General features: G+C 37.6%; 1 protein-coding gene and 1 pseudogene across 1 annotated transcript; both read right to left on the bottom strand.

The window, feature by feature from the left end:
• Nucleotides 1–5,711: 5,711 nt before the first annotated feature.
• On the bottom strand, nucleotides 5,712–8,462 carry LOC114527386. Its single transcript, XM_028549016.1, has 6 exons — nucleotides 8,019–8,462; nucleotides 7,045–7,237; nucleotides 6,779–6,927; nucleotides 6,465–6,574; nucleotides 6,008–6,177; nucleotides 5,712–5,911 (listed from the first exon to the last, which is right to left on the bottom strand). The coding sequence occupies exons 1-6, from the start codon at nucleotides 8,460–8,462 to the stop codon at nucleotides 5,712–5,714; spliced, it is 1,266 nt and encodes a 421-aa protein (XP_028404817.1).
• A 31,623-nt stretch (nucleotides 8,463–40,085) lies between these two features.
• LOC114527385 lies at nucleotides 40,086–44,204 on the bottom strand (annotated as a pseudogene).
• Between the last annotated feature and the right edge of the window lie 27,885 nt (nucleotides 44,205–72,089).

The following is a 72,089-nucleotide window of genomic DNA, read 5'->3' as shown; positions in this document are numbered from 1 at the left end:
GCTATGAATAGTCTGCTCAGCATATAAATTAGTCTGTTTTTCCTTGTTCATGAAAAGTTCAAAAAATTTGACTGGATCATCATCAGATGAGTGAGAGGTGGCAGCAGAAGGACCAGGATTGCCAGTGAAAGGAATTTCTCTAGCTTGCCTGTTATCTGCCCTCCAATTACTTTCAACCGGTACTGGTCTTTGTTGGTTTTGATTCGCCCCCCTTGCCCGGTCTCTACCACGATTACCAGTTTGCCCCGTTGCAGGAGAACTGACCTGTGGGCAAGAATGAACATCAACATTAGTATATACGTATATCATATGTAGTATATATACATCAACATTAGTATAAAGAATATAATATAAACAAAGAAACTAGTATGTTATTTACATACCAACAGACTGTGTTGTTTGACCTATATATAAACTATCTATACTTTAGGATACAGGCCAGATAACACAATGCACAGTCTACTGCTATGTAGGTAATAGTTTCTTATATTTGTGCAGCTTGAGTTCAAGTTTTAACCCTTATGGGCTAATAGGGTTGATAACATCAGTTTGTTTTCACAAAGAAATAATTATAATAACCCTAGCTTTAGAACAAAGTGTTGGGCATACTGTGTGATATATACTGTAGCTTGGTTTTAGATATCAAAAACACATTCAGACAATGCTAGCATTCAAAGAAAGTAATACAATGTTGGTAGGAGATGACTGCTGTGAACTTTGTGTTAGATTCATCATTGTTAGAGTCGATATTAGAAGATTGTTGTAATTCGAGTTCATCATTTGAACAACTGTCTGAATACTCTTCATCGTTATCAGATAAATCGGAGGCAAAATAATCATTTTCTGAGTCAGAATCGGCAAATAATTCCGAAACTTTGGCAACTGACATTCAAGAACGCTGTAGAGAAGCCATTGCTAAATTGCAACATTGAGCACTTGCAGTAATTCATGTAACAAGGCATTGTGGAGTTCCAGGGTACACTTGGGGATAGCTGTGTGACTTGTATGACAAAATCGTTGAAAAACGGAAATTTCCGTCTTTGGCGGTAAACAGTTGGGAACCAAAAGACGGAAATTTCTGTCTTTGGCGGTCAATATACAACTTGGATGTATACACAATACAACCTTTCGATGTATTTTATTAACGTAACTGAACAAGCTATATCAGACTTCACGCTTCGACTAACTCTCTAATCTCCTTTCGTTATCAACATTAAACACAACATGTCCTCTTAGCCCAGGCCACTACGACTGTCACTACAATACCCCCCTTCTAGTGTATAGCAACATTACGTTGCATACCGTTTTGGTGTCCGTATCACCCTGCCTGCTCTAGTCTGGCGTGGGACGGAGGAAAACTCTTGAAATTCTGCATCTTCCGATTCTGCACTGCCTGTTTCTATCTGTTAGAGTTCACCGTCTGCAGGGCACGTAATAAACTCATCCTTATCTTCTCGATGATTGTCTACAAATGCCAGCTTTAACCGATCTAGCGAAACTGTGTCATGGCGGCCACCGATATCGAGCTCAGAGTACTTGTCTAACCGGCGTAGTACGCGATATGGCCCTTTATATGGCATGTCTAGTGGTTTCTGTACGTGGTCCTCTCGAACAAACACATGTGTACAAGACTCAAACTTCTTATTTACATAAATAGGACGAGAATGTGACTTAGTGGGCATCGCTTTAAGGTTTTGCGTGTTTATTTTGAGCTCACGAACGAAATCTGACGTCGGTGCCTTCTCATTCTGGGACGACGGATCAAAAAATTGTCCCGGTAAACATAATGTGGTGCCCTAGACCAGCTCTGCCATACATCCTTGAAGGTCCTCTTTGTACGAACTTATTATGCCGAGTAGGACCATAGGTAAGGAATCGGTCCACATGTTGGAAATTGATTTGGCTTAAAGGGACGCTTTTAATTGGCGATGAAAACGTTCGATTATTCCATTTGCAATGGGATGATATGCTGTGGTGTGGATATGCTTAGTCACGAGTAATCTGGTAAGTTCTTGCCACAGAAGCGACTGAAATTGAGCTCCTCTGTCAGTAGTGACTGTAGATGGCACTCCAAATCTGGAGATCCAACCCGACAAGAACGCTTTAACAACGGTTGACGCTGTGATGTTGCTAATGGGAATGGCTTCTGGCCACCGTGTGAAACGGTCAATACACATGAGCAAGTATGTGTAACCATTAGATGACGATAGTTGCCCAACGAGGTTGATGTGCACATTACTAAATCGATCTTGTGGCAGGTCGAATCATCCGAGTGGAGTAAATATCGGGTTATAGCAGGTTTATATTTATATCGGGTTTCAGCAGGTTTGAGTTTCTTGGAGAAGAACCCGTAAGGCTGCCAGTGACTACCAAACTTCTGTTGGAGAACTGCTCCCATGGCAATGTCGGATGCGTCAACGATTATGCTGGTCTCAGGCGATGGGTGCCAACGTTTAAGTTGGGTGACAGTCGCCAGTGCTTGCTTAAGCTTGTCGAAAGCACTGACCAGCTCCTCTGTCCACTGAGGTTTTGCTTTAGGTCGATCAGCGTGTGTAAGGAACGAAATGAGTGGAGCTTGAAGGGAAGCACACTTGTCTATAAATCGGTGGCAAAAATCTACCAAACCAAGAAACTCTCAAAGCTTCTTGGTGGACTGGGGAAGTGGAAAATCGAGAATGACTTGGACTTTCTCTTTTGTGAGCAGTATGCCATCCTTGCTAATACGATGGCCGAGAAAAACCAGTTCAAATTTGCCAAATTTGCATTTGTCTGGGTTAATAACTAATCCATACTCAGTGAGGCAGGCAAAAAGTTGATGTAGGTGTTGCTCGTACTCTTTAGGGGAAGAACTTGTGACAAGTATGGTGGCCCAATGTTCTCATAGCATTAAATAACTATATATGACGATAATATAAAATATTTCCGCTTTTTTTCAATACAAAACTTTTTTTATGAAAAGAAAGTATACAATAGTGAAAAAAAACAAATAGAAAACAAACAAATAAATATATAAAATTAAAAATAAAACTGAACGAAATGAAAAAATAAATTAAAATATAAATAAAATTTAAATAACTAAAACAAATATAAACAAAAAAATCAAGTTTGAAAAACATACGAAAATGAATTGATTTGCAATTTTACTATGAGAACCGTCGGCCATTAACTGGCCTATCTTTCTCATAAAAATGAAATTTAAAAAAATGTTTAATTTCGAATCATATGTTCATACACATGGCCCATCGTTCTCATTCTCATAGCCTGCGATACCAGTAATGGGTATCGCTGCGTTAGGTTATGTAAGCATGATATGAAAGGTTTCTCAAAATGGCGGGAAAGATGATCATGCGTTTATAGCCATAAAATATTTTTACAACTTATTGATGTTAAAAATGCCTCCCAAAAGACAGCAAGCATGGAAAGACCTAGAAAACAAAATGAAAAACAAGCGAATTAAGTCAAATGCCGTGCAACAAAAGGGAAAGAAAACTGGTTCGGCACCAAACTAGCTGATAGCACAACGCTTGGCATCTGAGCCGGATCACAAACAAACATTTAAACCAGTTCAACCCAGAGAATTTGTGTCGTATGAATACGAGGATTTGACCTTGCAAAATCTAAAGAAGGCTTGTGGAGCTCACTTTCGTCTCCCAGCAGCCTCCTGTGATGTCCTTGTTAAGAACAAAGGCCCTTCAATATACCAACATAAACCAGATACCTCACAGGAAGAACAAGGTAGGTAGCTGAATAAGATATACTGTATAACTAGAAATACATGCATACAATAACCCCTCGCCTCAGCCGAATATTGGCAGATACTAAATGTGCTACAAAATATTGATACTTTCCATAAAATTTGTTATGAATCTGCATTTTAACGATTATTTTATCCATTAGTTTCTGAACTCTGAAGCTGAAGTCTCGGCCGAAATGCCAAATCAAATGAAACTGTTCAAATTTTCTCGTAAAATTATTTTGCTATTCTTTTATTTACTATTAAACGTTTCTGTAACCGATATACTATGATATTTGAAAACGAATAAATTGCAGCAAATTTGTGATGTTTAAAAAATTGTAATAAGTCATGTTCACATTGTGTCTTGTTTGTTTAATATCAGGTCTACCTTGTGCGATTTAAATTAAAAAGCACTGACCAAGATGAGGAAGAGGGGTGCTCAAGTCTAAGTGAGTTAGCAAATAGCATGCCTGAATACCTTCCTCCTGCAAGTAACAGTGAGAAGTGTGAAGAACCTGAAGAAACTGTTTATCCAGCATCCATTTCCATTGATGCATTGATGAAGGCTAGGCAGCTTGTTAAGCCCAGAAAAAAAACCATGTGTCATTGCAGCTAGAGAAATATGACATCAAGAACCAGGAATGGGTGACTGTTCAAAATTCGCTTGATTTGGTGGTTGAGAGCGATAGTTTTTCTTCTGGAGGATTCCGTAATGCTTTTTTGGGAGTAAGTAAAGAGAAAGAAAAATGGGTCATCAAGACATACAATGACAAGGCTATACAGACTATTACCGGAACATTAGAAAGCAATGTTGAAGACCATACACGTAAACAGATCCAAATGCATTGTGCTGCTAGGCACCTGACTAAAGTTTTTAGTACCAAAGCACCTAAGGAATTTGGTCAATGCTTCACATTCAATTATGCATACTACACAGTATACCAAGGCCAGCCAGCTACAGTTGACGAGTTCGTTGAAGGGACATTTAGGAAGTATATTAATGACAATGGCAAAGTATGTAAACAACCAGAAAGTGGCGGTGCTGACATGACAACCATTTTTGAGAAGGCAGAATGCTTAGTTTATTTCTCGTATGTTCAAAGTTCAGAGAAATTGATGCTTCTTGATCTTCAAGGTGCAAAGTACCATTTATATGATCCAGAAATTGCAACAACAGAATTACATAGCCAGAATGATAAAGTTTACTTCTGCTGTGAGAATCTCTCAACCGTGAGCATTAGTCAATTTAATGGAAACCACACGTGCAACAAATTCTGTGAAATAATGGGTCTAAAACGTAACACCTTCCTGGTCAACCGTACATAAACAGCATAATTTTATTGACTGCACAAGATTTGGGGATTAGCTATGATTTTATTATAAAAGACACATGTTACATTATAAAGGACATATAAATATGTTACAGCAATTTTTGCTGTTATAAAATTGTTATGTTATCAAATAGTTATGTTTTGAACTGTTATAAAATTTTTATAGCAAAAAAACTGTTAATCATATACAGCTATTTCAATTACTGTAATGTGGACAAATGTACAATGTGAGCACTAAAAGCATTATTGGAATATTGGTTTCCTGTAATAACTAAGTTAACACATCAGTAATCTTGTAGGAATGCACACATAATGTATTTATGTATATATTCCTACAAGGCTACCAATGTGTTATTTAAACATGTCGGAAACTGATATATTCCTCAATATTCCCATCATTCTTTTAGGATGCTGCCTTGCAGCCGTAGAATATGTTTATATAATAGCTATCAATAAGCAGAATAATTTACAGTTTTGATACAGATAATTATTAAAAACCATTTACCTAGCTTGAAATTATTCCACCATGTCTATTATTTGCATATATGTAAATACTATATTAGATGTTAAAGTAAGTGGTATTGTAAAATGTATATATCTCTTGGAAAATATAATATAAGCTAACAGAAAACATCACATTTATGTTAATGACTAGATGACTGCTGGTAATGGGTCTTCAGAAAAAGGTAAGCAGTGGTAGTATCATTTGGCTTGACAGCATTAATTTCTGGAATTATCCTTTCACATTCAGCTCTCACATTTGGAGTCAAAAAATCGTCTCCTACAGTCATGACACCAGAGAGCTCAGCAACTTCGTCAAGTGCTTCCTTGCTTACTGGAAAACCTGTCAACATATTATATGTAACAAAAAATCTAATTGTAATAGGAATTGAAGAATGTTTAAAAAAATTGTGTATTTTAGGTTATGAAGTTATTGTACCACATTGTTCTGCCCCATACTCCTCTGGAAATGCGTACAAGTGATTGGGTATTCCTTTAGGCATCCGAGCATCTTTTTGGCACCTAACCCTGTGTGAGTTCCATATTGTCTCACGAAACATACTCATTTCTTTTGCAATTATCGGTATGAAGACAAATGCCAAAAGATCTCTTTAAAAGAAATATAGAACAAACTCATGCAGATGCAAAATTTGGATTCCTACTATTTTGGCTACAAAAAAACACCACATTTTCCCCATCATGTTAAAGTTACACTTTACTCTTATTAATGAAGTGTTACTAATTAACATTTAAATATCAACTATACTGGAAACCAATAATCACTGATTGATTATTCCAACTGGAATTGAAGAAATTCAAGTAACATTTTATAATCCAGATTATTGAATGGTGGGATGCTGGGTAACAACATTATTTAAACCAAATTGTCATATTACCTATATCTCTGATTGTCTGGTTCATAATGACCTTCTTCAAGTAACATTAACAGCTGTCTCTTGAAATATTTCTCCAGACGGTGATGTAGCTCACGCCACCACCTTTCTATCTGCATATACATAACAAAATATATAACAAATCAAGGGAAACTCAAAACATTAGAGTTCTTTTTGTATATACACATAGCTAGACTAAAGAAATAAACGCTACATTTTTTTTAATATAATATATAGCCTGTAGGTTAATTAGCACAATTGGACATTCATGAAAAGTAATGATTAGCTGTATGTAGTGACCAGTACTAGGTAATCACCTTGTTGTTTGTAGAAGGTCCATAATGGACAGTTTCTCCAGCACTGACATCTTCGACCTCTTCCAAGTTATATTGCATTAGAAAGGCATGAATAGTAGCCATTTGACCCGTTTCTGTTCCTTTGTCGAGCCTCAGGTGATTACTTATAACTATGAATGTAAAGTTAACAATATTTAACATTTAGCAAAAAAGTAATTATACATTAAATATTGAGACAAATGTAGGTGTTGATACTGTATGCTGACAAATAAATATATACAAAATACCTCTGGTATTGTACAAGTTCTCCAGATACCATCTTCCTATTAACTTGGGATCTGAGTTAGAGTTCCATAGTTTTAGATATACAATATAACCACTAAAGACATCTTGTACACCATATACAGCTAGTGGAAATGTATCATTCATAAAGCCCATCAATTTGTCATGGCCATCTCCAGAATGTGTATGATTTGAACCCTGAATAAACATGGTAAATGTGTGAGATGTGACTTTGAAATGATTCTTAAAACTATATGTACCAACTAGCCCACAAGACATAGACAGTAATTTATTTTTATGTTTACCAGCAGGGTTCAATAAAAAAGTTTTTGATATTTGAAAAAATCCCAATATATCATGACATCATCATGACATACATAAAATTAGTACATGCAAAAAAAAAGGTACAACTTGTAACAAGTCTGCAAATGAGTTGTTACAAGTCTGTTCACAAGCTGTCAACAAGTTGTGTTTGCACTGTTTGTTTCACATTGTAGCAAGTTTAGATCAAACAAGCTGTTTAACAACTTGTGGCAAAACAATGGCATTACCAGACCTAAAATGTTGTTCTAACAAACCATGGTATAACAATTAAGTATGTCACAAGGTTGACAACACAAGATTGTAACAATGTTGTTATATTATGCATCTACTTGACACATTCTAACAACCTTGAAACATGATGCTTGTTACAACATGTTAACAAGTTGTTACATACTTGTTGACAGCTTGGGACAAGCATGCAATATAAAGAACTTGTTGACAGAAGCTTGTTTGCAGACTTGATAGAAATTGCGCACGTGAATGTATAAATCTTTGGGTGATGGCATCATGTCATTCAAGTTAAAGTGTTAATTTGAAAACAGTTCACACATTATATTTCAACATTTCTTGCACAGAATGTCAGATACAAACCTTCTTGATTTTCAAAATAATAATATATAATTCAAAACAATTTTAACATATTTTTAGGTATTACCAATGAAGTGAATGTCCCCATTGCTCCTCTTCTTCTCTTTTTAACTCCAACATTTCCCCTTCGCTCCAGGCCATCCGGGTCGACGACAATCCCCATCACGTTGTGGACTAGCCCACGTGGAACTGCTAAGTTATGCACCTCCCTGAGTTTTTTTTGCATAGCCCTATATCCCAAAAGTTGTCCTGGTCCTTCTATTTCTTCCCGAACAATGTTCTCCACTTCTTGTACGTCAATGTCGTAACGAACATATTTTATATCAAAATACGCTAACCTGCGACTAAGAGTTCCTAGATTCCACGCATAATGCGGAAAATCGTGTTTTACGAAATCTAATACCTCTCTTCGAGTAAGGTTTTGCATGACATATCTCTTGAGATCTGCTTCCAAGGCCTCATCGTCTTCCCATTCCGAATTTCGAATACGTTCTCCTCTGCCGGCCGCCATTTTGAGAAACCTTTCATATCATGCGTACATAACGTAACACAGCGATACCCATTACTGGTATCGCGGGCTATGAGAATGTACGAACATATGATTCGAAATTGAACATTTTTTGAATTTCATTTTTATGAGGAAGATAGGCCAGGTAATGGCCGATGGTTCCCATAGTAAAATTGCAAATCAATTCATTTTCGTATGTTTTTCAAACTTTATTTTTTTGTTTATATTTATTTTAGTTATTTAAATTTTATTTGTATTTTAATTTATTTTTTCATTTTGTTCAGTTTTATTTTTAATTTTATATATTTATTTGTTTGTTTTTTATTTGTTTTTTTTTACTATTGTATACTCTCTTTTCATAAAAAAAGTTTTGTATTGAAAAAAAGCGGAAATATTTTATATTATCGTCATATATAGTTATTTAATGCTATGAGAACATTGGGCCACCATAGACAAGTAAATCATCAATGTAAACGTAAACGAAATCAAGCCCGCGGACCACCTGATCCATGAATCTCTGAAACGTTTGTGCCGCGTTGCGAAGGCCGAAAGGCATCCGTTTAAATTCAAACAGGCCTAAAGGCATGGTGATCGCGGTCTTGGGAACATCCTTTGGGTCAACGGGGATTTGATGGTAACCCGGCACCAAGTCAATCTTTGAGAATATTGTTGCCCCATGGATACTGGCTGTAAAATCTTGGATATGTGGTATGGGGTGGCGGTCTGGTATAGTGTGCTTGTTTAGTGCACGATAGTCCCCACATGGTCTCCATTGCCCTGGAGTCTTCTTGGGTACCATGTGCAAAGGGGAGGCCCAGTTGCTTAGAGACGGCTGAATGATGCCCAGTGCAAGCAGGTTGTCAAACTCTGACTTGGCAAGTTTGCACTTCTCCGGCGCAAGTCGGCGAGGTTTCGAGTACAATGGTGGACCTTGGGTAAGAATATGATGAGTGACATTGTGCTTTAAGGCTTGTGTCTGAGTGACTGGGTTGGTAATTGTGGGGAATTCTGCAAGAATGTTGAGGTACTCAGACTTGGATGGTTCCACTAGAATGGGGCTGACAGAGTTAATTCTGGATACTGTTCCATGAACGCTCAAAAGTGTGGTTGCATAGAGTAATGTGTTATTTCGCACATCCACTAACAGTCAAAAATAGCGCAAAAAATCAGCGCCAATAATGGGGAATTTCACCTCAGCAACCACAAAATCCCACGCTAATTTACGGCATATACCGAGGTTCAGGTTAAGTGAACATTTGCCATAAGTTTTGATTTTGCTGTGGTTGGCAGCCTCGAGAGCAACGCTGATGGGCTGCAAAGGTGAGCTGCGCCAGTGTCCACTAGGAAACTTTTTCAGGAAATTCTATCGGTTACAAAAAAGAGACGGCTCTTTACATGGGTCAGCATAGTCGCCGTCTCTACTTGCTTACCATCTCGTTTCCAGAGCATGTACACTTGCGAGCTTTGTATCAAAAACGCCTGTGATACCAGCAAAGGGTAGGGAAGCCATTGTCAGTCTCTTCTTGACGTTTCTTCTTGACCGGTTTATGCTGCTGTTGGGTAAAGGCTGCCATAGTCTGGTTTATTTCCTGAAGTTCAGCACGTAAGTTGCTGAAGTCGTTAGCTGCTTGTTGTTGTGCTGGGATGGTGTTGATATTTGTACTGGAACATCCATGATAAGATCAGCTTGTTGGGCCAGCTTGCTCATAGAGGTGGAATCTTTCATTGTAGCAACCAGGAGTTGTCGAACATGGGTGGGAAGCCGTTGCAGGAAAACTTCACTAACTAATTAATGGGTGATCACTGGATGTGTTGTCAAGTAACTGTTCGAATTTACGGAGGAGTTGAGAGGGTTTGCGATCCCCTAATTCTTCGGCTGATAATAGTTGCTGCAATCGTTTAGCATGGCTGGTGGTTGTCCTGGTGATTAGTTTGTCCTTTAGCACATCATAGGCATTCGTACTTGGTTTGTTGATGATCAGGTAATGAATATCAACAGCCACCTCCGGCGGAAGTGTAGCGACGATATGATGACATTTTGTGTCCTGATTATTTGTGTGATAAACTGGGATTCCATTTGAGCAAACCATATTTGTGGATCTGCAGGCCAAAAGGGAGGAAGTTTAAGAACAATTGCACAATAATCTGCACGCTGACCGTGTCAAACAGTTGCTGTGATCGCAGCTTCGAAAGCACGACAAGCTTCCAAACATACTCAGCAGAATTCGCAAGCTTTCGGTTAATTTTATAGTTCAGTGTTAACTGAACAATCATATCATGAAACAAGGAATATTACATTGCAGATGGGAAAATTCCTGTCTGTGGCTCGAGCCATGTTCAATACGGTCTAGGATCCGCGCCTGAATACACTTTTTTCTTAATTTCACTGCGTCAGTTAATTTTTTCGTAGGCATGCATAGTACTACTCTGTGCCCAAAGTTTCCGTTAGTGGTTTTTACGCACGCTTTTGCAAAGGGTATAAAAAATACCCTAAATACGTAAAACAGGCTTGTTATTTTCGTTATAACATATGTGACTGACTTGTAGACTAGCCAATACAGGGAATTCAACATGGGTAAAACTAGTAACAGTGAAACTATAAGACTATGTGAGGCCAAAAAGAGAAAGGAAGAGAAATTACGCGAACAGCGTTCAAAATGATATCAGGATAACAAGGAAAGTATCAACCGCAAGCGCTGTGAAAAGCGACAGAAAGCTAAGGAGTTTAAAGTTGCCAAGCACAATGTTCCGGAAGGTGAAACTAATTTTACAGATACCAGTGTTACAAAAAAATATGACCGGGCACTATATAAATGGGGGGCAACGGGCAAGAGCCAACAAAAAGTAAAGCAACAGGAGGAGAAGTCAAGGACCAAAAAATCGAAAAGCAAACGCAGCAGCAAAGTGACTGGCAACACCAGTTTCCCCTTGAGTTTCTGACGATGGCTAAAAAGCGGAAAGTTGATTTAGTGAGATCACATCTTCCTAAAAGCAAAGAAAATAGCTGTTGTAGCTGCACTAATCGAAATCCCAATGACAAGGAAAGGTCTTGAAAGCAAAGGTCTCGTCAGTTCAGCAGAAAAAATTGAAGAAGCTGAAGTTGCTGTTTCCGCAATGTGTGATGATGCATTTAATGACACAAAAATCAATGATCTGGTCACTCTAGAGCAGCTACTCAGACAGCTCTTGGTGTTTTCCGTGGTGATACAATTCACAAGAAACGCATTAAGACAAAGGTATCCAAAATGCTCAACGTAAATAGGAAACATATTGGTAAAACATATTCCATCATCGCACTAAAGTACTTAAAAGCAAGAAATCTTGTTGGACCTATACAGAACGACTAACTAGGCCTTACAGAACATTGAAAGCTCATGCATGACTTTTGGGCAGGTCTTGAAATTTCTCAAGTATGTGTACGCAAGACTTTTGACTTTGGTCCTTCCCCACACACAGTACATACAGTTCATGCGTTCTTCAGGCGAAGTGTAGGACTTTAACAGCAACACTGCAAAATACGCATCTGTTGACCCTCTCTTCTTCTTGAAGTTCTTCAAAGCTTTGAGTTCTGCTACCGTAAGTTCTTTTGCGTGATCATGTTTGGCAGATTGTTGTGGCTCTTCAGGTGGATGGGAATAAGTTTTATTCTGCTGCTCAGCTGAAACAGAAACTGGTGTCCTACTCCCAAAAAAGGGATTTAAAAAACCGTTGTTTTGCAGGCAATAGATAATGAGTCGTTGATTTGTATCATGAGAAAGTGCTGTTCTACAAAAGACCCAAAATAACTTTGTGTATGTACATTATTAAAATTGAAATAATATATAATGAAATATTATAATATTATGTATAATGTAATCATTATATGTTATGATATTATTTGTACATGTTAAAATTTGCTTTGCCACCCTCTTTTCTTATCCCAATAAAGCCGAACCATTGTTTGGAAAGAGGTCATTGGGTAAAACATCAACCCATAGCCAGTTTATCAGATGGTTGAGCAATCACGTTCACATCTCCGGGGACGGAAGATTAAGTCAATCTGTCAAAAACAATACTTGTTGTCAGAGCAAAAGTAACAAACGCCAACGGAACGAATATTGCCAATGACGCACAAGTTTGTGTTGTCAATCTACAACACAGTCTGTTTAAACAAGTTGACGTGTTTTTGAAAGAACAGCAAGTCACTTGAGCCTCCAGGACATACCCGTACTGTGCAAATCCTGCTTAATTACGGAATCGCAGCGAAAAAGTCTCAACTCACACATCAGCACTGTTCTACAAAGACACAGCGGCAAAATGGACAAAGCTATTCCTAAGCTTGCGGCCGATCATGAGAGTACCAATCACGGTCATAGAATGAGATACAAGTTCAGCTGAGAAAGAACCACAGGTAGTCTTGATTAGTATATCCTGTATATCTGTGGGTTGACTCATAGCAAAATATGTCAATAATTTAAAAACATAACTTGCCTAATGCATGTATATACAGAACTTTACTAACTTAAAGTGTATGATTATTGTTCTTTTTAATTCAGATTTGATATGTCAAAGCCTGAAAACTATTATAGCAATGGTTCAATGAGTAGGACATTAAAGAGCATAGAGGAGTGTGCCCAGAAAACGAGTTTGTCATGTGTTCACCAACTATTATTGGATATACTCTTGGAGAATATTGTACTTGATGAGAGTTAAAGGTAAACATGTATAGTTTTTTTTCAAATAATGAGAAATAAAATATGAAGGTCAAAATTAAGTAATAATTTTATTATACCCTAAAGATGATGTAAAGTCTGTTTTGCGCATATATTCCCTATGATATACAAACTTGTCCTAAGGACAAGCGAGAAAGTAGCCTCTGTATCGACGACAAATAGCCTCGCCATCTCTTTTACCTACTCATACATTTTTACTTTATCGACAGATGTCTTAACCAACAATCTAATGATGGCAGCTGTAAATTGGGACAAGGAGGACAATCATGGGAAAAGGCCATGTGATAAAACAAGCTTGCATCTAGATTCATTGGTATCTGCTATCAGTAACTGTGGTGTTTCTTTCAAAGTATGGGAAAAAATAAATGCTGATAGCAAAGGAACTGGAATTTATGATTATACAAGTCTGATGGGTGATGACAAAAAGCTTTTAAATAAACTTGGTGAAAAACTACAAGATGTGATTAAATCAGACACATCTGCCACTGTGATTATACTTTGGAAGGTTGGTAATTGATAAATTCATTCGGGATAATTAGATATTTGCACCCAAAATTATTAAAACAATCATAATGTATAGTCATGTTTTAAACTATAGAATTTCAATGAGCTCTACCAAATGCTGCACAAACAATGCTCCTCTAATGAGTATACTGCAACCTATTTTGAAAAGGTTAGTTTTTATGGAATATGTACTTCAACTTAAAAAATATATATTATTTTATATATTCATTTGTATAATAGGTAAACACTTGGGTGGAAGACTTTACATCTCTTGGGAAAAATATGTGATGGGTATCATATTTTGTTAAGATCAATGAGCTCTCATCTACTGTTTAAATATAGAGCTATTTGCAAAGGGAAAGCTTTTGTATTTTGCAGTGTCAACTTCGTAGACAGTAGGGTCACAATAAGGTTACTTCTGACAGTAGGATCACAATGGTGTCACTTCTGACAGCAGGGTCGCAATAGGGTTACATAGACAGTAGGGTTACAATTAACAGACCAGTGAGGTGCCTATTGGTACCACCTAAACATTGTTTCTCTATATCATTGAAACAAAAGACATGAGTCGCATTACATAGTGGGGTAGGCAAGTTCTGACAAGATGCCACCATGGGTTGGCATTGACACTGAGTGAAAATGTTGTTTTTGATTTTGATTAAAAAAAACCGTTATCTTTTCTAGTTAAATAATGTTTGCCCACTGGGAAGGGTTCTTTGTACACCCATTTTGCCTTAAAGATAAACACATACAATGTAAATTGTCTCACGGTCCAGTAACATTCTGAATTTATGTAGCAATTGTTTTCAAAATTATGACAAAAATGAAAACTTCCAGCAAACTACCAATTTTACAAAAGGTGATAAGATAGTCACCCCACCACTCCAATGAAATTGCTGATGTTCACATGCTGTTCAAGACTAAAAATATTATGCAGTATACCCTTAATTAAAATAAATAATTTTAAATTACTAATTTCAAACTAATGAGCTCAAATGTGATGGATGCTGCTATGAGTGCATATTAATCTCAAAATGAACAAAATATCTCTAATCCCCGAGCCGGTGCGGAGCACCGTGCGAGGGTACTAATTCCGCCCGGAGATTACGAATTACACCCGGGACCCGAGAGAACATAGCGGAATCCAAAGTTGCCAAAATGTCATGGACGTTCAATGGTCATGGTACTTGTGCGCGTGCGCGAAATGCAAACGAGTGTAGACTGGTAATCAGCAACTTCCTGATTGGCTAAGACGAAACGTTTGTGTTTCAGTGAAAAACGTCAGCAATTTAACTGTCATTTTGCAAACTATTTTTTAAAAAAATGTTTTGAAAACAAAATATGAAATGTGGAATCAAATAACAGATAAAACACTGGGAAGAGTTTAAAATATTATCAGAACTGGAGGAATTAGCGGTGAAAAGGACAACTCGATTATAATCCTTGAAATGGTAGGAGTCTATTTTGTTTATTTCGAGGTTTATTTCGTGTTTGCTGTACGATTACATTTTATGACCTTGGTACAGTATGTCGTTTTGCTCAGTTTTGCGAAGACGTGACCGACTATTTAAGGCTTTACATCATCGTTTTAACTTCCAAAAGAGTCCTTAAAAGTGTAATTCGGAGTTTTAATATAACAAATAGTCGACTGCAATCACTGCATGAATTTCATAATCAAAAAACAACATTCGACGTTCACTGCTTGGTTATTTATATTATTTGGGCTGTTTTGATGCTTTGAAGGTTAACCTATAATGAAGTATTAACTCTCACTTAAACTGTGAAAGTCTATAACTTAATGCAACGGAAAGCAGCAGTCACTTCACCTTTACGACTGTGTTTGTTTCCGAAATATTTGAAACATCAGCTATCGGCTTTACATTTAGGACATTTCATAATATTGAAGGTTAGGTCTGGCTAGCTCAGGAAATATTTTGCTTCGTTTGAAATGGCGAGGGGTTGCTGCATGCATGTATTTCTAGTAATGTACTTATTATCCATTTGTGGATGGGTGGAATGTTTGTTCTTGACATTTTACTTCAAAAAATAATAATTTCTTCTGTGACTGATAATTAAATAATGAATTATACAAGTTTTCCGGCAGGTGGGTCATCTTGCAATCACTTTGCACTTTGTCGCCGACTTTAAACGAACTGAGCCAGAAATCGAGTTTCTCTACCCTTAATAACCTCATTTACATGGCTATTCATTATTCACAAAACCCATATATACAGTGTTATTTATCCCATTTCAATTTTGCATATAATTATGAGTGTTGAGAATAGCCTAAGTAAACTAATACTAATAAAAATACTCAAACTTGTGCTGACAGCCAGTAACTCATTGCTGAGACAAAAATGTATTTTTCTCCACATTTTGAAAATTTTTGCAAGTTTTTGCAAAATGTGGTATTTTCAAATTTGTTTTATTTTGTTTTTCTGTATTCAAAATATGAAGTGTATGGTACCAAAATAAAGCTGGAATATTAGGCTTTCTATTGGTAGAAATATATTTGTACAATTATATGCCAATCTTTTTTTGTGTGAGTTCAAAGTTAGTCAAATTTGTCTGGCGGTGAGGGGTATTATATTGTGCAGAGGCTTGGCGGTCAAAGTGTTAAAGTATATGTCCTTTAATGATGCTTTCACCATAAGGTGTTGGTTACATTAATTGTTTAGCCTGGGCTAACCATATTGTATTGTTGGGTCAATGTGTTGGACTTGTTTGTTCTTTGTTTTGTGTTAGCGACCTTTGAGTTAATCTATCTAATACAATACAATACAATACAAATTTATTTAGATCCTCCCCTCAGGGCTTTTCAGGTCTAATTACATGTTAGAATAAAACTAATTTATATAGTTAAAAAGTTGAAAATTTAGAATCCATGATACTTAAGAATATAAATTATTAAAAATGCTACAAATGATCTATTTAAGAGCCAGTCCTTCAATGATCGTTTAAATGAGTTCAGTGTCTGGCTCTCTTAAACAACGTTTGGTATGGTGTTCCAGAGTTTAATAGCTCTGTATCTGAAAGATCGTTAGGCTGAACTAATCCAGGACCAACCAGTTTTGGTACAAGCAAGTTCTCAGGAAAGCGTGGTTTTAAATATGCACACCTAAATGTTCGAAGTATTATTAACAAGATGGACGAAATTCGGTCACTACTACATGAAAACCCCTTTCAAGTCTTTGCGGTTTCTGAGGCCTGGCTTAACTCATCTATATCGGACAGTGAAGTTTTTGTTCCTGGCTACACACTAATAAGGAATGATCGCATATCTAAGCGGGGTGGTGGCACGGCGATCTATGTAAAGGACGGAATTCCCTTTAAACATCATGTGGATCTGTCTAGTGAAAACTTTGAGACGGTAAGGATTGAAATTACGCGTTCTAAGTGTAAGAAACAGCTTGTTTGTTGCCTTTATAGACCTCCGGATTGCTCTACTGACTCTCTGTTGGAATATGTTACAGGGCGTAAGAACACCTCTGGGGTAACCTGTATTGTTGCTGAGAATGCCACGTATACCGACCCTAAGTCGATAGCGGAAACTTTGAATTCGTTTTTTACCTCGATAGGTTCGACTCTAGCCGCCAAATTGATGCGAACTGTCAATCAATCCCCTCCAACGGTTGCTCAAGAACGCGAGTTTCATTTTGCCTTTCAGCCAATTACTGAAAACTTTGTTCTCGATCAACTTAAAAGCCTTAAATCCAACAAGGCTATTGGTTTAGATAACATTAGTGCAAGATTAATCAAAGATGCAGCGGTTGTAATTTGTAAACCTCTGACATGCTTATATAATCGCTCACTTCACTCGGCAATATTTCCGAATATTTGGAAAATGGGAAGAGTGACTGCATTGTTTAAAAGTGGGAGTCGTCTGGATGCGGACAACTATTGTCCAATTACTGTGCTACCTACACTCAGTAAGATCCTCGAGAAGGCAGTACACACTCAAGTTTACGAATTCCTGGTCACAAATAAGCTGCTCACAGCGAGCCAATTCGGTTTTTGTGAAAAGTTATCAACTGCTGTTGCTCTTGCGAAATTTACGGATACTATTTTGGAAAACATGGACGATGGTCAATTAACGGGTGTGGCTTTTTTAGATTTGTCAAAGGCTTTTGACATGGTGAACCACAGTCGTCTACTGCTGAGATTGTCGTCGATAGGTTTTTCCTGTCATGTTTGTGAATGGTTCAAATCTTATCTTACGCACAGATGCCAAGCTACCGTTGTTGATAATAAGCAGTCCTCGGTTAGGCCTGTTAATGTAGGGGTCCCACAAGGAAGTGTTCTTGGGCCGCTTTTGTTCATTATTTATGTGAACAATTTACCAAATTGTATCACTTCATGTGATATCTCTATGTATGCAGATGATACTGTCATCTATTATTCTTCAAAGTCTATTAATGATATTGAGGAAAAGCTTAACGAAGATTTAGTAAATGTTCAAAAGTGGTTCACAGACAATCTATTAACTTTGAATGAGAAGAAATCGAAATTTATGATAATTGGTGGCCATCAACGACTTAAATCCTGCTCTAGTGTCTCCATCAGTATTAATGGAACAGTGTTGGAACGGGTAGATACATTCAGATATCTTGGAATTAGAATCAACCAAAATATGACTTGGAGTGATCATGTCGAATCTCTGGTGTCGAGGGCAAACCAGCGTATTGGCCTTTTGCGACGTGTCAAGCATTTATTACCACACCATGCTAGAATCACCCTATACAACGCCCTTATATTACCTATTTTGGACTACGCAGATATTGTCTGGGGTGATAGAGATAACATCACGTTAATGAACATGCTACAAATAGTTCAGAATAAAGCAGCCAAGACTATACTTGACTTGCCAATTTATGTGTCGTCGACCGAGGCCCTAAGTACTTTAAAATTCAAGCTGCTTAGAGAAAGAAGATTCTACCATCGTTGTCTATTAGTACACAAGATAAAGAATGATCAAATCGATTATCAATTTGATTTTGTACTAAACAGTGACATTCATCAGCACAACACAAAAAGAAAAAATGATTATCGCCTTAAGAGAGTAAAAACTAATTGGGCTAAACAAACTTTTAGTTATTTATCCCTTAATGACTTTGACACTCTACCATCTGCTGTTAAGGATACTAACTCCTTAAATACTTTTAAATCGCATTTTAAGTAGCTACCTTATGTAGCTCGCCTTGGCAATGTAGAACACTAATTTTTATGCATATTTTATAGGTAATTTTTGCTATTTTATATTGTAAGATGTCTATTTATATATTGTATTGTATTGTAAGTGTATTTTATGCAGGGCCTCATTGAAAAACTCTTCGGAGATATGGGCACCCTGATTAAATATCATTATCACAACTCGTATTGCATTTTGGTATATCAAGATTGCTTCGATAGCGAGTACAACGAGTGTTAACATCTGAATGTCTCTTTTAAAAATTGCATAAATACGGTGGTACTCTGCCATTTATGATCTTATACACCATTTGGGCATCCCGATATGCAAGCATGTCTTCGACTGATAACCATCCAAGGTCTTTAACTGTAGATGATATGTTAACGTACTTCCTCTTTCCAGAAACTATCCTGGCTGCGAAATTTTGAGCCAGTTGTAGTTTCTTTATATTGCCTTTGAATGTACCCGCCCAAACGGTCGAGCAATAATATAATTTGCAAAAAACGAGCAAATTTATGACTGAAGTCAATGTTTTCTTATCAAAAAGATGTTTCACTCTGCTAATCTGGCACAATGACCCCATCAATTTAGATGCGAGATTCTCTGTATGTTCCATAAAGGAAAGACTCGTGTCTAATATTACTCCAAGATCTTTTGCATGGGATACTGGTATTAATTCTTCTCCTAAAAAATGCACTGTTGGTATATCCATTCTGAAATTGATCCCTGAGGTACACCATGAGTAACATACTGAGGTTTAGATAGATGTTGTCCTATTTTAACCGATTGAGAACGATCACTAACATAACTTTTGAACCAAGCAATGGCCGAAGGGTTTGTTCCAAAAGTTTGAAGTTTTTCCAAGAGGATAGTGTGACTGATACTGTCAAACGCCTTGGTTAGATCAAGTAATATAACAGCAGTAACCTTCCTACTGTCTGTAGACAGATATATGTGGTCTGTCATAAAAAGCTGCAAGGTTTCAGTGGAATGATACTGGCGGTTACTACTTTGGTGGCTAGTAAACTTATCAGTGTCAATCAAATAGTTAGAGAATTGTTCCAGGGCTACACGTTCAGTAAGTTTTGACAACACAGGTAACAGTTCTTAATATCTTTAAAAACAAGCCAGTCCCTGGGTTGCGAGGTTTGGCGAGCTATCCTGTGCAATAAGTCCCTCTCTTTAATTAATGACCTTATTTCTTGCGTAAAAAAGGGTAAGGGTTTCGTTTTCATCTTAACAGACCTTATGGGAGCATGTTTATCCAATACACTAAGGAATAGATCATAATGTCATTTGTGTATGCCGTGACACACCTGATTGTATCGGCAAGCTGTATTGGTTAGTTGGTGTGGATCATGTGTGATATCTATACCCTCAAATACACTTGTGCTTGTATTTTGCCAGAGTTCAGTCAAAAATAAATTAAATAAAGAGATTTTAAACAGAAGTTTTAAACAATTTTTGAGGAATTTTTGTATCTGCGACCTTAAGATCCGGACCTTTCATCCAATATTCATTGAGACAGTGTCCTTGGTAGACTGCAGATGAGTTATATAAGACGATTCGCAAAGGAGTGCTTGCTTTTTCGGAATGTTGGACTCCATGATGGAAAACATAATGAACTGGGCCTTCATAACTGTTGATGTCTTCATCAGATAATTTTCGGCTCTAACCTCTTTACAGTCTCTTCTGTGGCTTCTAACCATTTTACAGCTTGGGGTCGATAGTAATTGAACCGATTACTAAGCAATACATTATTAATAGACCCTTGTGTGGTTAAAATGGTCATGAGCTATGAACTGGTTGTATTTTATCACAGTTAATAGAGGAGAATGGTTAGGAGATTGGGCAGGGTTTACTAATTATGTTAGATTTCAAGCTATTTCTGTCACATGATCAGGAGAGTACACACGCAATAGAGTATTGTATTGCGGCGACCAGCTTCTGTTTGAAAACTCTTAAAAAACTGTGTGAATTTGGGAATTTTAACTTTTTGGTTTCTGGCAGGCACCCATTGTGCATTGTATGGCTGTGGAACAAGTTGAAGGGGAAACCAGGGGCGGATCTAGGGGTAGTCAAACTAGTCACGCGACTAGGGTAAAAATTGCACAGATAAAATAATTCAGAAAATTCCAAGTACTCCAGTTTTAATATCCCATACAGCGTCAGAAGTCCGCATATTAATTTTCAAATGTTCTCCAGTAAGTCCAGTTATATATCTCATGCATTGCTTGAGCCAGCGTGCAGATTAGTCAAAAAAGCGGATGACTGCGTGAATTTTGACTAATCTGGGGCAGATTCAAGCCATTTGATTGGTCAATTCGCATTTTGACTAAAGTTTGCGGGGGGTTGACTAAATTGCGTAATATTCTTGCGTTCTGATTGGCTGTTTAAAGAAAACCTCTGGCTTCTGATTGGCTTGATGCGTTTGACTAGTTCGCTGCGTGGGGTAATCTAGTCAACTTCAGTCAATAGAAATAATAATAAAATTTTAGTTCGCAAAGTTTCAAAATTTGCTGAAGATTTTTTATCGAATACGATTGCTCATGCGAATTGACAATGCCAGTCCACGAGTACGAGACAATCAGGTCTGCGATTCGATTCGCAAAAGGCAGATCTTTCGAAAGAAATTCACGCGGCAAATGCAAAGTCATCCAAAGAGCTTCTTGCCGCTATTTACGACACAAACAACATGCTGCCGAGAAATTTCCCTTGTTCGTAAGAAGTGTACAGCATTAAGGTAAATAATTCTGCTGATTTTCACATAAGCAATATATTACAATAATAATGAACTCAATATGTTTTGTGGCACTATAAATGTATGAGCCAGGTTTGTTATTGTATTTGCATATATTAGCGGTTCCCGGTCAGACCAAAAGGTCATTTAGAACTGATTATAATTTCATATCATGTAATATTTACATCAACCGAAGCTTTCCTGTCAGCATTTTTATCTAACAAACCTGTTTAGCACACAGATTTACAAATTTCTATGCCAAAACATGAAAGTTGGAGTTTAAAGCTTATAAAAGCATAGTTTGTCGTATAGTGTGGTGTAATATGATCTGTAATATGTATTATGAATAATTTTGTTTTAAAAACAAAATGCGCACCCCCTCCCCCCCACGAATCGTTCCGAAAAAATAATCGGGAGAAATGTACCTGCGGTAGTGGGACCGAAAATTTTTGACTAGGGTAAGAAAATTCCTAGATCCGCCCCTGGGGGAAACTTCTGCTGTCCAAAATACCTTTTCCTGCTCTAGGTGATGGAGACGAAAGTTGAAGTTGGATACTTGGAAAGAATGGCTAAGTAATATTGAGAACAAAAGAAATCACGCCAGAGTTTAAGAAGAGAATAGACGCTAATAACATATTCTTATGTGAGCTGCATTTCAAACCCGAGTTGATCTCTCAACGCAAGTATTTCTTTACTTCATTTGAATTTGCACAAATATATGGAAATTAGATACTTGTCATGGCTCACGGTTTTCGACGATGCATAAATGCGCGCAAAATAGTGTGCTGCCTTGCTGAGGCTTGGCGGCAAACATACGACATATTATTATAATACAAATTCAATTCATTATGGATGTTTCATGTACATATGTATGTATACATGTAACAATAGTTCTGTATGCTGGTGTGTCTTACCTGAATGCTGAAATTCTGGCTCCTTAAAATCAAGAGTACTGAAGTCTCCATTTGCTTCCTTAATAGCTGTCACAGTCAGAAATTTACCTTTACCAGCAAGCTTCTGCAAAAACGAAGTTGTTTGCTCAAAGACAACTGGAATTATAGGGTCTTCCCCTTGTAGAAACATGTTAAAATAAATAAATGTTTGAAAAGATGGGTGGTAAAAGAGAAGATAAACTTCCGTCATAGGATCATCAAAAAGGGAATGCAATCTTCGAAATCTTGCTTTGTGTTCATCTGCGACAGATAAGATGCATATAAATTAATTTCCAACTTTTAATCAGTTCATATACAGTAAATAATACATTGGCATATATCTATAATTAATTAGATTATTGCTGTTAAAAGAATTGGGAAATAACATATCATACAATACTGTTAATAAAAAGTAACTCTTGAGGCCAGGATATTGCTGAAGTGCCTGAGTAACCGCTTGTTCTAAACTTAACCATCTGGTGTTGACAACTACTTTACGATAGTCAACCTCACAGAAGGAGTGGAATTCTGCTAGACAAGCTTTTCGTTTTGTGCTCTTGTCAAACCAATAATAAATATCAATAACCATATCCTCAACATTGAATTTTGATATCTGAACCAACAGAGATTTGTTAGCGAATGTACAATTAAACATGTGCAACGTTATAATTCTGAACCACCTCTACACTACAGTTTTAAAAACGGGACATAGATACACTTACTTTCTCAAAGGCATGCGCTGCTTTTAGTGCAGTATTGTGCACAATATGACAAGGACAACCAATAATATAGATTACTGGGTTCTTTTCCAATGCCCGAGTCTGGATTGAATTTTTGCAACCCATATTGACAGAGGTGTTGTCCACTCCTAAACCCACACAACAGTTGTCCCATGAAATATTATGTGTAGTAAAGGTATCCTCCATTTTTGAGAATATTCCTTCTGCTGTGGACAAGGAAGACATGCACATGTAAAGGAACTGAGTGCAAACATTTCCGCAGTTGACATAAAAAATTCGAACGGTCAAGGGATTCATCTTCTCAACATCAGAATCACTGGAGCCATCAATGGCAATAGAGAAAGGATTGTTTTTTATATGTTCAACCATATTCTTTCGGAAGAAAGGAGCAACAACGCCATTGATGATGCAAGCTGTTTTTGTTCGTCTAGAAGAATAGTTCTTGGCGATTTCGCTGTCAGAGAAAATATCCCGGAAAAGTGGCGTAAGTTCATCAGCAACTGCAAATGGAATATTTTGCTGGATCAGCATCGTGGCCACTTTGACTTTAACACGCATGACCTAGGTTAGTGTAAAAAGATGGGTTTTTACGTAAACGTTTTTATCTGGTTTAAAATTATTAATCTATAAATAAACTATAAAGATAGATTTACCTTTTCAGTTACTGTGCTTGATACCGATTGAAATGAAAGGGTTGTCTGCGATCTTGCATCTTTTGCATATTGTAGGTGCATCGATGTAGCAATATGTCGTTGCACATCCTCATGTGTTTATCTGCTCTTACTTCGCTGATGAAAGGATATTGTTTTTTCCAAGCAGCGTTAAATTTTGACCTGTACTTTGCAGCTCCACTGTCTTTCCTTGTTGACTTACTAGTTTGTGTTGATGTTGAAGGACCCGGGCTTGAAGGAAAATCATCTTCTGAACCAAAGACCGAATCGTTCGCGTCAGCCATAAGTAAAAGCTCTTGAGATATTTTATTCCTTACTATTTTACACTGCGCAATTAATTCAATGTAATAATTTGAGTGCTTTTATGCACTGCCTGAAAGTTCTAAATTAGTGACATGAAGTAATTTCTCAATTTAGATTTTTTCGTAATAGCCTCACCTACGAGAAAATACGTCAAACTCTAAGCCGTAATCGATAGTATTATGCAATAGCAATTAGCAAAATGTGTTATGTAATATAATATGTTTAAAGACATAGACTTGAGGGAGAATCAAACCATAGAAGACTTGAATATTTTATCACCCATACCAAGCCTTGAATATTTTATCACCATAGTGATACACTGGTGACTACAGTACTTTGTATTTAGAACGCAGTTGGTTTAATGCAATAATATAAATAATTTGCGCGCTTTTATACATATTACCGCACAAAGTTCTAAATTAGTCACATAACGTAATTTCTCAATTGGGCAATTTGGAATTTTGCAAGTAATAGCAGCCTTGCCCAGTAAAATGCGTCAAACTCTAATCCGTAATTCGACAGCTTTACTGTGATAGGCTGATATAGTATACCGGTTGTTGTAATATTGCAATATTCGGCTTGTTGTGGAACTATATTACTATAATCTCTAAAAGGTAAACTAAATAAAGCATTTAACTTGTTCAAATATTTTTAAAAATGACTGATTTCTCTAAATTTTAACTTTTTAGCTAACTCCTTGTTTATGCATGAGATATATCATATTATGTGTGTGAGTGTGAGAAATAATGCTGAGGCGTGTCACACGCATAATGCGTGAGACTTGGAATGTCTGTCAAATATCATAAAACAAACCTTGAGAATTAAAGGTAGTGTCACATGCATTGGCCCTTCATTGTCAGTATTGGGAATTACCAGTTTGTTTTCATGAAGCACATTGTATTATGAATGACCATTTAATGCTAGTATTCCTCTGAATATTTAGATGAAATTCTACATTATGATAAAATAAACATCATTGAACCTTGTGAAAGCTATTAAATCAATGACACTGTCAATGTAATTATCAGAAGAATATCTTTCCCATTTTGAGATTGTTACGAGCCGGTCCTTTTAACTATTATAATGGCTGCGCTTTTGGCTCAATTCGCTCGCAACAAAGATTGTGAAACCGATTACTTTCCAATGATTTATTCTTTGATGCTATATTTATAGTTAAACAGTTAATAACGTCTTTTGATATATATAATATTACTTAAACAGTTCAACTTATCTGTCTGAGCACAACTCTCGATATCTTGACGATCTGTTTCTTTCGATGACATTGTCGCTCCCTTTGATGTGTTTAATATTCAGATTGTACTCCGACAAGATAAAACTCCACTGGAGCAAACGTTGATTCTTGTTCTTCAGTCGATGGAGAAACACTAGCGGGTTGTGGTCAGTGAATACTGCAAGGGGAACACAAGTTGACAAAACATACACCTCGAAGTGTTGTAGTGCGAGGATTAGGGCAAGGCATTCTTTTTCAACCGTGGAATAATTGCATTGATGGCGGTTAAATTTTCTTGAGAAGTAGCACACAGGGTGGTCAACGCCCTCATTATCTTCCTGTAGTAATACAGCTCCGGCTGCGCTGTCACTTGCATCAACGGCGAGTTTAAATGGTCGACTAAAATCGGGAGCTTTCAGTTGCTCGAACGCAACTTGGCAACGTGTGGTCCAGGAAAACTTCACATCTTTTCGGAGCAAGGCGGTTAGGGGTTCGGTGATAGACAAGAAATTGGGGCAAAACTTTCGGTAATACCCAGCCATGCCGAGGAAGCACATAACTTGTTTTTTAGTACTAGGTGGTGGGAAGGCAGAGATGGCTTCGATCTTAGCGTGCATAGGTTTGACTTTACCTTGCCCAACGATGTGTCTAAGGTAGGTTACGGTTCCACACCCGAATTCGCTCTTATTTAGATTAACGGTTAACTGTGCTTCGCGTAACCGGTAGAAAAATTGTCACATGGTAGCCAGGTGTGTCTTCCAGGTGTCGCTATAAATTATTACGTCATCAATATAAGCCTCACAGCCCTGAAGGTCGGTAACGAGGCGGTTGATTAACCGTTGGAAGGTGGCTGGAGCATTCTTCATGCCGAATGGCATGACTTTTTATTGATAGAGGCCTGTCGGTGTGACAAAAGCCGATATCTCCTTTGCCTGTTCACTTAGTGGGATCTGCCAAAATCCTTTCAACAGATCAAACTTAGATACGAACTGCGCATTTCCGATTTTATATAAAAAATTTATATGCAAAAGTTATAAATTTGCGGTTAATGGAGTAATATGTTCTAGAAGGTCCTATTTCACCCTACATATGGACCATCTCTGGCCTAGCTGTCATAGTTGTCACATGCACTAATTTTAGCCTGGGCAAGGTCGAGGCCTCAATAGAACAAGGCAGTCTTTACCAGGCATGTTAATAGTTATAAAGTCCAAAATCTGAACGAACTCTGGCATCTTAGCATGTGAACAACGTATGCAAACTTGTGTTACGGCCAATCGAATCTCCCCTGACGGTCTTTCCCTTCACGTGGACTAGAACAATGGCCCCCTTTTTTCTGCAAGGATTTTGCCTGCTCCCCATGCATGCATTGGTCATTCGCAAGACCTCAGCCAATGCGTCCAAACGCCGGTCAAATATTTAAAGGTCTCTATCGAAAGGCAGTAATACATATATCTGCGTTTCAAAAGTGACAATTAAAAAAAAAACTACAATGCCGAAGCAAGCTAAAAAGCGCCGTTCAACTCGTATTCGTCCATCACGTCAAAACGAACAAACTGTGGCGGAAACCAATGGCGAGACGTCCTCCATCTTCTCTTGGCCCAGCGAAACCTCTCTCTTTCTGGTTCGCGTGACGTTCTTTTATGCCGCCTTGCTGATCACGACAGAACGGCAAATTCTCCAGCTTTAACACCAGCTCTACCACCATGTGATTCGACTCCCAGTACGCCTCAACTTTCCGCTGAATCTCTCCGCTTGTTGGCAGCTAACCTCGCACCGTTGCTCCGCGACGTTTTGGCCCGCGACACGCCACCATCGCCTCAACCACCGCTTCCACAACCATCGCCAGCAGCGAGCCTTATCGCGCAGTCCGCGCCAGCACCCTCTTTCGATCTGGGTAATCCTTCCAGCGTTGCCACTTTAATCTTGTCTTCGCCAGTTTACTCGTCATCCACCTCATTACCTTCAGAGACTCCCAGTCTGCCTAAGAACGTTGAGGAACAGATCGTTAACGGTGAGTTTGTCGATTTCTCTTTGCTTCTCCCGGGTAATTCAGACCGCCCCTCTTTCGGTCCAATTCGCCTGTCAGTCGAAGGTGATCAGGGCTATTCGATACCTCTTCCAAATTTCTCAAATTTCGGTAAGCGTCCAAAAATCGACAGTCTTGATAAGTGGCTAACAGCCTTCGGTGTTTACGCTTCGGTTGTTGTCGCTAAATTTCCGCACAAAGCTTCGCCGCTGTTTGCCTACCAGCGCATAATCCGAGAGGTTTCACAAAAGTTTAAAGGTTTGGCTTGGTATGCGTACTTCATAGATTTTCGCAAGCTCGCCTCGAAACATCCAGCGCTCAATTGGGGCGAACGTCATCTCCAGCTGTGCCTAGATAAGTTCACAGGTCTTGCGTGCACTATCTGCTTTGTCTGTGGCGGCGCCGACCACATGTCTGATGTTTGCCCTCTTTCCTCATCAAGGTCCGACGGCGGCCGGTCAAGCAATTTTCCCAACCGAGGATTCTGCCGCAATTTCAACAGGGGCCTCCCGTGCTCAGCAAACCCATGTTCTTTCGAACATCGGTGTAATCGATCCGGCTGCGGCGGATGGCATGCGGCATATGAACACGCTGACACCAGCTCTGCGAGAACTGATGACACTCCGCGTCGCACAAAACACAAGTAAGGAGTTTGTTGATAGATTAAAACCAGTTACACCAATTAACGTTAATCTCCTGGAGTCCATGCTAACTAACCACCCAGATCGCGAATTTGTTGTTGCCCTCTGTTCGGGTTTAAGGGCGGGTTTTAAAATTGGGTATAAGGGGCCCCGTCACCCCTTCGTTTCACCTAATCTTAAAACGGCCCTTATGTCGCCGGAAATAGTGGATGAAAACCTGCTCAACGAAGTCAAACAAGGCCACACAGTTGGCCCCTTCACTAGCCCTTCATTAACAAACTTCCAAGTCTACCCCTTGGGCCTTGTCCCTAAGAAGAATTCATCCAAATGGAGAACCATTTTTCACCTTTCCTATCCAAAATCATCAACCACTAGCGTTAATGCTAATATTTCATCCGAAGATTACTCTTTACAGTACGTCCGAATTGACGACGCTATGAGAATCCTTCTTTAACTAGGCCCGAACTGTTTCATGGCCAAAACCAATGTTCAATCCGCGTTCCGTAATATCCCAGTTCACCCCGATGACTGGGAACTCCTAGGCATGAAATGGCGGGGACTGTTTTTTTTCGATTGTGTTCTTCCCTTCGGCCTTCGCAGTGCACCGTACATTTTTAACATGCTTTCAGATGCCCTCGAATGGATTCTCCTACACAAATTAGGTATTCCAAATGTTCTTCATATTTTAGACGATTTCTTTATCGCTGAGGCAGCCCCCCCGTTCTTTATGCCTGACTTCGCTGTGTAAGTTGTTGTGTTTGTTCACTGAACTGAATGTCCCTATAGCACCTGGGAAAACTTTTGCTCCTACCCAAACCTTAGAATTTCTTGGGATTACTCTTGATTCCATTCACATGCTGGCTCTCCTGCCCGAGGATAAATTAAGCCAGGCTAGGACCCTTCTTGCGCAATGGCAAAAACGCTCTTGCTGTAAGTTAAAGGAGCTTCAATCTCTTATTGGGATCCTTCAGTTTGCATGCTGAGTCATTGCCCCAGGACGCACATTCCTCCAACGCATGATTGCCCTTACATGTGGTATTAAACAGCCCTATCATTTTGTGAAGTTGAACACGGGTTTTTATAAGGATTTAGCTATGTGGGAAGTTTTTCTCAAACACTGGAACGGTATTAGTCTTTTTCTTGAGCTCGGGCAGACCCCTTCGCCCTCACTTGAATTATTTACCGATGCAGCAGGTTCCATCGGTTTTGGTGGATACTTAGCAGGACAATGGTTTCAGGGCCGGTGGCTACCCAGCCAAAATATCACTAACAAAACTGGTATTTCGATCGCATGGCAAGAGCTTTATCCAATTTATCTTGCATGTTGAGCTTTACCCAATTTATCTTGCAGGGGTGCCCAGTGGGCAACAAAACGCATTGTGTTTTTCTGTGAAAACGAGTCCGTTGTCCCAATTCTCAATCAGAAGACGTCAAAATGTCCGAAGATAATGGACTTACTCCGACCGATTGTTCTTTGTACTTTGCAAAACTACTTTACATTTACGGACAGGCATGTACGCGGACTTGACAATGGCATTGCTGACTCGCTCTCTTGTTTTCAGATGGACCGCTTCAAACAATTAGCGCCGCTTGCCTCTCCTCTGCCTTGCGTCATCCCAGTATCCATGATTCAAACTTAAAGAACCATGTTTATGAACTTATTCAGCATTCATGGGCACCATCAACCAAACAAACTTACGCCGCCGGCATAAAACAATTCATTTCATTCTGCTTTGCAAAAGGTATTGTGACACCCGGTTCACCTTTACTGCCTGTGACTGAAATTACCCTGCTCTACTTTGTCGGCCATCTATCCAAATCTGTTTCATATTCAACTGTTAAAACATACTTAGCTAGCGTGTCTTACCTCCACGTAATTTTTCAAATCCCATTCGACATGGGGAGCATGCAACTATTAGAAAAAAGTCTGAAAGGTCTGAAGCGCCTCAAGGGTGAAAAATTGCGGGATCGACGGCCTATCACTGTGACCGAACTCAAGTCCCTTCATTCTGCCCTACGACCTCAGTTTACAGACTGTTTAGACAATGTGATGCTTTGGGCCGCCTTCACTCTAGCCTTTTTTGGCTTCCTGCGTTGTAGTGAATTCAGGTGTAATTCTCCATTCGATCCCGAGTGCCACCTATCCCGCAATGACATTATTTTCCACCCAAATATCCTCCACGCAGAATATTACGATGTCTTGATCAAGCGTTCCAAAACCGACCCTTTTCGTTGTGGATGCCGTTTGACAATCGGCTCATTGCGTAATAAACTCTGCCCGGTTCGAAAACATATCTACTCCAGTCATCGTCTGGCCAAACCACTCGTCCACTGTTCCAATTTACATCAGGTGTCCCACTTACATGTGTAACCCTAACATCGCATCTACGTCATCTACTTCAAGGGCAAGGACTAGCCGAAAAACTCTACGCCTCTCATAGTTTCAGGATCGGAGCTGCTACAGCTGCGGGCTCAGCCGGCCTACCCTCTTGGCTCATCAAAATGCTAGGACGTTGGTCTTCAGACTGTTACAAGAGATACATTAGAACTCCAAAGGACGTTTTAGCTTCCGTTCCATACAAACTAACTGCAAGTACCAAACATTAAATATTTTGTTTTAATATCTACCTTTTAAACTCAATCATTATGCTTCCTTGCTGTATAGTCTGTATAATACCAGTCCCCTATTTATATGTATGTGGATCCTTCCTGCAAACTCATAGCCTGCCGTATGTTTTGTTCTGCCATGCTACCACGGCAACTGCACGATATCTTCGGATCTGTTTGTTCAAGGACCCACATACACACAATTGCCGGCCACCCTTGCAAGATTGTGTCTTAAAGACATTTTTGGGTGGACCCTCTCCGCTGTCGAAAGACAGGACTATAATTCGGCTACTTCCCGTGGCGGAAATGGCGATTTGCACTTTGTGCAGACCGCCATTAATGGCAGGAAGTGCTGTCCTTCTGGACAACACCTCACCATGTGAAGTGCATTTGTACAGGTCACTTTGGTCAAAAACGCGACCTGATGACCTGACCTAGAGACTCTATGGGTCAGTCAGACAATATTTGAGTCGAGCTGACTGACCTGAACAGGGGTCCGCCTGTTCCCCTGTTTATCTAGAGGTCCGCCTGTTCCTCTAGAAAAACCTATAGTTTTTGCATGCTCTGTCGGGTTTTGAGTGCCCTTACTGTCTCAGTATAACTATGGTGGTCATCAGGTCTCAACTCACTGAACAACATGCACAGAGCTGGCTCACACCCTCTGCAACTTAGAGGTCCTCCTGTTCCTCTAGGAAAAACTTAGGTTAATTAGAGCCTCTAGACCTTTTTTCGAGCGCTTCCTGCCCAAATTATATGCCACAAAAATGTCTCATTGCGTTGTTCCTTTGCTAAGTTGCCAGACGTTCAAAATCCTTATAAAGAATCTAAACATATAAACTACATTAACTATGCAGTCGTCCATGCGTGGGATAGGAAACATGTCCGTTTTTGTGCTTAAATTGACTTTCCAACAGTCCGTGCACATTCTGTATCTTCCATCCGGTTTTGGCACGAGGATGCAGGGGGAACTCCAGCTACTTTGGCTGGGCTCAATCAGGTCATTCTCAAGCAAATATTTAATTTCTTTATCAAGGTACTCTTGTTTGGAGGGGTTTAAACGATAGGGATGTTGTTTAATTGGAGCTGCGTCGCCAATATTGACGTCATGTTCAATCATGGTTGTTCGGGAGGGAACGTCTGGAAATAAGTCGGGATATTCTAGTACGAGATTTTGAACATCTTTCTGTTGGTTTAGCTCCAAGTGCTGTAGCTTCAAATCCATTTGCCGAAGAATATCCGAGTTGCTCAGTTTTGTAGATTCAGATAAGGTAAAAAGATTTCCCAGCTCTTCAGCGGGTGTGCTAGTACTAGCACTTTCTGAGCTAACAACATTCACTACCTGTTCTACTTTCTGTCAATCATAATACGGCTTTAGCATATTTACATGACATAATTGGTTTTTCTTACGCCTATCAGGAGTTGTAATTACATAATTAACTTCATTCACTTTCTTTGTGATAACATAAGGGCCTGAGTACCTAGCCTGCAAGGGTGTTCCAGGAACCGGAAGAAAAGCGAGTACTTTGTCCCCAGCTTTAAAAATGCGCTGAGGTGAATTTTGGTCAAATTTTTCTTTCATGCATTTTTGAGAGGATTTAAGATTCTCTCTAGCCAAACTACATGCTGTCAGTAATTTTGTGCGAAAGTCCGATACGTAGTCCAAAAGCTTTACCGGACTGTCGTCATCGACAAGAAACTTCTCTTTCAGAAGTTTAAGTGGTCCTCGTACTGTATGACCGAAAACAAGTTCAAATGGAGTGAAACCTAAGGATTCTTGTACCAAGTCGTGTGGGGCAAACAAGAGTAGGTGAATTCCCTCATCCCAATTTTTCTCGGTATCTTGGCAATACATTCTAATCATGTTCTTCAGGGTTTGGTGAAATTGTTCTAAGGCCCCTTGACTTTCCGGATGGTATGCGCTCGATTTAAATTGGCGAATGCCTAGTTCGGCCATCACTTGTTGAAACAAGCCGGACATAAAATTCGATCCTTGGTCAAACTGGATGGATTTTGGAAGGCCAAATAGAGTGAAGAATTTTGTAAGCGCTTGGACAATTGTTTTTGCTTTGATATTTCTTAATGGTATGGCTTCCAGAAAGCGAGTTGAAACACACATAATGGTTAATAGGTATTGATTGCCTTTCTTAGTTTTTGGAAGCGGGCCGACACAATCAATCATGACTCTACTAATGGTTCATCGAAAGCAGGTATTCGTTTTAATGGTGCTTTCGGAATTACTTGGTTCGGTTTACCGACGATTTGACATGTGTCGCATGTTTTGCAAAATTCGACGACATCTTTCCGAATACCCGGCCAATAAAAGTGAGTGGTTATTTTTTGCAACGTTTTATTTATTCCTAAATGACCTGACAGTGGAGTATCGTGTGCCAAACTGAGAATTTCGGGCTTGTAAGATTTTGGAACAATAATTTGATATCGAAACGCCCATTCATCATCAGCTGAAACGTCCGAAGGACGCCATTTCCTCATTAACACTTTGTTTTTAAGAAAGTAAGATATAGGATCCGTTGTTGCTTCTTGTTCGTTTGAAGCCTTTTGGTAAAGCACCGAAATCTCTGGATCATTCTGTTGTTCGGTTATTAAGTTGGACCGTGAAAATTTGTTTTCTATATTAGTTGGCTTAGTATTTTCAAATATATCAGAAAGAAAAGTATCAGAAAGGTCAAAGTCATTGACCTGCACTTGTTGTACCTCATTCGATTCTTCGCGTTTTTTCATAGCTCTAGTAACGGCGCATGATGGATACAGATGCGGAATAACCTGTTCGGCGAGGTCGAGTTGTTGTGGTCTGTCTGTTACTATCGGGTTAATTTTAACTTTGTCGCTGGCTAAATTATTTCCTAGCAACAGATCTATTCCGTCAAATGGTAAAGATTCGATTACTCCTATGTTAACATCGCCTGACACTAAATCCGATTGCAAATTTGATTTATGTAATGGGATTGAACGATAATTTGAATCAACTCCACGTATTAAGACACTATTGCCTGAGTAAGACCTTTCAGAAAATGGCAACGTATTAGTAAGTATCAGTGATTGCGAAGCACCGGTATTGCGTAAATTTTGATTGGTTTATGCACAATCGACGGGTCATTTGAGAGTGATATAGAACCGTCAAAAATGAATGGCTTAAATGAATCCATGACAGGGTCAACTGGAAGCTTAACCTTACATTCCTTGTCCGCCTTGGGAAAGGCTTGGTACGGCGCATTCACATTCTGTAAGTTCGAATTTGTTTTAGAGATAACACCTGTTGGTTTTGGCGGTGGCCGATTCATTTTTAAAGAATAACACTCTGATTGAGTGTGACCTTTTCGTTTGTAATAATCACGGCTAATTGATTTAAACGGCAGTTTATTATGGTAATGACCGAAAGTATTGTCGGGGTTTCGTCCCTGGAATGGCTTAGGTAATGGGAAACGTTTATTGTCGCCGAAATGGTTTTGGTAATTACCACGAGAAGAGAAGGATGTATTATTTTTTAAGGTTGTGTTCGAAAGCTTATGCGTCAGCGAGAAGTTATCCGCCAAACGTGCCGTGTCATTTAGCGTAGTGGCCTTGTGATCGTTTACGAATGTTCGAGTATCACTATTAAGGCAGTTTTTAAATTTTTCTATCAAAATAAGTTCAGATAGACTATCGTAATTGTGGTTGGTGTTTTCGGATGTGCACCATCGGTCGAAAAACTGAGCTTTCTCGCGGGCAAATTCAATGAAAGTTTTGTTACCAGTTTTATTCAAATTACGTAAACTTTGTCGATAAGCTTCGGGGACCAACTCATAACCCTTTAAAATCAGTTCCTTGACGGTGTCGTATTTCACGCAATCTTCGACAGAAAGTTGAGAAAAAATTTCACAGGCTTTTCCTGTAAGGACGCTTTGCAAAAGCATTGTCCAACTATCTTTAGGCCAGTAACAGTTTTCAGCGACCTTTTCGAAATGCAAAAAGTACTTATCAACTTCCCGCTCCTGAAACAGTGGAACCATTCTTATATGTCTTGTTACATCGAAATGACTTGAACTTTGTGTGTGACTATCTGAGGACTTAGATTGGAGCCTTAATTTTTCTATCTCATTTTGCTGTTCTTTTAGCCTGAACTCTCTTTCCTCTCGCGCTCTTTGTGCCTCCCACTCTTGTGTCTCTCTCTCTTCGCCATGCAATTTCCTCACTGTTACTGATTTGTCTAGTCCTATTTTCTACGCTATCATTACTACCCGATGCTTTGGTCGCAGGCTGACTTCGTTGTTGTATATGAATAAAAGATTCTAAGACAGACAGTTCAAATGTCTCTGTCACTTGTACCAAGTGTGCTATTATGAATTTCTGAATTTCTCTTTTACGCATGGAACTTTTTACTTCGACTTTTAAATGTTTTCCTAAAGCTATTAAATCATCTTTCCTCAATTGTTTTAATATACTCTCGCTTGGTTCCACCATATATTCCTGAGGGTCAAATGCAGACATCGTAAAATAACTGGTTTCACCTGTACGTTTTATACTTTTAAAATGTTTGTTTTATTTTTTTGAGAAATTTTGGTCCTAAAGTACGCCGTTCGGTTTTATTCATGCAATATATAGTCGGAAATCAAAATTACTTCCCGGGCGAGCCCCCAATTTGTTACGAGCCGGTGCGGAGCACCGTGCGAGGGTACTAATTCCGCCCGGAGAATAGGAATTACACCCAGGACTCGGGAGAACATAGCGTAATCCAAAGTTGCCCAAATGTCATGGACGTTCAATGGTCATGGTATTTGTGCGCATGCGCGAAATGCGAACGAGTGTAGACTGGTAATCAGCAACTTCCTGATTGGCTAAGACGAAACGTTTGTGTTTCAGTGAAAACGTCAGCAATTTAACTGTCATTTTGCAAACTATTTTTTAAAAAAATGTTTCGAAAACAAAATATGAAATGTGGAATCAAACAACAGATAAAACACTGGAAAGAGTTTAAAATATTATCAGAACTGGAGGAATTAGCGGTGAAAACGAACAACTCGATTATAATCCTTGAAATGGTAGGAGTCTATTTTGTTTATTTCGAGGTTTATTTTGTGTTTGCTGTACGAATACATTTTATGACCTGGGTACAGTATGTCGTTTTGCTCGGTTTTGCGAAGACGTGACCGACTATTTAAGGCTTTACATCATCGTTTTAACTTCCAAAAGAGTCCTTAAAAGTGTAATTCGGTGTTTTAATATAACAAATATCACTTTAAAGGTTTATATATAGTCGATTGCAATCACTGCATGAATTTAACAATCGAAAAACAACATTCGACGTTCACTGCTTGGTTATTTATATTATTTGGGCTGTTTTGATGTTTTGAAGGTTTAGCTATAATGAAATATTAACTCTCACTTAAACTGTGAAAGTCTATAACTTAATGCAACGGAAAGCAGCAGGAAAACGGGTGATTTCACTTCACCTTTACGACTGTGTTTGTTTCCGAAATATTTGAAACATCAGCTATCGGCTTTACATTTAGGACATTTCATAATATTGAAGGTTAGGTCTGGCTAGCTCAGGAAATTTTTTGCTTCGTTTGAAATGGCGAGGGGTTGCTGCATGCATGTATTTCTAGTAACTATTATAATGGCTGCGCTTTTGGCTCAATTCGCTCGCAACAAAGATTGTGAAACCGATTACTTTCCAATTCTTTGATGCTATATTTATAGTTAAACAGTTAATAACGTCTTTTGATATATATAATATTACTTAAACAGTTCGACTTATCTGTCTGAGCACAACTCTCGATATCTTGATGATCCGTTTCTTTCTTTTGTAATGGTTCTCTTTAGTTCTTGTGATTTGTGGTTCTTTCCACGTTACTTCTTTTATTTAGTTTTCAAGGCAATGATGCTATTCAGGCTAGCGCCTTATGAATAATGCATGCTTTCGAGAGTTGTGCTCCAACTTTTATATGGTTTGGTAGGGGAAGAAACTATAGAACTGTGGCCCCTTTCCCCTACACAATACAACGTGAATAAGCAAATAGACAATGGTTAGCCCCAAACCAAGCTATGTCCTTTACGTTTGTTGGTTTGCGGGATGAGGTTCTCCGCAAATATTCCCCTACTCATGCATGTAAGGTTAACTAAGGTTATACTAAAGTTTATTAAATATGTATTATAACTACATGATAGGTATCATGTAACAAGATGTACACTCCTCCAATGTGATTTGAATAGGAATTTTAACGATTATTCATAAAAAAAAAATACTGATGTTATTACAGAACACTTTGTAAAACACTTTGTAACAAAATTAAAATTAATTACAATAACAAACCCCAATATTTAACATCTTTTCGTTAAGTTAATTACTAAATATGAACTTCAATAGGTATCTATGATCCTTGCTACACCTAATTTACACATAGTTCAGTTACAATTACTTGAAATAGAGTGTTATTGTTAAGGCCCTTTTACATGGTGCAATTTTTCTTGCAACTTGCAATGCAATTATACTTTTCATAGATACAAACTTGGCAACTAGGAAACTTATGTTTATTATGTACTCCATGTGCCACAGTTAATGAAATATACATGGTTTGGAGACTAAATAATAGTACAATACAACTCATTAGCTATGTTATTGTCCAGGTTTATGCAAACAACGGTTCCTTTCAGTGGTGGAACTAGGGGCAAAATAAATTAAAAGGCTTCATTTTAAATTAAAAATACCTTAATAACAACACAATTCGTCCTGGGTTTCTAAAGAATATTTTTAAATAAAAAATCTACCAATGCGATTACGATTTGAGCTGTAGTAATTTATTCTGCCTGACCCTGAATCTGCTGCCACTGGTTCCTTACTCATCACAAGTCTATTGTATTTTAGCCAAACCTACCAATGGCATTTGTCTTGCTGAGCTCCTCAACCTTGACTTGAAAAATATGTTGATTATAAGATTGCTATTGATTTATCTGTGCAAAGTACAATACACATGTGATGAGAAGGGAGCAATTTTTGGCATAAATCTTAACAGAGTTGATGAGTTGTATTGTAGTAATATGTGGTCTCCAAACCATGTTTATTCTATTAACTGTGCATGTACGTTCCTACACTTACTTTTTAAATAGTCTGTACTAAATTACATCTCTTAAGTGTAGGATTGCATTACAAGTTGCAAGAAAAATTGCACCGTGTAACAGGGCCTTTAATTTTAAAATCGCAAACATCTATACACATTGATTTTTTGTGTGCGTTGCATCCAGTTGTTGTAACCTAAACTTCAAACTGTTTATGTGAAACATATAGTACTACGACAAGCTGGGTGCTGTAAGTTAAAGTCCAAAGTTGATTCTTAAGTATTCTTTGTGGACCGTGACCATATGAGATTTGATGTTTTCAGAACACAACACATGCTTCTTTCGAAGTTTGGTTGCTTTCGCTGCAAACATGGCCATTTGCAGTGAAAATATACATTTACTAACTTGCTTTGAGGGATACCTTGATACGAAAATTTGCAATTCATCTTTGATACGATAACAAGGTCGTCAGGGGCTTTTATTATAGCACTTCCATCCTTTAGCGATAAGCTGCAACCAAAACACAATGCTGTTTTGCTTGCGCAAAACTTGAGCAGGCATACAAGAAACTTACCATAGATTGGGTTTGGAAAGCCAGGCAGTTGTGGCAGGAATGCTGTTGGTAGATTCTCGGAAACTGGTGATTGCTGCCAGAGCAGGTGTGCAGACGGTACCTGGTTTTGAATTAGCTGTGGTTGTCCGCATTAAAATTGGTTTTGAATAGGTTGAGAACATGACATCACTAATGATCTGTTGTGCTCCACATGCAGAGGCTGGTGACTCGTAACTAGCAGACTTGGAACGCATTTCCCCACACCGAAAAGAAAATTTACTACTGAAAATTTCCCTTATAATATTCGACATACTTGTGACTTGTGGACATATCTTCATTTACATCCTGGGTTCTTTTCCTAATATTTTTGAAGCATTATTGTTATAAACGCAGTCTAGAAAGCCTACTTATAGACGCAGTGAAGAAACACAATCCTTTAAAGGAAAAAACATTTTTATGCTATAAATTTAGTATTAATTTGGCTTCTTTAACAAAGTTCTCCTTGTTGTCTTTAGCCTCGCCTAGAATAGTATCTAATCTAATTTATCAAATAAACACAGACGAACCAATGTTGCTTGGAACACATTGTGTTTATTGCTGCTGACACACTCAATTACAAGCTTACATCAACCAGTAGCATAATTCAATTTTCACTAAATTAATGCTCGTTCAATGAGAACCTGAGGTGAAAAACCCACCTGTATAAAACAGGACGGAGAATATAATATCATGCGTGTATGGCTGTATAAGTCCGAGTTAGATTCCAAGGATTCATGCTTATAATTATATAACTCCTGGGAAAACCTCAAAAACAGATAACAAAATTTTTCACAAAATCTAAATAGATAAATTAGATGACACTTTGTACGCTGAATTCAACAACGGTTTAATGTATTTGTTTTTTGATTGAACACATTTCCATCCTCTGTGCACAAAGGATAAATCTGATAATTTTGAACAACCTGGATCTGAAGCAACACCGCTTCTTAGGCTATGAGTTCCCAATTACCTGATATCAAGTTGCAAGAGTAAATGGGCTTTAATGCCGCTGCGCGGACAGGATTACGTCTGGTTATTGCTCTCACATAGAAGCATTTTTTAGCCCCATCTGTACTTTGGAGGGTGGCTTGTATCTCTCAGTTTTGTGTTACTAAGGACTTTCCTTAAACATTGCCTTAAACATGCCTTTACGGACTCAATCATACCTTCAAAAAATCCTCCCCACAAGGTTTAAAACGCTATTCCGTTTTTGTGCTTTCCAATTCTTGCGTATTCTTTATTTATTTCCTTCTTTGTTCTTTCATTGTCTTGAGCTTCTTTGTGTTTATTAATGACTTTCTTCTCGTTATCACTGGGATCTTTCCTTTTACAATTCGATTAAATAATAGTTCTGATGGTGGTACACCTGTGGTACAATGCAGGGTTGTCTGATATTGAAGAAGAAAATGATATAACTCTTGTTTCCATGGTCCTCCTTCTAGCTTTGCTGTCTTTAATGCCTTTCCCAATGGTTGCATGAATCCTTCTACCGTGGCATTCTCTTGAGGCGAATAAGGGGTTGAGAACTTAGTTTGAATGCCAAGGGTTTTCAGATATTGTGCATATTAGTCTCCATTGAATGTAGGTCCATCGTCAGATATGATTGTGTCAGGTATTTCATGGGAAGAACTAGGGAGAAAACCGACCTTCAAATGTCACTCATCGAACCAGCCACTTTGTGTTCTGTTATCGGGCATCTTTGGGTCCATCATTTACCCATGTATCATATAGATGAACTGATTTATAAACAATGTATGGTGGCAGCATAGCTCCTGCATTTCCACAAAACATAATTTGCTACTGTCCATCAGTCTTTCTGGGTATTTGGTTCTTCTTTTCATTACAGCTTTCTTGCTTCCAGGATCATCTCTGAGGTTAAGTTTCATCATAGTTCCAAATGTTTGATGCAGGAACTCCTTCTACTTCTTTTTCAATGTTGTTAAAATAAATTTCAAGTTCTTCTTTTGCCAATTTCGCCCTTTTTTGCCTTATGTTCATCGCAACTCTGTGTGTCAATTTCCAACTTTTCATAAAGCTAGTTGCCCAGTCATCTCCTGGTATGTTTTTCTTAAAACGGGCTTTGACTCTTTTTTGCTTGGTAAGGTATGCAGCTACTATCATTCGTAAATCAATCTTATTTACTGGGAATCCCCAATCACACATTGTTATCAATTGTGACACAAATATCTCTTCTTCATTGGTAAATACGGTTTGCCCTCCAATTGACTTTCCATGCTTTCCTGCTATTTTATTTTTGATTGTTGTGCGAGGGATATTATATAAACTTGCTGCCTTTGAAATAGATAATTTTCCACTAGTAACATCATTCAAACAGGTTTCAAGATCTTGCCCAGAATATGCTTGGTATTTCGCTTTCCTCTGCCTTGCAATATAAGTCCGAGGCATCTATAAGCGTTTCAGCCATAATTTATTGAAGAATACAAATGAAAATTAAGTTAGATGTAACATTATAGACATTAATCTTGATCTAAAATCCAATTAAACTGTCAAAGTCACCCCACAAGTAAAAATTGAACGATATCAGTGGGGTAAGTTTGACCACCTTCATAAATTTGTTTTTTGGAATAAAAATTGAAAAAAATATATACAAATCATTATCAAAATAATTAAAAACCATACCTTAATTTTTTCCCCACGTCAAAGTTCAGGCAGTTTTTTTCAAAAAATAATGAGTCAACCAAGTGCTTTAACGAAATGCATTATGGGAATTTTCAAGATGGCACCTGGCAAGCATTTAAGCAAGCTTCTTATCTGGTCAAAGTCACCTCAAAAAGTACAAGGTTTGTGGGGTGACATTGACCACCTACTTTCTCTAGCTAATAAATAGAACAATAACAAAGCAACTGTTATTTTAGCGTAATTCAATTTACATTTTGCCCTTCTGACAACTGAAAAACAATTAAAACAGTTTGAAGAGAAATTGGATTCACAGTTCAATCAGGGTATTTTGAAGTCATTTGACTACTCGTATGTTTGCACTGTATATTTTTGGACATATTATAGCACTGACAAAAACAGCATTAGAAGTAAGTCCAAAACAAGTCACACTTTACAAAAAGTACAAAATTTTGCAATGACATAGGGTAAGATCAATTCTGTCTGAAATAGAAGAAAAACCTTCAAAGTGGGCAAAGTAACCCGGTTTTAAAAGTCACCCCAGTTTACGGTAATACTTACAACTAAAAAAACTGTCAAGGACCAATTATGGTCCTCAACAAATTTGTTATATGTGAAGAGTCCATTGCCACCACCTTTGGTGTCTGCTTTAAATGTGGAAGTCACTGCTCTGTTTCAGTGAAGAGTATCACTGGAAGCTATTGTACAATTTTAATCTCATGTTCCTCTTCAGCAGCACATGATATATCATGGTCAACAGGGCCCTTTATAAATAGATTACCTGCTTTTAACCTACTTTTGGCTTGTAGTATTCTAACCACTGGAATGGAGTTGAACAAAATAATGAGATTTTTGTAGTCAATAAACATTTTGTGCTTCAAGAGACGAGAGTTAACAAGTATATAAAGTGCATATGTTATCCCAGCTGTATTAAATGTGTAGAAAGGGAACAATGTAAACTGTTGAATGAAATAAATAACAAACCAGTTAAAGTAGCATCAGACATGAGAGTGGATAGTCCAGGACACTGTGGGTTGCTTGGTGATGAAAGTACACTGGATGTAAACAGAAATGTAATTCTGGACACTCAAATAATCAAGGTAATTTGATGGGAGTGCTGGTAATAATATGCTACTTGCAAAAAAAACTTGCTAACATATGTCATTATATTTATAGAGCATAGAAGTTAAGAATTCTAATGCAATTGAATTGGAATCCTTGAAATGGCAACTTAGATATCTAGAAGAAAAAGAAGTAGCAGTAAAAAAGATAATTACAGATAGACAAACCCAGGTCTCAGCCTATATAGCTCAGGAAAAGCCACATACCAAACATATTTATGATGTTTGGCATTTAGCAAAAGTAATTAAAATTGTTCATATCATGTGATCATGCTTTTAATTTGTATGGCTTAATTGGTTGATGTCTGCATTTATAGGTGAAAAGAAAAAGTTATTTAAAGCTGCAAAAACCAAGAAGTTTTGAGCAATATAACCTTGGATTGGGGTAAATATTTACAGTACTTTACAAGTAACTATTGGGACTGTAAATACACTTTGTACACTGGCATATTCATATGCCCACTTCCAAAATTACAATTTTTCAGGTTCTGCAGCACACAAAAATTAAAAGAAATTTTAACATGAGCCAATTGGTAACTGCAATTCGAAAGCGTTCAGACTACCACCAAACATCCTCATTGGAAGCAAAACATGCACTGGACAACCAATTTGCTTCTAAGAAGACATACTACCCATATCATTCTCTGATGGCCAAGTTTTTAATTAATATATTTAACTAATGAATTTATACAAATTGGTGCACTTTGTGTGAATAGTAAATCATAATAAGTGGATCATTTAATTTTATTTTAGATAGTTTTGTTCCAATATGCATCACAACGAAAATTCACAAAGGAAACAGGCCAAGACACAACAGGGGGAAGATTGGTGGGCAGTCATTTACCCAAAAGTTCACAAAGGGGAAAAATCAATTCCCAGAAAAATAAAAGAAGGAGCAACATACAGTAATTTTCATTAATGATACAACAAAATAAAAAATTATATTATAGTATATACTGCTGTAAGTGTTTGTCACAACATCCAACAGTACATTTATTTTACGTCTATTTTACTCATATGTCTCTGTTTTAAATGTTATTTAATTAGAATATAAAGAAGCAGTCCTGCTCAAAATGCGAGAAAAATACCTCACCATAAACGGCAGCACAAAAGCATGCTGATGCTGTTTTACCTAAAGAACCCATGACCCTAGGACAAATACCTGTGTGGTAATGAAGCAGAATCCAAGGCATCTGTTGTTGCCAGTGTATCGAGTTGAAAATGAATCCATCTGCACCTGTTCTGGAAAATGTGCTACTGTTACGTGTGCATGTAAAGCACTTGGGAGCAAATGTTCGCCAGGTTGCCAATGTAAAATAGACATGTATTCAAACATGTAGATATTGTATATAAATGTATCCATGCAACTGTTGTAACATGGAATAATCTAATTTGCATGACCACGGTCAGTATTTACTTTGCAAACTTGAAGTGAGTGTATAAACCAGTTGGGGAAGCAAATTATTTTTGGATGCAAGTATACGCACACAATGGGAAAACTCTGCGCACCTTTTTTCCCAAAATAGTAAAAACCCATCTTGAGCACCTTCTGTAAGAAACAAGACAATATAGTTGAAGCATTTGTTCCAACTGATCGTTGCCAAGCAGCCAATTCTCTTCTAAATATTGTGTCACATCCATATCAAGGACGTCCTTTGATAGCATATTTTGCACAAACGAAGACAGGCTTGCTATACAACTTAATTCTTTATTTTGTGCTGTTGTAAGTTTATCCTCGTATTATTGTACTGCAATGCTTTCTCGTGACAGCGGAAGCTTTCAAAAGTCTTCTCCATTATCGTACATTTACCGGACTTACACCTGTCGAGGGTAGTATGACACCAAGCATTGACCGCTTCAAATTCTTCAACAATCTCATCCTCTTCCGACTCAGAATCTTCACTCGAAACATCACTATCCATGCCTCACTCGAAACATCACTATCCATGCCTTCATCCCCTTTATTCAGCTCAAACATGTAGGGTTCAATAATCTGCTCTTTGCTGTCTTTTATTTCAGTAGTAATGACGCTTTCTTTACTAGCCATATTGAAATGTATGTATTAGGCGAAAAGAACAACCTAGGTTGTTACGTCACACCGAAACTTCAGAATAACTCTAATTTGTTCGAAATTTAATCCAAGATGGCGGACAAGGACGCATTACACGAGTATAAACAATCACAATTGTCTGAATATGTAATTGTCTGAAGACTAAACTTTTACTGATTTTTAATATGTTATAGGGTGGGCTTTATTTTAAAGTCGAAAAATATATTGTCATTTCCCTTTAAAGTACTATATTTCTAACCAAATTTATGACATGTTTAGCCTATTTTGTTTGTACTTTTCAAGTGATATCAGTGTTTGAAAATGTCATCTTGTGTCCATTCTCTTTTGTTCAGCAACATCAGCATTAAACCATTGGTGCAACATGTTGCAGTAATGATTTGGGTCCTCTTCATATACTTTAATATCCTGACAAAAAGATAATGATTGTAACAAATGCATATTTTCTAAATGCTGCTACACATATATGAATCTCTTTTCAAAGCTGCATATTTCATTGAAATTTTATTGTATGCTAAAAGTGTACCATACCTCTAGAAAATATTTCGAAAATAAATACAAATATATTCCACAGTTGTTACTATGGATTGGCTGTGACAAATGAGAATACCTTTATACTATATTATATACTCAAAATTGGCATTTTTGGCATTCCCCACATTTTTTGGGACTGAATTGTAGAGTTTTAAAGTAAGTCTATTCAAATAACTTTATTGTTATTATAATCAGCATATTTCACACTTTTTAAGAAATGAATAATTCATTTCATAATATTTATTAGTATACGCACATGAAATATTAGTTGGTACTGTTTCTTGCTGTTTATGTGTTGCAGTTTCAAAGGTATATGCTGATGAAAATGGTTTAGTTATATCTTGCTTTTTCAACCAGCTGTCAAATTCATCCTCAGTCATCGCACTAAACTTTGTTTCAGAAGGAGAAACCTTATTCAGCCCAGCATCTAGTAGATTTGCGAAGTATTGGTTTTTTGCCTCAGTCCAATTTTAAAAATGTTCTGGATTTGATTCTGGCTGGAATAAGCAAAAAAAATTACTAAGATAAATGGGAACAACTGAAATAATGATTGCAATAATTGAAGATTTACGGGATTGTACTGTTTAACTATCATGCTTTATGACTTTAGATAATATTGAATCACAACACCTTTTCAACTGTGTTGTATTTTCATTATATGTGGAATTGGTTTTAGTGGCCTGCAATAACAGGTGCCATACTTTTTGTAGTAATACATACCAATAAAAACGTCTTCAGCCTTCAATGATGACAGTGGTCTCTGACATTCATGGGCATGTTGTGTGTCAGCCAATAGTTGTCGGATATCATCACATTTAGGAATAATCACACCTCTTACACTGAAATTACACATTTTTGGGCAAGGCGTTCTAAAAAGTCGATGATGCCTTTCATTGCCTCGATACATATTAATACTATCCATTAGCAACATGACAGGGATATCATGAGATTTGAGGAACATGATGCGAGATAATTTCATCAAAGTTATCTAGTCTCTTTTTCAAGTCAGTCTTGCTGAAAAATAAGAGAAGTTTACTTTACAAAGGAATATTCTTGCAAAATTTCGATATATATTGCAAACTTTTAATTACCGTATACTCGCAGGGTGTCAAAACGAAGAGAGATACCAATTGACTGCAACATGTTTATGAACTGTTTGCCTGCACCATAGGATAGACAAAGAAGCCCAAACAATAAAGGAAAGTCATTGCAACAATTATGGTATCCACAAAGCTTTTTCCGCTTGTTTTGTGCACATTCCTTTCACGAGCATTGCTGATAACTAAAGTCTCAATAATGTTCTTTCGAAAGGAACATCTCTCTTCTAGAGCACAACTGAATTCTTTAAACAAAGATAGTTTGATTGACTCATTTTTCCCACTGCGAACTCCTGTGTTGCAAATATCCTCAAGGATCTTTAACTCTTTAACAATTGATTTGTCCTTAACAATCGATTCCTTCATAAATTCATTTACTATTCGCTGTATCTCATCATTTCTCTCGCCAGCTGTTATTAAACGTTCCAATATCTGCTGCATAACATGTTCAACTGCAATAATTTGGTTCTGGATATTATCTATTTCACCTAAAAGTAATTTTCACATTGTGATTATTGTAACACCACACCAACTTCAACATCAATTAAACTGTCAATAAATATTCATAATCAAAATGGATCTCTAATAACTAAAAATCTACCTTTCAAAGGCAATCCACACTCTGGACTTGTACAAGAGAATACAGTTTTGCTTTTAACATTCACATAAAAAGTTCTGGTAGTATATAATCAAGGATATATATAACGCTAATAAAAAGCAGTTAACTAAATATGCAGTTTAAAATCAATTATGATAATCACACTTAGCAATTGGTACCTTGTTGACTTCTAACAACCTAAGCAATGACTTTTGACAAACAAATTGATTTATGGCTGGCTAACTGGCTCATAATTATACTTCATTGTGCACAGGGCATGGAACTTGAAAGTGTCAAGGATACATGCCATTCACTCTATCCCTCCTGGTTCTAGACATAGGAAATACTTGCTTCATTGTGCGAGTAAGCAATGAACTTGAATCAGATGAAAGGTCAAGAGCAGATAAAACTAGATCTTTATTGACCTCACATCCCTCCTGCTGAACAAAGTAATCTTCCAACTGATCTTTCAACATTGATCTTCTATCTTTTATTTCTTTGCTCGATGGTTTTCCACCTTAAACATAAATTGAAATATCAAAATACTGGTAGTAAATGGAAAGACTCTCCCTTGACTGGAAAATAATTTCACACACTAAACAGAGAGAAAAGATACATTGAGTGCATGAATTGGCCAGTCAATAAATTAAGACATTGAATTCATAATGTAGATAGATTCAATACTCTCTCTTTTGGTACAATATGTGACAAGTAGGTAAAAAGTGGCAATTACAATTAGGTGAGGGGATAGGACTATGTCATGGTATACCTGTACATTATGCCTTATAAGGTGTTGCATCCCTTATATGGAACTGTCTGCCATCTTTATAAATATCTTAGTATAGCCTTATTAAAGTTAGTCAATAAAAAACGTTTCTCGAGCTATAACATGGTGTCAGGAGTGGCATCTAATTTTTTTTACAAAGTTTAAATAAATCTCAAGACACTAATACACCTGAGCGGTGAATATAGTCAAGAATTATACGACAAAATAGACGAAAATGGCCGTTGCAAGCTTGGCAACTCCTTGTGTAGATTGGCATGCCGCCGATCTTCCACAGGCATTCAAAAAGTTCAAAGCGGTATGTGAGCTATACTTCTCTGGTCCACTGAAATCCAAATCGGAACAAGAAAAGATCAGCTATCTTCTTATCTGGACAGGGGACGAAGGAATTGAACTAGCATCAACTTGGGATTTATCAGAAGAGGAAAGAAAAAAACTGTCTACATATTGGACGAAGTTTGAGGAATACGTCACCCCAAAGAGCAACTTCAGGCTAGCAAGGTACAAACTACGTACTCTCAAGCAAGCTGAGGGTGAGACAATAGATTCATTCTTAAAGAAAGTTAGAGTCTTAGTAAGTGAAAGCAAATATTCCAATGTAGACGAACATCTTATTGATGCTTTAATATTTGGCTCTAATAATTCGAATGTACAAGCCAAGTTGCTAGAACAAGATTCAACTCTGACCTTGGACAAAGCTATAGACATAGCTAGAACACAAGAAGCCACAAGTACCCAGTTGGCAGATATCAGGGGTCCCAGTAGTTCAATACATGCCTTAAAACATAATCATAAGAAACAGCAACACCAAAATCCAGATAAAAGCAGCATGAAAGTTTGTGGGAATTGTGGACGTAGTTATGACCTGTCAAATCGCTCTTTATGTCCTGCATTCAATACAAGATGTAAAAATTGCAATAAGTTACACCATTGGGGAAGGGTTTGTCGTTCAAGAAAACAACCAGCACAACGTGATAAAAGTAATGGAAAGTTCCAACAATATAAAAAGGGGAAACCCCACAAGCAGGTGAACTCTCTAGAACAGCAACTTGATAATGAAGATCCAGCAGTGTCACAGCTATATTTCCATTCTATTAGCATTGATAATTTGAATGAGCAGAACACACAAGCTGTTGTCGACATAAATTTCAGTTCAGGTGACATTACCAAGTCAGTGCCTTGCAAGTTGGACACTGGTGCCGAGGGTAATGTGTTGCCCCTTAATGTGTATAAACAGCTTTATCCTAATTCACATTACAATTTGAATGGTCAACCTTCTGGTTTAATACCATCAAGTACCAGAATTACTGCATTTGGTGGTTATGAAATTGGGCATTATGGCATTTATAAATTACACTTAACATACAATGGGAACACTGCTGAATACCCTTTTCATGTAGTCAACACTAGAGGCATGACCATCCTAGGGCTACCAACTTGTAGAAGCATGAACTTAGTGACCTTGCACTGTGGTATTGATCTTGAGACACCTAAACCACCAACGGTACCATCCAATGGTGAACTGAAAGCTAAGAAAGGCATACTGGATGAGTATGCTGATTTGTTTAATGGGATTGGATGTTTTAATGGGGATTTTAATATAACATTAGATCCATCCGTACCGCCAGTCATACACCCCCCACGCAGGGTACCTGAAGCACTCTGGGAACCACTTAAAAAGGAGCTTGATTCCTTAGAATCCCAAGGCATTATTGTAAAAGTATTAGAACCTACTAACTGGGTGAACTCACTTGTATTCGTGACTAAACCAAACGGATCACTTAGGCTTTGTTTAGACCCTAAAGATCTAAACAAGGCAGTTAAGCGGCCCCACCATTGTACACCAACCATTGACGAAGTGCTTTCAAAGTTGAATGGAGCACAATATTTTTCCATTGTGGATGCCCGCAGTGGTTATTGGAACATTAAACTTGACAAGGAGAGTTCCTTGTATACTACCTTTAATACTCCTTATGGCAGATACTGTTTTTTGAGACTGCCATTTGGACTTATTTGCACACAGGATATTTTTCAGAGAAAGGTCGGTGAAATCTTCGGAGATCTCCCTGGTGTAACAGGAATCGCAGATGATATTGTTGTCTACGGTAAAACCCGCCAAGAGCATGACACAAATCTCAGATCTGTCATGAATCGAGCAAAGGATGCTGGCATACGTTTCAACCCTGACAAGTGCACAATAGCATGCAACAAGCTTCCATTTTTTGGGCACATCCTCTCTAATGAAGGCTTCAAGATGGACCCTAAGAAAGTAGAGGCAATCTCTTGCATGGATCCATCAACAAGCCTCTCTGATCTCCAAACCTTTCTGGGAATGGTGCAGTTCCTTAGTCATTTTATTCCAAAACTTGCATCTAGTCTGCAGTCCTTTGGGATCTCACCAAGAAGAGTAGCGAGTTCCAATGGAACGCAGAGCACCAATTTGCAGTGGATAAGATCAAGAAACAGATCACAAACCCAAGCTCTCTCCAGTATTTTGACGGCCGGAAGCCAGTGGTGATTCAGGTTGATGCGTCTACCCGTGGCTTGGGAGCAACGCTCATCCAGGAAAATGGACCGGTTGAATATCGAAGCAAGTTATTAACCGAGACGGAGCAGCGTTATTCAAACATTGAAAGAGAAATGCTTGGAATTGTACATGGGCTTGAAAAGTTCCACTATTATGCCTATGGTAGACATGTGGTTGTCAGGACTGATCATAAGCCTCTTGAAACAATATTCAAGAAGAATCTGGCTAGTGCACCTCCAAGAATTGCTAGAATGATGTTGCGAATAAAGAAATACGATATTGAGATCAAATATGTACCTGGGAAGGACATTCCTTTAGCTGATGCATTGTCACGTTTGAGCCCCTGCAAAGCTGGTGAAATAACAGGTTTGGATATTTCAGTCCACGAGCTGCATCTACATCTTAATGCAAGTAACACTAGAATCAAGCAGATCCAGGTTGAAACAGCAAAAGATCTTGAGCTATCCTCGCTGCGATCAGTGATAAGTGTTGGTTGGCCTGACAAGAGATCTGATTGTCCCCCTCATCTTTATCCTTATTGGAACTATCGTGAAGAGTTGACAGTTGCAGATGGTATGATTCTGAAAGGCACAAGAGTGCTTATTCCGAAAACACTTTAGTCAGAGGTTCTGGCCCAACTACACTAAGAGCCTATTTTCAAGACGCAAAGAGGCAAATATCAGTTAAATCTGCCTCTTTGCAATATTGTTGCTTCGTGACCGCCATTTTTATATTCGAAAAATACCTAACTACCATAATGCATTGCGCTGCGAGGGCTAAAAGGTTAAAGGTCTATTCAGTGCCATTGCCACTCGTAAGGCATTTAACCTTCCCAAAAGAAGCAGCATTAATCAAGAATTGCTGTATAATGCCTCTGGGGTATCGCTCTTAGCTTTAAGGAAGTACACCATTATAATTCATGAATAGTCGTTGACCAATGACAAAGCATATCTAAGCCATCTCTTCCGACAGGGTCAATGGGACCAGCCAGGTCACAATGCACAAAATCTAGCGGAGCAGTTGCTCTTCTACTTGATCATAGTTAGAGACATTCATACCATCTACCACTTTTTCTAACTTCTGGACATCACTATAATTACAGTGGCCAAAAATTTTGTGCCACTCATGCAGAGAACAGGAACTATTCTCGAAATACTATTTAGGTAATATAACCTACCATTTCAAATGTTGTGCCATCAGGGCACGATGCTTTATCTGCTTATCTAAAATTCTGCTTATCTAAAAATCGCTTGCCTATCTTTGAATGGCAGCATGCACTGAAAAAATATTTTGCTCATAGCACGCATATACAATGCATTATTTAAAACTACTTCATGTGTGTTGCCATTTGCTTCATAGAGTTTGACTTTGGCATTTCCTTTACCTAATACCATGTTGGCTTTACTGCCATCGGCGAGTTCTATTACAGGCTATTTATACGGCTTACTTTACTCAGTTTACTGTCTTTACATGAACAATACACATAGAAAAAGATATACATACAATACAAAAAGATACACATAGAGGTACACGATTAGTTGGAACAAAGGTAGTGGATACAAACGTTGTATATAAAATATATTATTTAAAAGCTATAATTTGAAGTGCAAGCATTTTTACTTGAATTCCTCTCTAATAGCAAACTGCTTGATGATATATTAATGGCGACTCTGAAGAAGCACAAGGAAAAAGACTCGTTTTTGGAACAGGATATGCTTGCTGACGTGATACAGTTAGTTAATATTGGTGCTGAGATTTTTAGCCAATTTAGGACAAAAATGAGTAGAATGGAGAATGCAATAAGAAAGGCGAAGGGGGGAAGGCAAATGAAATTGCTACTTGAAAAATGGAGCCATGGCAAATACTCGATTTTGGAAATTGAAAATTTACTATAGTGAAGTAGACAACATTGTTACCAAGGCTGAAAATAATAAATTGGGAATGCAGAAGAGTAAACTAGAAGATGAACTGGAGAAAATTTCTCTTACGGTAGCAAAGTTAGAGAAGAAAGTTTAGACAGCTTCTAATTCTGCCCAATCATATGAGAAGAAATTCAAGAAGCTTTCACAAAAACTCATTAAAATGCAAAGAAAGCAGAGTGCAACTAGGAGCCCTGACAAAAAGAAAGCATTCGTTGATTATACAAAGAGGCACCAGGAAAGAATCCGAAGGCAGCTGCCCTCTGATTGTGAGACAAGTTTGTCATTTTTGGGATTGCATGACTTTGTGGCTACTGAAGTTAAAGTTTTCAATTTCTCAACTGAAGAGTTTAAAGCTTTTACTTGGTGAAACCAGCCATGGAAAATGCAGGCACAGAATCCAAAGAATCTGACAAGGACATTGATTGTATCAATTTACTCTTGTATACAAAAGATCGATTTGGCATTTCCAACCAAGCTTATCATGAGGTAGCAATGGTGTGTAAAGATATGCCGAGATCATACATGATTAAAGATAGAATTAAGAAGATAAATGAAAAGTGGAACTTATTTTCAACACCTGGAGACACTGTGGGAGTCCAACAAAGTATCAAATCAAGATTGGAAACAAGATTGAAAGTCATGATTGAGAATGGTCAACTAAAGTCAACTTCCCAGGACAAGGTCAGGGTGAAATTATCTGGAGATGGGACAAATGTGGGAAAACATTTACATGTCATAAACATTACTTTTACTACCCGGTGGTGCAAAAATATGTTCCCTCTCTTAGACTTATTGTAATTACAAAACTATTACAGATATTCTATTCAAATAAAGTTTGTTGAATGCAGTAATGTCTAACTTAAATTTTGATATATGTCTTGAACATTTCTGTACAATATTAGTAGAGATCGAGCCGTTTAAAATAAAGGTGCAGTTTTTGACGAAGCGAATAACAGACTAAATATCCCGACCCAACTAAGTTATTTTCAACTTCCACAATAGGCGTTTTTTATTAAAGTGTTTTTTATTCATGTATGTTGTCTTTGCATATTTAAAGATTCTTAGATTAATGTATTCAAAGTTAAAATAATACTGTTCATCGTTCGAACAAATTGGGTCGCTAAGGAGTTGCAATGCACAAGGGAACGAAAGCAAAGGAGCTTGCCCACTTTGTTATAAACATGCCTCGTTTAACAATACAGCAACGAGTTTGGATTTGTTTGGAATATGCGAGGACTAATAATGCAAGAGAAGTTTTACGTCGATGGCAAAATCATTGGAATAATATTCCATCTCTCAGCATAAAAACAGTGAGGATTTGCCAGACAAAGCTGTCAATATTTGTTCTTACTGTTGCGTTCCAGAAACGCTACCTTGAGTTTAAACGCCTATATCTTGGCTAATATTGTATAGAAATGTACAAGGCTCACATAAAATTTAAGTTAAACACCACTCCACTCAATAGACTTTACTTGAAAATGATGTCTTTTTTAGTTTTTAAATTCAATTAAGTCAAAGAGGAGGAACATTTTTTGCGCCCCCTGGTATATTAGAAGAAGGATCGAAAGCAATGTCAGCTGATGGGAACTACTTGGTTGCTGTAATAAAGGTACCAGAGGACTATGACCATTTGTTTGTTGCCCTAGGTAACCTTCGAAATGACGTTGAGCAACTTACCAGTATTTCCATAGAGAATGTGAGCTACAAGTTTGAATGGTTTTTAGGAGGAGACTGGACGTTTCTAGCTTGCATATGTGGCCTTGGAGCAGCACATGCCAAAACACCATGTATCTGGTGCAAGTGTCCCTTGTATGACCATTATGATCATACAAAATCTTGGTCACTCACTGACTCATCAAAGGGTGCAAGAACAATCAAAGAAATTCAAGAATTGGCGGCTGGCAAGTGCCAGTTCAATGTCAAGCATGCTCCCTTATTCCCATTGATTCCACTAGACCATGTCATCATTGACACATTGCATCTCTTTCTACAAATAAGTGATAACTTAATCAACCTGCTGATACTTCAGCTGTGCAAAGAAGATGCAATTGACAAGAAAAAGGCACTCAATGAACAACTGGACCGATCAAAATACAAGCATGTGGCAGGCTGGGTAAAATACCTGAATGAAACCTTGAAAATTCCCTTCAACTGGTTCATATGTAAAGATAGTAAAAAGCTGAAGTGGCTGGATTTAATAGGGCCTGAAAAAGTTAAACTCTTCTAAAATATAAAGATAGACATGGTTTTGCCTGCTTTTCAAGATTTGGATGAAATTTGGAAATTATGGAATGATTTTTACATTATTGTTGAACTCTTGAGCTCAACAAACCAAGATAAAATCATTGTGGAAGATTTTTTAAAGAGAACTAAATTGTGTCTGGACCTCTTCCTATCCCTTTACCAGGCAAAACATATCACACCATACATGCATGCCTTAGTTTGGCATGTTCCAGAATTTGTACATTTATATGGCACCATTTGTCCTTTTGCCCAACAAGGCTTAGAAAAATTAAATGACAAGACAACTAAAGACTACTTCCGGTCTACTAATCAAAAAGGTATCGGATGCCCTGTTTCAGTTGGTACAAAAGCGTAATCGGATGGAATATTTGGAGCACATTGGATCTAAACGACAAGTTAATGTGCAACAGTGCAGCACGTGTTTGAATCCAGGCCACAATATTAAGACATGCACCACTGAACATGCAACAACTGTCAGTATAAACACCATTGCTCTCCTAATCATTTGGTGAAAATAGAAGGGCATTGGAAGAGTAATTGCTTGCTCTTGATTAACTTTGAACTGCCATATCTATTTGATATTTTATTATAATACATTATAGAGATTTTTTACTTACCTCTAAAAGCCACTTCAGTCTGTTTCATCTGTGAAGACTCTTTAGAAGGACACCACTAGACAAGTAGACTCTTGCAGATGAAACACATTGTAGTAGTTTTTGAGGTAATGTATTAATTAGACATTAATGAATACATTTTGGAAATAATCATTGTTGCATGTGGGAATTTATTGCTGCACCATGGATATTTTAAAAATAATTAAACAATATTTTTAATATTTCCAGTTTCCACTATTATATTCCTGTTTATATCTATCTCTCTAACAAATGTAAACACAAGAACAACTTCATTGTCAATTTGGCTCTCAAAAAGATTCCCACCAATTTCTATGAATTCTTTTAAAGCACTTTTAATGTGTGTTCAAAATTGAATTGTTCCCCTTGTGACATAACTGAAGTCATAATTTATATTTAGAATTCTCTTAGACCATTCTCTTAGACCATTTCTTCAAAACATTTCTTGGCAAGAAATTTGACTAACCCAGGATCTGAAGGTGAATTCACACAGTGAACTGCACGGCCTCTGTCATGTTTTACCTGACCAACTTTTTTGAAGTAATTTTCATATACATCCTGTTCAACTTCTTGTTCGATCCTTACTGCGAGTGATTCCCTCCTTGTTGAAAACAGTGAGAACCTCATTTTCCTCCTTAGGTGGTCACAGAACAATGCTGCTCGATCTTCTAATGAGCTCTCATTAGGTATGAAATGTGGAGACACTTGACCAAGTGTTCTTGTAGTCTTCAGCTCTGTACAAGATACCCATTCATCATCGCCTTCTGAGTAACCTTTACAGTGAACTTTCACTCTGTCTTTAGCTTTGTCCCGATCAACAATCTAAAGAGGTCAACGCACATATTTCAATAAACGCTAACTATTCATGGTTGCAATACAACCGAGCAGTGCGTAGACAACACACTATATAATAAACAGTATGTAGCAATTGAGCACTGCTTTGTACTTTTGTTCAAATCAAACAATCTTTAAACCCTGATGCTGTAATTATTTTCAGCCACTTGACTCTTGTTCATATTAAAATACAGCAACAAACCAACATAATTTGCATTATTATTATTATTTGTCAGTCGGTAAATCAAGCACTACTAACCTCAATAGAATATAATTTTGACTTTTCTGCCTTTCGTGAACGTTTCTGTGTTACTTTCTCCCGTTTTAAAATTAGTGAGTTTGGCAAACGCAACGAGAACGGCTACGGCTACGTCTAAACCGCGTAAAAGTCTGGGACGAGGTAAATTTCCACGTTGTCATGTCTTGTTGAGGTTCTGCCGCTACGCCATTTTAAGTGTTTACACGTTGCGAGACAACGTCAAAATGGATTCCGCGCAGTCTTTCGAAAACAAGTAAGTTATTTTTAATTTCGATTTCATTTGTCAAAGCAATTGTTAAGTAAACGATTTTCTTCAACTGCCAGGAAAACTGCAATGAAATGGAGCAAGGAACACGACAAAGAGCTCCTGAAAGAAATACTGATGGAGAAGCCTTTTGAGCAACCCAAAGGGTCTCGAATGATTGGTTTAGTATGGCAAAGAATTGTCGACAATTTAAATGGTAAGGAGTTTCCAAAGTTTGTGTTAAGGAACATACGAGCGGTGAGGGAGCGATACGGAGTATTAGAAGAAAAATACAAGCGAAAGCTTCGCGAGGAACTGAATGCAAGTGGCATTAGCCCTGAACCAGACGAAGTGGAAAATATGATGGAGGAAATAATTGCATTATTCGAAAGCTATGAAGACCAACGTCAGAAAGATAAGCAGGAGAAAATTGAAGAGCAAAGCTTGGCAGAAGATATTAGGCAAAAAGCCCTTAAAACTTTCGCAGAAACCAGGAAGAGAAAGGAGGATGCACAATCAACTAGCGACGATGAAGACCTTCCCAGACCAAAAAGAACACGAACCAGACGAAAATCAGACGCAATGGAATATTTTGTAAGCAAGCATGAGAGTGAATTAGAGTTCAAGCGACAAGAGTTAGAGGTTAGAAAACAGGAAATGGAACTAAGGAAGCAAGAACTTGAACTTCAAAGGTCACAAAATGAAGGTTTGATGAAACTCTTGCTCGAACATGCTAAAAAATAACATTAAAAAACATGCACACAATTTTCATTGTTTTTAGTACTTGCATGTATCCTGAAAATAGGATGATTTCAAACTTGTTCGATATTTATATTGTTATATTTATTTTATATGGAAATTTATGTATTGATAGTCACTGTCATTGCCTAAATATTCTGGTTTTATTGGTTGCTCATTGTTTACATGAGGACTCTTTGAAGATTGTAATTGTAGTTTTGTTTGCTTAATGAACCTAAACAATCTATGGTTTAAATAAACCCATGGTTATCTGGACGTTTTTCCAATCATTTGCCTGCTAGCTTTGTTCAATGTATAGTAATTGTCAGCAAGGGCAAATGAATAACACATTATACTAATTTATTTGAAGGGAGATAAAACCTTCCATTTAAGGTTATAATTTTGCCAAAATACAAGTACTTGCAACATGATGTAGCTAATATTTTATCAAATATGACAAATTTGACCATCTTTTAAAGCAGTTTGATAATTACTTCTATGAGAACTATACATACATAACAATGTGTCCAGATATATTCTCAATACTTTAACACTTAAATGTACAAAACTTACATTAACCCTCTTGTAACTTCTTACCAATGTCATTACTGATGATATACAAACATATATATTTTAATAAAGAGGTATAAAAAATATTGCCTATTCATGCATATTTTCATAAGTGAAATATTCTTCAAGACTTGGTGGATTCAATCCAAAAAACTCTGATGCAATATTACCATAAAGGCATGTTCTTGCATTTTGTAAAAGAGCACTCACAACATAAAACTTGCCAACTGGGCTTAATCCCAAACACAATGCTTTCTTAAAATCTACATACTTTAAATATTTAACAACTTCTCCAAATACCCATTCAACGCTTACTCTAACAGAGCTCATGGCTTTGTTAAATGCCTTTTTCTCGTCAGTTAATGGATTGTCTCGAAATGGTGTCTGGAGGTGTACCCTTAAAGGATAGGCAGGGTCTCCATATATACATAATGGAGACCCATCAGAAGCAAAACCATGTTCTTCAAGCTCATTCATAACTCCAGATTGTGCAAAAATAAAAGCATCGTGTCTTCGACCCTCTGAAAGAAAAAACGAGAAAAAAGTTACGATATTAAACTAGATACTAGATATTATAATTTCAGTACAAGGTTACTACTGCTGAAGGATCATATGGTATTAACCTAGAAATTAAAAGTAAAATTCTTACCCCAAGGACCAGAAAGATTTGCTATGAGGCCATTTGGAAGACAAATGCTTTGAAATTTCAAACAGTGCACACGTTTATGTCCATTATATACATCGCGTTGCTGCTTTTCTGGTCTACACATAGGTCTTACAGTTCCGTCAATAAATCCGAAGCAATTTGTCAATGGAGCTCCTTTACTGTGGATGTGGTGTGCATATAATTGGAGATTTTCAGAGGAAAGGAGGGGTAAGTTCCATGATCTTAGTCGGATACTATTTCCTTCGTAGATGAAATTTATCATGAAGTGTACTATTCTGCACAATTCCGGGACCGACCTTGCGAAAAGAGGTACCATGTCGCAGTACCTGACAGGATACGCAAACCTTTTTAACAAAATACACAGTGCCTCTAGCCCACCACAGGTATTGCAACGTTTTATGGAGATTTCCTCTGGTATTCGTAATGCTTCCTTAAGACGAGGGATATCTGTTTTCTCGAACCTAAACTCTATTTTGCAAACAAATTCATCCAAGGTATTCCAATCGAATACCTGGTAATCTTTGTAAGGAAAGCTACTTTGCTTCCCGTTTCTATAGGTATTTTCTTCCTGGAAGAAAATATATTCTTCCTCGCTAATTTCGCCTTCAGCTAGAGCTAAAAGGAAAAAATCATTCGTATCTAGCGCCATTTTGAATTTCGCGCCACAGCCGTTCCGGTGAATTTGCAAGTTGCCAAACACCTTAAAATCGCAACGGGAAATCGAACAATCCGGCGCTGTCGACCCAGACTTTTACGCGGTTTAGACGTAGCCGTAGCCGTTCTCGTTGCGTTTGCCAAACTCACTATTATTCCGTTCTCTACAGTTTTGTAAAAGCCTTTCTCTGGTTGATGTTGCTTCGAGACAGTTGCCATGTTGCGCACAAGTAAAATGACACCATGTTGCAAGTACGCTTGAGCAAACTCGTTTGAGCAAATGTCGCTAACATTAGGCTTATGTTTTGGCATGAAATGTGTGTCCATCGTCATTCAGCGTTATCTCATCAGTTGCTTTATTTGCGGCATCTTTCTTCTTCAGGCAATTCTTCATCTCTTTAGTTTTACTTCTACAGTTGCTACATCAATTTTAAAAATGTTTCAATAATGTTTTGTAGAGGTAATAGAACTTCTTACTATGGGGATCTCTTCATTAAGAATAACACAGATGTTGATACGCATATTGCTGAAGTATACAGCACTGGAAAGAAAGAGGTATTGGGCTTCTTGTTAATCAAATTATTCACTTAGTTTGTATTAATTGCCATTGTGTACAAAAGGAATTGTAAGTAATTATATTGCCATAACCATCAAAACAAATTTGGGAAAATAGCATTTTTCACAGCATGGATTATAAAAGCACTGAGAGTGGTTGTGCAATCCATACTTATGTTATTCTTAAACTATATAATAGGATAATTTCTATGGATACAATACCGGTCCCAGTGTGCGTTGTTGTAGGTTGCAATATTGTCAGCATCATCATCATAGTGCTTAAGTTTAAGAGGGGTGAAGGCAGTAATTTTCTAATAAACAGTTAATAAAAAAGTTTTCGGACATCAAATATCTCATTCTGTTTAGGTTGGAAGCAACGCCTGTTGAGATTCACACTGGAAAGCAGCTAAGATGTAAGTAAAAGCAAGAAAAGGCAAGATGAAACTATTTTAGAGGTTGCTTGCTGTTGGCACAGCATGGCACAAGCAGCAGTTAATATGTTTCGAGGACAAATATATGCACACTACTTGCATACTCAGTACCTTTTACCAAGGCATGTCAAATTTCTTTGGCAAGATGTAATTTGTCAGTACTGGCCTTGGGCAGTGTCAAACACACTTCTTTGTCTGCACCTGCACTGTCTGAAATGCATGGCAAAACCTCATTCTTGCAACTGCCAGGTATGTTGCAATTTAGTACTAAAGGCCTTGAACATATTGATAAAAATGAAACTAAGCTGTTAATGAAAAAAGTGTAATTGCTTAAAATATTGTGAGTAATAAGATTATTATATTTTCATTTATACTGTACAATATATCAATTTTTAGTTCACATGGGGTGGCAGGTGGCAAGAGGGTGCTGCTTGCCTCTGCTATGAAGCGGATGTCAATAACACACAGGTTTAGCAATCCGCTATCGTTTTTAATCTTTATATATGTACTGTAAATCTAGATTGTTTATTAACATATATAATTATATTGTTTTAGACTCGATTCCTATTCATACCAAGGCAAGTATTGTGCACAAATTTGTGGCTATGCAACGGAAGAACAAGATTTGTTGATTGGAGAAATGATTAATTTTATGGCATATTACTGAGACAATGTCCGGAGCGAGCTGGACACTCAGCAAAAAGGGATAAAAGAAACCATTGGTACTGTACAGTACACTGTCATTTCTTTGTAGTAGCAGAATATTGTGCATTTATGTATGTATTTTACTAATGCCTTTGCTATTTTGTATGTGTCTACAGAGAATATATTAAATCCTGATTTGGTTGAAAAAGTAAGGGTGAGTAACAAAATGATAAACATGTGTAATTTGTTCTTGTGGCTGCAAGTATGTATGCTCTATCACCATTCACCTTTTCGATAATTGCATCATTGGTTCGGGAGCTTTGCTTTTGTTAATTAGACTTAATATTCATTCCTATATATGTAGTGCGTACATTTTGAAGGTCACACACGAAGTTTCTGAAAGACATGTGAACTTGGACTTGGTTTGCAAAGCTACAACTTCAAAATGGAATGAGAAACTTCCGAGACTTAGAGCTGTAACAATTTGAAGCTGTTGATGCTGAAGAAGAAGCAGACATTTCCAAGGATAAATCATTGTCTAATGACAAAGAAAATAAAATGGATGAATAAATGAAAATGACCAATACTTTCCTGAGAAATTATATTCAATGTATGTATGTATCAATTTTAGAAGCTTGAATTAAAGAATCTAATTGGATCAGCACAAGTCAGTAGAGAAATTATTCCAAGGTCAATACACATTAAAATAGCATTCAGTGTATTGTAATTAAGAATAATGCTATAAGGTAATGGTCTTTCTTCTAAACGTGTTGCATATAATGTACACTCGTAAATTTGTTGTTCATTTAAAGGAACGCAGTTTTTTGTTTGTTTGTTTTGTCTATTAGTTTTCCAAAGCTTTGGTGGCTGCATATAAAACTCGGGTTTTCTTCTATTAAAAAGATGTATGTTTTTACAAAATCAAACAAATATGACAGTTACATTTTTCTTCGTGCATTCTTTAAGGCATTTATGACTTGTATTCTCCATTTGGAAACATATCAGACTGTACCTCAAGATTCATAATTTTCCCAGGTTACTGTCCTTTTAACATATGCCATATGGATTTTCTGGTGAAGCACTTACTGTGCAAATTGTTTCGATTCCAATTGAATCCTTTTATAAATAATTTTTTCCAAAATACTCAAGCCATTATTGGCAACCACATATTTACACCTGCCAGCAACATGTGCTTCAGGATGATTTTCCAGGAAAGCATTAGCATACGAATTAGTCTCACTCAAAATGATTTTCACTGTTTTATCCCATCCAATTGGTTCCAGGTGGTTTGAGCTGGATACTTTGGACTGTTGGAATATCTGCTCAAAACAAGACAGCAACATCGAAATGGCTGTTTAAATCTGGATTTAACTCATGCATATACCCAGGTTATAACTATCAGTCATTACAGTGTGTTTAATTGCATACTAAAATGAAAAATTTACCGGGCTAAAGTGCATTTTAGCCGGCACTTGCAGCAAGTGCTGCTGCCATCAAGGACAGGCATCAGGCTGAAAATGACTTCCTTTACCCACACAAACTTAGAATGTGCAATTTATAGCAAGTGTTTAGCATCGCAGTTAAACTAGCTTTGACAGAAAATTTCAGTCAATACCATTACATTGCAGTGTCTGTTGTAAAACAGGACTCGTTTCACCCATATCCAGTTCAAATATAATACGGTAACAGCATTATGCTAAAAATGACATGTCAAGAGTTTACTTTAGTAACATTAAGTTGGGCACAAATTTTCAGTTAATATAATTAAGACAAGATCAATTCACAGTGATTATGGCGGATGTATGTCCTGATAGAAGCAGCATTTTAAGTGATAAAAACTCCGTCATTGATTGGAATCTCAACGTAATCTCTAATCATATAGTCCAGGAAAGTATTAGCTATGATGGAAAGAGATTGGTATGGCATGACAGCTACGAAACACTACAAGATTTTATTATTACTGGTTTTAGGCAACGTGGCAAATGGTGCTCTCCCAGCGGTAGTTGTAAAAGATTTGAGAGCCATATTTCTGATATAACAGTTACCTGGTATCCTGGTAAACTAAATTCTCTTGTATTTGGTGGTACAGATGGTGAGAAGTCTAAGGATTATTTGATAAATGATTGCTTATCTTTAAAGCCGGCCGAAAATGTACAACAATCGAATTTTTGCTGTGCTGAATTTAAAGCATGTATGGATGATCTTAAGTTTGACACTAAAATTTTACAAAGTAGAGTTGATTCAGTGTCCAGAATCCTTTATTAGTGCATGGGGAGATCAACCTCCAACAATTATTGCAAAATTGGAAAATGAAGTTGCTCGTTTGCATGCTGATCTTGAGGAGGAAAAAACCAAAAACTCTGTCTTGGACCTAAAAGTCCAACATTTGAATGAAGAACGCGAGAAATCAAATTCTTTATTCTCCGAAGGATGTAGTCAAGCCTGTTGAACAGGATAATAATGACGAGTCTATTGTTATGGTTGATAGGCCTACACATATTTTGCATACCTATGTCACTTCTAAATCACAGCATATTCAAATATCAGCTACAGCAAAACCTCAACCACCAAACAAACCACAACCAGCAAGCCACAATCAGCAAGCCACAGCCAGCCCAAATCACAACCAGTTAACCAAAACCAACAAGCCCCTAAACAGAAAACATAAACAACCAAATAATACAAGTCTTTTACTTGATGGTCAAGACAAAGGACCAATAAATACAAATCTCTCACTTGACTTGCAATTAAAAGAATTTAGGGAGAAGCACCAAAGTCAATGCCGCTTTAACTTGGCAAAAGCCAGTACTCCATGCCCATTCCTAAAGTGTCGAGGGTGATGCGCAAAAGGAAGTTGATGTGATTTTGAATACCTGTGTGTCCTTTTTTACAAAAGTGAGGTTACTGTCTTAAGATGGCTCAAAGAAAAAAAATAATGAAACATTTTGGCAGGTGGAAAAAAATATGACTGCTTTGCCCTATCTGGATAATTCTAGTTCCCTGCATGGCTAATATATTCATGATTATAACTTCAAAGTTTCAAAGAACCATGTATAACACATTCAGAGATATTTGCTTTCTTGTAATACCTTAATTTTTGGTGTTGTCAAAATATGGGTTGCGTGTCAAAGTTATAACTCATGTCATTTTCATCTACTGTTAACAATTTTTTTGTGAGGATAATGTTAAGGAATAAACACTTCTTCTCAAAAAAAAATAGTTGCATTTGGTTAAATCTTTCATTGTCATTTGAGCTATCGAAAATACCTATTTTTTTAAGCGCAATAGATGCGATTTTCCTCATGATGCCAACATTTCTCATAATACACCGCTATTAAGGCCTGTTAACAACAACATTACTTCTCTGGATTTTCAATAGCATCGATCATCTCCTATGGTCCCGAAAGTAAGAACACACAGGATAGGTGTCAATCAGTGCCTCCAAAGTCACCCTCGGTTACTGGGTTCCTTCCAACCTTACCCGAAACCTCAAATGGAAATCCCAATTCCGAATCTGCCCCTCTATGCCTCCTACAATTACCCTCACTATGGAGCACGGCTTGCCAAAACCCTGGTATAGCCCCTAATGATAGCGTGAACAAAAACTTAACAATACCTGATGCTACTTTGTCTAAAATTTCTACTCGTATTACTACTCAATCCAAAAATGTCAATGGCCACACTCCTTTAAACTGCATTTATATTAATGGTGGCTCCAAAATTAAGGCAAAACTCCCTCGTTTTTTGTAACCAACGCATGTCATGTAACAAATAAAATTGACGAACTCGCCAGTGTCATTGAGCTAAACAACGCTGACATACCATAGTAACAGAATCCTTGCTATCAGAAAGTATCCCTTCATCGGTGGTAAACATCGGAAAGTCCTTTAATATATATTATAAAGACCTACCCCTGGGGGCGGCATTCTTTCCTATGCACATAACTCTATACCAACAAAAAGACTCCACCATCTTGAGGCAAATGATATGGAAGTGCTCTGGCTTATACATATACATAGTCCAATGAGAATGCGAAGACCTTATAGCTGCATAATCACTGCTGGAGTATATTTCCCCCCGAGTACGTCTGCTAATGAAGCCAAAGAATTCACGGAATATATAACAAAATGTCTCAACTCTATACTTAAAGATAGACCATCAGTTGCCATAGTAGTTACAGGAGACTTAAATCATCTGAACTCAAATCAAATTTGTCTAAGGTTCAATTTGCAGAAGGCAGTTTTTGACCTTTGAAGTCGCTGTTTTCCCCCTCTGTTTCCTTGTTACAACTTTTTTCTGTTACAGCAATTTCTACTCTAATTTTTTAAGCGCTAAATATATGCCGCATATATAGCTATTTGCAAGGTTGATCTATGGTTGATCCCATCAGGGTGATTGTTGTGGCTTACGGCATTCCTTGATCATGACGACCATGAAAAACTCAGTCCAATGTAACAGGCAGTCTTGAAGTGCATATAAGCAATAACTTCGGACTTCGTAACAAAATTCGACAACAGAGAAATTCGACAGCAGAAAAATTCATTACTCCAAGCGGACAAATTTGCCACGTAGAAAAATTCGCCTATAGTTTCGTATTATATTACACGCATATCAATGTATAGCTATATGAAATTTTTTAACCAAGCTATATTTTATGTTGTTTTATATATAGGTGTCACTCATGGGTATCATTCAACGGATTCTCGGAGGCCTTTAATGAGGTTCACAAAGCAAGTAAGTTACTGGCTATAGAAACCCAGCAGGTAAATTGCTTTTACCAAAATTATGGAAATATTACAAAATTTACAAATATAAAAATTAAAGCCAGCCGAGGCAATAATATTAATAACAAGGCAAAAACGCTTAGCTAGGATTTGAAAAATATTTTTTTGAAATTACTTCCACTTCTGCTTCATTGGGTCGATGAGTTCTCGTAATTTTAGTACCATTGGGTGTCTTATTAAAGAATTGCTTAGCATTCTTTGTCACACCAATGTCAAGCGTTTGAATCTCCTGCCTCAATTTGTCTGTATCTGATGGAGGTGTATTTCCACTCATCGTGATCAGATCGTACAAGGCAGATAGACAAATGGCCACACCACTTACTTTATTTCTTTATTTATCTGGTGAAAAGCTGATGTAGGAATTCACAAATCAACATCTATATAAATCAAAAGCATTTAATCAATTATGCACATGTTTGCAAGTGGTTTTAGAGTTTAACAACTAAAAATGTGGTCAAATTTGTTTACTAATCAGCTCTCAGAGTATATATTTTCCTTAAAAAAAAATTTAAAACTAAACGCCAACCCAAACAACTGCATGCATCGATTTTCTCTAACGCCTTTTTAACTTTTTCAAACGACGTAGACTAACCTTTGGTATAGTCAGCTTGTAATCTTGAATACATTTCACGAGCAGATCAACAACGATTGGTTCTCCTGAACCAGGTAGCTGCGAAGAGCAAGGAAGGCTTGAAGGACGGAGAGCCTGATATTTCATGGCACCATGTGGAATAATGACATTCGTGAAAAACGAGTACGCCACACCCGCGTCCAAACCTTCAATATCTGCCATTTCTATAACCTAAACAAATGTTTCAGAATTGCTTTACCATATAGATATATAAATGGAATACAACCCAGTCTTCGTTAAGTTACGATATTGTAACTTGGACGTGACTTTTTGTTCCTTTCGTGCACTATGGCATGGGCTAGAGTTGACTTGATAACCACATGATTCGGTCGTGTAATGTAATGTGGTATTAAGCAGATGTGGCTTTCTATTTTGTAAAGTTACAATTTAATAAATTTATCATTGAAAATCTAAATAACTGATCTTTCTCTCTGTGTTTATATGTATTAAAATTCTAAATAAATGTATTTTACCACGATATACCTTTTCAGCAAAACTTATGAGAAGAGCATAATTGTTCAAAACTCTCCTGTCTAAATTAGTCACATCTTGCTCAATTTTGGATCTGATGGCATGAGCTCATGTTACACAAAGATACTGTACATCTTCAGACACCCCAATCATCACACCCATAGCACTTGAAGCCCGCACTATCAATTGCTTGCACGCGTTGTCTGCGTTCTGTTGTGCTTGGACACCATTTGGGCATATTTCTCCTTGCACGAACGGTATTAGCACTATTCCCCCAAGTATTCTGTTAAAATGAAATAATTACACAAGTGGTTACTGAAAACATAAACTAACTACTCTATGTAAACGCAACCAAAGCATTAAAGATTATCTCTTTATAAACAAATGAAGATGAACAAGTTGTCATAAATGTAATTTACCTTTGATCCCGCTTTAGGTCATCCAGTGTCTCCCAGTTAACAGTGAATGTTGGACAGGTCCTTGGTTCCTTTTCGAAGACGCATGTCCCATCTTTGCCTTTGTTGAATATTGACAAAGCCACCAATTCCAGCATTTTGTGGCTTTTCACATCATCCAGTACCGGTGGCATTGTTGACCTGCTGCATTAACGCGGGACAAATCTTTCCTTAGCAGATATGTAGAATTGGGAGTTGTTACCAATCAGTGCTAAGGCACTTCTATATAGGTGTCTTCCTGACATTGTCTTCCCCAATCGGTTGGTCCCACAAACCACTGGTGTTGGACAATATTTGAGCTCATTGATAATAGTTTCGTAATGAAGACCAATCAATATTGCAGCTGTAAATTAGTATAGTATATTATACACGGTTGTAAAAGATTTCGGGTGGATTTTATTTTCGATTTTTTCCACTAAATCCACAACTTTGTACCTCGAATGCACACTTATAAATCGGACACGTAAAGCATTTCGTGTAGAAATTTGTACTAAAATAAGTTTGCACATCATTGTACCATACCGATTGTAAAAATACTCGCTAAACCATTATGGTGAAGTGAGGACATGAGGGAACCAACTACTTCCCCCAATGTTAATGAGCTGAGCGGAAGATCTATATTGCATTGTGTCTCTGAACGAAACAGACTTTTAATAAACACAAAGGAGGCATTGTCTGCATCAACCAATCTCCCATCTTCAGAAGTCTTGATATTCTCTGCAACCACCCAAATGTTAGTGTTAGCTTGTCTTCCAATGCAACAGGCAGCTGCGAACGTATCCTTTCTATTGTTGATGCGACATTTTCTATTCAAATTAGATTGTATTGTTTGTATCAGTCTCTGTGAGACAACTGACTGGTATATACCTTTACATAAGCTTACACAATAATAATATTGTTAATTCAAAGCACAGAAGGCCCAAAGCACAAGTTACCTGAAATAATTTTTCATTAGCCATTTCAAAAAGTTTTTGAACCCTACTGGTTCCAAATCACTAGTCAATACACCAGATCCGAATGATGTATTTAACTCATCTAAGAACCTTCCAAGTCCTCCATTCATTACTTTTTGAACCCTGAAGAAACATTGCCTAAAAAACAAATTAAATATATCTCTTTTAAAATCACTGAAACATATTACGCTCTTTAAAAAGTGCTAAAAACATTACAGTTCACAGTCTGCCGAAACTAAGGACTGACTCGATAAAGCAGATTGTATATCTGCTTTACACCCATCGTTTGGGGGCAATCGGTAGAATTTGGAAGGGTGGGATGTTCGGAAATTTAATTGGGCAAGCCTGATTTTCGATATGGGAAAACCCGTAGACTGCATGTGGAGAGAGTTGCTCATTAGTCGCCCGGTGCAACGGTGAATGATTATCACGGCCCTCGGGGTGTGTTAGAAAGTCGCAGGGGGTAACATATATATGGGTCAAACTCCCCCGCGAGAATTTTTCTTCACTTTCTGAAGCTCTGGCTCCTTGAGATGAACTTTTACAAAAACTATTTAGTTCATATTTATCCTTGAATAGAATTTCCGCTGCTACTTGATGAATAAGATTGACAAAACCCGAATTATTCATAATATCATTGTCAAACTTTTGATAATTCAGTAATTGTTATTTATCTATTTTTTCCTGGTTATTTGTATTTTTTAGTTATCTATGATCATTCGCTTGTACAAAAATGCAAGTAATCCGTAATTTCATATAAACACTGTTAGATATTGTATTACAAACAGGATTCGACAACTGTGTTCCCTATGGTTCCCTTCCATTCAAAAACGGGAACATATCTGAGACAGCGCATTTCGGTTCACCATCAACAAATACAGATCAGCGTGAATAAAGATTTTGTTGGATGGAAAAATGTCATTGACCTTGAGATGGTCATAGACAGGCATATATGATTGATGTATAGACCTTGTGGCAAATTATTAGTGTCTTAAAAAGCAGTGGATGTATCATATTACAAATCATATTTCAATTCTAAAATAACGCAACTGCAAGGTTGTATCTGCTGAATGAATAAAATGGTTATATCGCTGTGAAATAAAACAACAAAGAGGCGATGAGGTTATTGAGGTAAGCCTGTATTCTATAAATAGTATTGCAAAACATACAATGTAGTCACTAGTTGGCAGTGTCTAATATATACCGCAATGCTTGTGATTATAGCGGATCTGCCACCTTTTGCAGACCTATTGCTATATTATTATTGAGCATCTCATTGTCGTATAACTTAACGCATCAAAGGCTTGTTTTAGAAGTCGAACTTTTCATGTGCCGAACCTATTAATGTTAATGAACTGAAATCTATTTTTTATTTAATAAGCATTCGATTCAACAAGTAAAAGCAAAGTTATACGTCTGAACAGGTATAAGTGACTCTTGCTTTAAAAATTGTACGTACGGACACCGCATACGAGAGCTATATATTATCCAATAAGCTGAAGGGCACGCCTAAAACTTTTGCTAAGCAAACAGCTCTAGTCAGTGTGTGCTCTAGTCTAGTCTAGTTGTGCACCAGGCTTTGCTGAAGGCGGTCATAATTTCTACAATAACCATAAGATTTTATTCAAAGCTAGAGGATACATTATTGATGGGAGCAACCACGTGTATCATGCGGCGGTTCGTTTGCTCCGTGCTTTGGCTGTTTTTTTGCCTTTCTTTTGCATCACAAGATGAAAATTTTGTCCTTGAGACATGTATAAGAGCAATACCAAATGGCCCGGTGGATATTTACTCGGGAATAACTTTACAGTGGAACAGAAATGGTAGTTTCATGGATTATATTCTTGCTTCAAGAATTCAACTTAAGTTGCTAAGTGGATATGGAATTTGCATTGCTGATGAATTATATTGGCAAAACGGAAGTCTATTGTTTGCACCATTGTCATCTGTTTTTGTTGTAAATTCCTTGCCAGACCGAAGAAAATGGATATCTAGAAGAATTAGATATTACAACAATTCGACGGCTACGTTTTGTCTACTATTGGTGTGTGGCGATGTTGAGATAAGCCCTGGACCAAATACTAACAGCACGTCCATCCACAATCGAAGACAGACGGCACCTCGGTGTACACAGTGTGAGAAACCAGTAGCGAAAAACCACAAGTGCTGTGTTTGTACCGAATGTTTTGACTTTATACACACAAAGTGCACCCAAGATATCGACCATAAAAGCGTCTCCTCTTCTACCCCAAGGACATGGGTATGCCCTAAATGCATAGGTAGTTTTCTGCCCTTCCACATGCACAATTTATCACTATCGGACGAAGAAAGCATGGCTTCCAGCGATAATGAAGTCATGGAAGATATACATCTCGAAGCACTGAACAATAGGGATAAACAAATGAAGATCATGCACATAAATACGCAAAGTATGATCTCAACATTTGACGGACTGATGATGACTTTGAGGCAGTACCCATTTGATGTTATAAGTATGAGTGAGACCTGGTTAAAGAATAATCCTTTATTACTCCAACATGTTAATATCCCTGGATACTGCAATGCTTTCCACAACAGGGACAAAGTAAAAGGTGGTGGGGTTGGGGTGTATGTGAAAGAAACAATAAAGTTTAAACGACGAACAGACATTGAGAATCGCTATCCAGAAATCGAGCATTTATGGATTGAGCTCCCAGGTCGAAACAAAAACAGTAAAATGCTATTGGGTACCATATATCGGTCGCAGAGTCAAATGCATTTTTCAGAGTGGTTAGATATATTATAAAATTTATTAAGTGAAATTGTTTCTTCATGGGACGGAATGCTTCTTTTAGCAGGTGATGTGAACATTGATATGCTCAAGCAGAACAACCCAGATGTTAAATGGTACACCAAAGTGCTAGATTCTCTGAACTTGGAACAGGTGATCACCAAGGCAACGAGAACGACCAAGTCATCTAGGACACTTACTTACACCTCGATACAAACCCAGGTATAAGTTCATTAGGAACGAGAGACAGTTTGACGAGACTTCATATGTGAATGACTTCGCTGCACTCCCATTTGAGACCGTGTATGCTTTCGAAGATCCTGACGACGAAATTAGCGTCCTAAATGCTATGGTTCTAGAGTGTCTGGATAGACATGCGCCTTTGCGGCGCACTAAATTAACAAGGCCGCCCGCACCATGGCTGAATGAACCTAACATCCTTTCCCTCCAAAAGAAATGTAGAATTGAACGCCAAGAAGCACATAAACGCCCTAGCAATGAAAGTGCATGGAATATATTTAGAGATACTCGGAATCAACTCAAAAAGGTAATCAAGAAGGCAAAAAGAACGTTCATGATGAAAGCGCTTTCGTGTAAGAGACCCATGAAAGTTTGGAAGACAATACATCGCATTTTGAATCCAAGCCATCAGCCACTTTGTGTCGACCCGGATCAACTGAACACGTATTTTGCCCAGACTGCTGAACGTGCAGTTCTGTGTCTTCCCCCGTGGTAATGGAGCAATTACATCAACTAATCACTCAGTTCGGCGAAGACTCAAGTCTGTCATTCAACTTTCGAGGTGTAAGTTATGATGAAATTTTGCGGGAAATCAAAGGATTACGATCTGATTGTTCTACCGGTCCTGATAATATACCAACTAAATTTATTAAACTCGTTGCGAAGCATTTGGCATCACCTCTCACATATATCATAAATACATGTGTTAAACAGAAGGAATTTCCATCTTTATGGAAGATAGCTCATATCAGTCCCATTCCTAAAGTGAATGAACCTAAGACGAATGATGATTATCGCCCAGTTTCCATATTACCAGTGTTATCAAAGGTATATGAAAAGCTTGCTTTGCAGCAAATGGCTCATTATCTCACAGACAACTCTGTTCTCCATCCAAACTTAAGTGCTTATCGAAAATGCCATTCTACAACAACAACTCTGCTTGCAATAAGGGACAATATATTAAAAGCTATGAAGCGGGGCGAAGTCACAATTGCTGTCATGGCAGATTATTCAAAAGCTTTTGATACTGTGGCTTATGAGACAGTATTGATCAAATTAAACCAGCTAGGTTTTTCCAAGTCATCCATGAGGTGGATAGCAAGTTATTTGACAGGACGGAGACAGTATGTTCAAATCGATGATCATGCTTCAAAACATATTGGTGTGACGTTCGGAGTACCTCAGGGTTCAATTTTAGGCCCAGTACTTTTTAACTTGTACACTAACGATTTATCGGAAGTTTTGCCACCCGAAGTCAACTCACACCAATATGCAGACGACACAACAATCTATAAACACTGCAAACCAATTGAAATTGAGAATGGAAAATCGGAAATACAATCTGCGCTCGACAGGCTGTCATCTTGGTCTTCGCAATGCAATTTAACTCTTAACCCGAAAAAGACGAAGGCTATGCTTTTGTCAACTTTCCAAATGTCACGGGTGCATGGTCTTGATGCAGTTTCTCCAAACCTTGATGTAAATGGAAAGAAAATTGAGCAAGTTTCAACCTTCCCCTTGCTTGGTACACAAGTTCATCAAAACCTAAGCTGGAATGATGAAATAAACTCCAAGATATCTACCTGCTATCGGACGTTGGCGGTCTTTAGAAAACTGAAGCACAT

The sequence above is a fragment of the Dendronephthya gigantea genome, unplaced genomic scaffold (genome assembly GCF_004324835.1).
Source record: "Dendronephthya gigantea isolate DGI-Jeju-01 unplaced genomic scaffold, DenGig_1.0 000044F, whole genome shotgun sequence".
Classification (NCBI taxonomy): Eukaryota; Metazoa; Cnidaria; class Anthozoa; order Malacalcyonacea; family Nephtheidae; genus Dendronephthya; species Dendronephthya gigantea.
This window is presented reverse-complemented; position numbering and strand designations above follow the sequence as displayed.

Coding starts and splice junctions, on each gene's coding strand:
- LOC114527386 (XM_028549016.1), bottom strand. CDS start 8,462: ATGGCGGCCGGCAGAGGAGAACGTATTCGAAATTCGGAATGGGAAGAC. Junction 7,238..8,018: donor TGGGGACATTCACTTCATTG/GTAATACCTAAA, acceptor ATGTTTATTCAG/GGTTCAAATCATACACATTC. Junction 6,178..6,464: donor CCAGACAATCAGAGATATAG/GTAATATGACAA, acceptor TTTCTTTTAAAG/AGATCTTTTGGCATTTGTCT.